This window comes from Haliotis rubra, unplaced genomic scaffold, assembly GCF_003918875.1.
Source record: "Haliotis rubra isolate DU_JTF1 unplaced genomic scaffold, ASM391887v1 Scf2127, whole genome shotgun sequence".
Lineage (NCBI taxonomy): Eukaryota > Metazoa > Mollusca > Gastropoda > Lepetellida > Haliotidae > Haliotis > Haliotis rubra.
This window is the reverse complement of record NW_025766145.1, coordinates 1-63,811: the sequence shown is the minus strand read 5'-3', so window position 1 is coordinate 63,811 and position 63,811 is coordinate 1. Positions and strand designations below refer to the sequence as shown.

At 38.7% G+C, this 63,811-nt stretch overlaps 3 protein-coding genes and 1 long non-coding RNA gene across 6 annotated transcripts; all 4 read left to right on the top strand.

The window, feature by feature from the left end:
* The first annotated feature begins 19,823 nt into the window (after positions 1-19,823).
* LOC124276757 lies at positions 19,824-21,380 on the top strand. The gene is made up of 4 exons (XM_046712410.1): positions 19,824-20,377; positions 20,642-20,669; positions 21,051-21,075; positions 21,375-21,380. The coding sequence occupies exons 1-4, from the start codon at positions 20,107-20,109 to the stop codon at positions 21,378-21,380; spliced, it is 330 nt and encodes a 109-aa protein (XP_046568366.1). The 5' UTR covers positions 19,824-20,106.
* A 260-nt stretch (positions 21,381-21,640) lies between these two features.
* On the top strand, positions 21,641-23,832 carry LOC124276754. Of its 2 annotated transcripts, XM_046712405.1 has the most exons (4): positions 21,678-21,811; positions 22,376-22,492; positions 22,967-23,092; positions 23,354-23,832. In XM_046712405.1, exons 1-4 carry the CDS (start codon positions 21,721-21,723, stop codon positions 23,395-23,397), a joined length of 378 nt encoding a protein of 125 aa, XP_046568361.1. In that variant the 5' UTR covers positions 21,678-21,720; the 3' UTR covers positions 23,398-23,832. The 2 variants fall into 2 exon arrangements, with proteins under 2 accessions (XP_046568362.1, XP_046568361.1); XM_046712406.1 differs by lacking the exon at positions 22,376-22,492 and having other exon boundaries at positions 21,641-21,811.
* Positions 23,833-28,991: 5,159 nt separating this feature from the next.
* Positions 28,992-40,021, top strand: LOC124276756. The gene is made up of 5 exons (XR_006898654.1): positions 28,992-29,161; positions 29,866-30,246; positions 31,327-31,448; positions 32,118-32,208; positions 39,436-40,021. It is a non-coding gene; the product is annotated as an uncharacterized LOC124276756 (long non-coding RNA).
* Positions 40,022-45,875: 5,854 nt separating this feature from the next.
* On the top strand, positions 45,876-48,224 carry LOC124276755. 2 transcript variants are annotated; one of them, XM_046712408.1, is made up of 3 exons: positions 45,876-46,149; positions 47,000-47,302; positions 48,024-48,224. In XM_046712408.1, exons 1-3 carry the CDS (start codon positions 46,020-46,022, stop codon positions 48,188-48,190), a joined length of 600 nt encoding a protein of 199 aa, XP_046568364.1. In that variant the 5' UTR covers positions 45,876-46,019; the 3' UTR covers positions 48,191-48,224. The 2 variants fall into 2 exon arrangements, with proteins under 2 accessions (XP_046568364.1, XP_046568363.1); XM_046712407.1 differs by having other exon boundaries at positions 45,880-46,149; positions 47,994-48,224.
* Positions 48,225-63,811: the final 15,587 nt, after the last annotated feature.

Genomic DNA, 63,811 nt, shown 5'->3' with positions numbered 1-63,811 from the left:
GGTGTTATTGGTTACGGGGCTGCCAGTTGTCGGGAAGATGAATATATAGCTGGTTGGATATCAGCAGGTGTTATTGGTTTACAGAGCTGTGTGAGCTATTGGGAAGATGGGACATAACTGGTTGATATCATCAGATGGCCCTTGCTTCCAGTGCAACACTCTGACTTCATCTAAATTTCTACTATTAAGTTCGCATTATATTCTGGTAATAACAATTCGTGGAGCATACAAGCAAAGATTGTGGAATAACCATGACATGTTTGTCTGACCACATACAATTACAGGTTTATTATTACAAGCACAGCCTTATAACTCAAAAGTTATTTTCATCTGACTGGTTAGATCAAAGGCAAATGTTCACATAAACCATGCTTTCAGCGACATAAGATTGTCCTGCAACCCTCTCTTTGAAATTGCTGAAGTTCTTACCAATGCGAAAAACGCCGATATAAATGTAATGTCTCGACACTGAACACGTATCAAGGTCTATTTTCGCAACCAGCCTAGTATATCTGATAATAATGAAAGGACAATAACTCTTCTGACGTCGTCAGCTCGCCGTCAAAATGTCAGTGAAACGAAAATCCGGAAGATAAATACGTTATCAATCATTCCCCTGTTGGCATATGGTTTTGATATACCCTTAAAAGTCAGTGCACATGTACCTGAACACCGGGGTATACCACCCCTGACTATCAACAATATAATGAAAGTCTATCCGTGACGAAATGCTCAATGACAACAGGTTTATTTGGACACCGGATACTCATCGTTAAAACAGGTATGAAGGTCAGTTCGTTGCAAAGCATATATTTGTTTGCCATAAAAGCGTTCACTACCCACATTTCCCTTCCTACAGGGGCGGTGGGGTAGTTCAGTAGTTAAAGCGTTGGCCTGTCACGCCGAAGACCCGGGTCTGAATCCCCACATGGGTACAATGAGTGAAGCCCATTTCTGGTGTCCCCGCCGTGATATTGCTGGAATATTAAGCTAAAAGCGTATGCGGTAAAACCAAACTCAGTCAGTCAGTCCTTCCTACAGATTCGACAGTGCTTATTTGTTTTGAATAAAAAGATATGCATGTAGTAAAATTATACTGTTTCCTCTTAAATCTATTGAAACACACTTTCCTGCAATGTTTCAATATTAGAATCTATTTATTTTACGTGTGAATTAAGAGCTCGGCCTAGATTTTTTTCCGAAGTCTTTTCTTAGCGCCAAGATAGTCGTAAAGTACCCTCATACATTAACATCAAGCTACGACTATCTTGGCGCTAAGAGAGCTTCGAAAATCTAGGCCCAGTGGTTTTAAGCTGCTGATCCAACACAGCGCCAGCACTTCGTTCTGCAGGTTCTCTGATGAAGAAGTGTTGGCGACAGGATCCGGAGTCCAGACCGACTTTGATGCTCTTGAGCCGAAACCTCGACACCATGTTGGAGGAGTCTAGAAACTACATCAAGCTGTTGGACTACCAGGATCACTCTGTACACGATCCTCCAGGGGTCGTCTAAAAGTGATGCAGAAGAAAACTCTGATAATTTTAATTGATGCATCCATCAAATTGAAACTACCCATAGTATAATATATACTGAGTCACAAAGAAACTTCACATTCTTCTTCAGGGCACTATAAAAGAACAAGAGATGGTAAGATGGTTAAATTGTTAATATTTCATTGCTGAGATCTGTGTGATGTACTCTCGATACACTGACAGTGTCATAATCAGTTCCATTAGGCTACACCGCCGTTCCAAAACATGGGTATACAGAATGTCAAGTCACAAGAATAAAATGCGAAATTTCAATTCAATATCGTGTATGGCCGCCCCGCGAATTCACCACTGCCAAACACCGTCTCCTCGTCGACTGCCTGATGCTTGTGAACACGTGGTTGGGAATTCTGCGCCATTGCTCTTGCAAGGCAGCGCCAAGTTCCTGCAAATTCTGAGGTTGGTTCCTAAGACCACGAAGCCTTCTCCCAAGTGCATCCCAAACGTGCTCTATTGATTAAGGTCAGGGCCAGTCCATGACGTTGATTCCAGCGTTTTGAAGGAAATTCCGTGTCAACATCGCGGCATGCGGGCCGAGAATTATCAGGCTGGAACTGTAGACCTGGGCCATGAGCCGCCATGAAAGGAACGAGTTCAGGGTGAGCACCTGGTCGCGGTAAGCAGCAGCTGTGAGGTTTCCACGGATGACCAGAAGTCGGGAACGGTTGTTCCCACAGAAAGCACCCCACACCATGCAACTTCCGCCCCCGAATCTGTCGACTTCCTGTACACAACATTGGGCATACCGTTCACGACGTCGTCTCCAGACTCTATGCCTGCCGTCCGCGAATCTGAGGGTTAACCTGGATTCATCGCTAAAGACGACTCGATTCCAGTCTCTCTGGGTCCATCGGAGGTGACGTTGGGCCCACAGCAGACGTTGACGTTGATGAAACGGCGTCAATATTGGCCCACGATATGGACGTCGAGAATGGAGATTGGCCGCATCCCATTGCTCTTGCGACGTCAATAACTGATCTTCCCGCTTGCAACATGCCAACGGCACGTTCACGTTGCATATTTGACAATCGTGGCATTTCAAGTACCGTTAGAACTGTGGTTTAAAAAGTGTTTTTCAATTCTTGAGGCCAATGCAAACACGTGCATATGAAGAAAACTTCGATGCAAAGATCATGTGATCGACTGCACGTGCAAAACCTGATTTGGCACTAACGTCATTTGCACGACGAATGGATGGGTTTGAGTGGGTTTTGCTAACGTTTTTCTAGAGTCGAAAGATAGGGATCCCATTTCGGATACATAGATGTATCATCAGAAAAATTATTCATTATTTTTCAAAATTACATTTTGTGAAGTTTCTTTTTTGACTTGTGACATCATTTCCAGGGGCGTAGCTACGATTATAAAAAAGAGCCTGGCTTGTTACTACGATTTTGCTGTGAAAAGTTGGGCAAGCCCCTCAATACTATTCAGATATAAAGCTTTGTAACCTATCGGACGAAAAAAAAATGGCTTGTTACGCGCCAGATTTCGTCATATTTTAAGATCACAGCCAGTGATGAGACTATTTGAATGTTCCGTTTGTCATTAGATTTAGTCGGTAGTGACATAAGCACGTCGAGTGTAGTGCTTATCACGTCAGATGAATGTTCCAAATGTTGGTGTACATAACTTGTGTAATGTATATAAAGAGACAAAGAAAAGGTTTAATCTTATTCAAGAGTTGAAAGCAACCGTCAGAGTATCCCCGTGTATGATTCTAACAAAGGCAAATGGCTCGTGTAAATTGTGTTATTACCTCCAAGAGTTATCAATTTCCAGTAATATCAAGACTGGGTCACCAAAAGGGCTTCACAAAGTGTACCCATGCTGGGAATCGAACCTGATCTTCGGGCCGAACACTGCAAACCACTTGCTACCCCCATCGCCCCATCATTTCGTGAATGCCCTGAGATGCATCACTGTGGCGGGGTGGTCCTCATTGGGTGAATGGATAAAATAGGGAATCATGTTGAAAGTGGCTTCACCCGATGATGAACCAACATTTGTCATTAAGGAATACGTATCGTTAAGCGTTGTTGTAACTTTTTATCTGCCTTTCTTCCCTATCAATAAACAAATCATCAATATCTTCGTGTTCAGTTATCCTCCTCCGGGTCTAGGTACTTAACACAAAAATACATTAGCCTCAACAAGCATGGGAGGTAGTTCAGATACTACAAGTCTGGTTAGTCTGTCTACCGAGGTTTACCTCCATACATTTTATGTTAAACAGCTTCCAATTTTGACTTAAAGTTCGGAATTTAGATTCCATGCCCCACCAGATATGTAAAATATCATCCCTATTTTTAACATAAAATGCACCAAATATCTTCGCAAAAGTGGTTTTGGCAAGAACATTGATATTCTGTTGAATTATTAGATTTTTGTTAAGACAAATATCACAAGAATGTATTACAATATTGACTAAAGCATACATCTTCCAATATGCAAAAAGCTGAAAATTGTGGTGTTTGCTGGGATTTTGATGTAAAACATTGTTGTTTTCATATATTAGATTTACAGAGGCCTGATTAAACAAAGGTGTTACTGGAAATAAAGCCAGCTTTGAGTTCAAATTCCAATTCCGCCAAAGGCCGGAATTCAGCAAATATCTCTGGCATGCATTCAGGTGCATCTGAATGCAATCGCGGTTTCGATTTAACGCCTGAACTCCAGATCTCGCGCAAATTCGACAAAGATTAACGCCTGAACTACCCAAAATTTACAATGAAAACTCGTTGGACAAACTGGAGATTCTTTATTTTTTCCAAGAAACAAAATGTTCGATGAAAATGAATTGCCGGAGAGTCGACATACACTTCTGCCTAAATGTTCATTCCCACTTACACGCGTGACGCAAGCCGTGTCAGTCATGTGCTGCCAAACCCGGTGACCACGCGTGTGAGACCCGTGTGACGCGCATTGCACACGGGTTTGAGTCGCGTTGGTTACTCGTGTGCAACCCGAGACACATGCATTTCGGACGGAACAAACTTTTGAGCCAAGAAGGACCTTTATTAAAATTGGAGGTAGCAACAGAGAAAGTCAATTTTGAATTATCTCTAGCATGAAGTCTCTTAATATGCAGGGGCGTAGGAACAGTGTGTGTGTGTGTGTGTGTCTTACCATAACTACAAGTTCATTTTGATTTTCAATACTTTCATAATGTCCCTTTCCCACCGCCCCCCACCTCCCCACCGCCCCCCTCTGAAAACCGTTCCTACGCCCCTGATATGTCATCTTGCAGGAAAATAAGAGCGATGTGTTCAATCAGACCCATCTTGTACATATGACGGTACTGTCATTTTTGACAGCGTCTTGGTTGCTGATCCGTTAAGGTGTGAAGTTTCGCTGTCAAAACGGGAAGGGTAACTAGCTGTTCGGGTTAAGGGTAATTATAAAGATAATATTAAAGTCAACTATAGCGCACAGTCTCCAAACACCAAGTGATTGCTAGCGGCGCTTAATCAGAATCTGATTTTTATTACCCCGGATAACCCAAGCTGCCTGTTATGCGCTAGAAGGTTATAGTCACATGACTTTATCCAACCGGGTACCCATTTTCTGCTGGGTGAACAGAGGCAGTTTGTTCAAACTCACTTACCTAAGGTGAGACCACATGCATCACATGTGCTTCGTTGTAAGCAGGACTGAAGTCCTAGAAACTCTCAGGAGTCAAGCTGCCAAACACGGTCACCCATCCAAGGATTGTCCGACCTCGACGTTGCTTAACTTCAACTGATTCGTGACCTTAGCTCCGTGCACAGGACCACGCGCCACTTTAATTATGTGGATGCAATCAACTGAGAGAAGTACAGAAGTACAGCTCTATTGGTTTTCTATATATATAAAATATATAATTTATTACTAAGTGATTGTTTGTATTCATTACTGATTAATGAATTAAACCATCACAGACTGAGATACTCAGTATGCTAAAGCTTCTTATGCAGTCAACCAGAAATGTTGTCGTTATAAGCTGTGGAAGTTTTGGGAGGATACCCATTGATCCTATTTACACATTATGCAACAACTCATTATATAACATCTTTATGCGTTTTTCCTACAACACCTGCGTGGCTGTCCTCATTAATGGTACCGGTACCACCCCTCACCCCCGCTAAAGTGCATTTTCGGCTAATGGCGTCTGGTGTATATTGCAATCAGAATTCATTTGGCGTTTTCCTCTCTGGAGTAATTATTCAATCAACGATAGGGTTTTTAGTGTACACTGGATCACTGGTGATTTTATTGCCACAGTGCAGAGTGGCAACATTCAACACAGATTCATAGATGTTAGGGACAGTACGTCGACGGTTCTGGTTGATGCAGGAAACACTGTAGTAGTAGTAGTAGTAGTAGTAGTAGTAGTAGTAGTAGTAGTAGTAGTAGTAGTAGTAGTAGTAGTAGTAGTAGTAGTAGTAGTAGTAGTAGTAGTAGTAGTAGTAGTAGTAGTAGTAGTAGTAGTAGTAGTAGTAGTGGTAGTAGTAGTAGTAAAATGTTTATAAAGTGTCACGCACACAACATTTACATTAAAATACAGAATCACATAAAACATTTCAAAGGAAGTGCGTCCAGCCATACATGGACTTACGAGACACTATATATACATTTATAACTAGATTAATGGTGCACATATGATGATATAATATAAGATGGGAAATAGAAATTTTAAGCAGATTGTAGATAAGGCACATTGATAAACAAATCAACAAATTAGGCTATTAGATATACGCCATTTGACGTTTTTTAAACATTTTACAGAATGCATTTGCTAATTCCTTTTGTACAACATCGGAATTCATTATATAGATCAATTTATTTCCATTACAAAGGTGATTAAACTTACGGTTGCTTTCTGCAGCTGCCTTAAAAAGGTTAAAACTAATGAGCACGACTCAATTGTCCCTGTGTATAATATAGTGGCCTCGTGCATGTTGTTTAAAAAGACAAATTGAACAAAGAACATTTGTTCCCTTCTCACATGCGAGCTACAAAATGCTGATTGCTAGTTTGACGAAGCCTGGAGATGAAGCCTAGATCTATATACACATCATGAGTGTTGTTACGCAGTGTTCTATAAATAAATATCTCAAAACTGCTACTGATCAATTTCAACTTTAATTCTGTTTTGTTTTGTACATTTGTATACAGATAATACACTATTTTGTTTTGCACATATGTATACAGGTAGTACTCTATTCATTTACTATAACGAAAACTATTATTGGTCAGTTCGTCAAAGCACGACCGCTAATGTCCGAAGTTCTATCAAATATGTTGAAAACTGCTATCGGGGAAACCGCGTGCAGGTTCAGCTCCACGTGTTTCACGCAATCAAATCTTCCGAGAAGTACATTGCGTTTGTGCGAATGTTCGTTTGTTTGAAAACATAAACGCACGCGAATATTCTATGTTTACAAACGCAGTTCTCCACAACATTCCCCCCTACAAATGATAGATCCAAGTCTATCATTTCAAATGAACATATCAATCACAAAATAGCACATTATATACAGACATATTTGAAACTTATGCAACTAAAGTTCAGTAAAGTCCACACATTTCCTGAAATACAAAGAAAGTTCATCATCCAGTCCTGGAAATATGAAAATAAGCATGTCTGTTCCAAATCATAACACATCGGTAAGTGTACTGTTCATTGTGACAAAACACATTTATTTCCTGAAAAGAAAACATGTCAATATACAATCAACTGAAATACTTCCCTTGAATGTTTTAGTCTGGATACCACTTTCTGTTCTGTCTTCGATTCCTTTGCGACATCCATTTATTAACTGTTCTCTGAATCTTCCATCCATGAAATCTTGAATGCTTCCACCAATCCTTTGAATTCTTCATCCTCGAATTCTCCACACATGAATTCTTCCAACCTGTATCCATGAATTTTTCTGTTTCTTGAAGCCGTCTGCTGCTCCTCTATCCATTGGTTGAATCCTGCTGTTGATCTTCTGTACTGTTCTTGAAGCCTCCTTCGGTGGTAGTTTCTGACACCTTCCATTCCAGTGGACACACCTTTGTCACTGGTCTTGTCATAACACCTTGATTCGTCTGTATGTCAACAACTCGAACGTGTCCATCTCCCCCTGGATGTGTCTTTATGATTCTTCCTGTGATCCAACTTCCTCTTTGAGATTGCGTGGAGATAACCACAACAACATCGTCGACCTCAAGATCACGACTTGGTATAAACCATTTCTTCCTTTGCTTGTAGTGATGGAAGCCATTCCGACATCCATCGTTTCCAAAAGTGGTGTACCAGTTCTTGGACTCTTCGCCACCGTTTTCTCGGACAGAATTCTGCATTATCAACCGACTGTGGAGCAAAGATTCCACCACACCGACCATGAAGAAAGTGATTTGGTGTAAGTGGAACGTCATCATTTGATGTGTACTTTGGTACGTTAAAGGCCTTGAATTGATCAACGATTCAGCGCCAGTAAAGGCAGTGACTAGTTCTTCATCAGTAATGTCACCATTGCCTAGGATTGCATATATAGCTCTTTTGAGGACTTGATCATTGCTTCCAAAAGCACCACCAAAATGTGGAGCATATGGTGGGTTGAATTTCCAAACAACTCCACGATTTGCCAAAATGAACTTTGGATATATTTTTTTCCATCAAGTCTGTCGACAAGTACTTTCAGCTCTTTAACAGCTCCTGTAAAATTTGTACCATTATCTGACACTGACTACACTTGGCAAACCCTCTACGGTTTACCATCCTGTAAAAGTGCATTGAGGAAATGAGTCGCTATCAAGACGATATGCCATTTCCAAGTGCACAGCCTGCTGCCAAGCATGTAAATAGACAAAGATAACGCTTAGCTCGTTGTTTTCCTCTACCTTGTATCGTCATGAAAGGTCCTGCGAAATCAACACCAGTTTGATCAAATGCCCTTAACGAGTAATTACTTCAGTCTAACCTGTGGAAGTGGAGCCATAATTTGAACAACAGGCTTTGCCTTTAAGTCTGTGACACCATGAACATTCCTTTTCATATTCACGGATCTCTTCGCGAGCAGAAATGATCCAATAACGTGCAGATAGTAAAGCAAGGATCTGGTTTGTACCCAATGATGTGCTTTCCATCTTCATGGCATTTCTTCACTATCAACTTAGTTACCCAGTTTCTTCTTGGCAATACTATGGGGAACTTTGCATCAAATGGTAGAAATGTGGTATGCTGCAGTCTACCTCTACATCTGATCAACCCATCTTCATCAAGCATGGGATCCAGTCCAAGGAGTTTACTGCTTGCCGACAATTGTTTCCTATTTTCCAGAGCCGAGACCTCCTTGTTAAATTCTTCCTTTTGTGCACGGCTTATGTGTGATAGATCTCTGCATCAAGAAGCTCTTCATAAGTAAGTTCTCCTGAGATTCTCAAACTTAGTTCAGACCGACTGTTGTTCACGAATCTACAAACCCATGCTGTAATCCTCAGTAGTTTTTGCCAATCTGAATATCTCCCTTGCATCAAGCCGCCAACACCAGTCAGATGTCACTGTTGTAAATGACTGCCTTTTCATTTCTACGCGCACTTTTGCTTCCTGGATCATCTGATGCTTGTGTGATCACCGTTTGTGTCGGTTCTGCCGAACTCATCCTCTACCAGAAAGTCAGGCCCTGACATCCATGCTTTGCTTTTAAGACTAGCAATTGTTGCACCTCTCTAGATAGAGTATCTGCTGGATTTTGAAGAGAAGGAATGTACTTCACTGACTGGGAATAGTATGTTCTTTGGATAAAAGCTACACGATTGGCTACAAATGTTTTGAACTTTGCGGCTATGGTTTTTTCATCCAACACAGCACATTTTGACTATCTGACCAAAGTGTCACAGCAGCAATATTCATTTCAAGAGCTTTTAATAACAATCAAGATCAACCTGACTCCTAATACTGCTGCCATCAACTCCATTCTGAGGGAATGCTGACTGATTTGAGAGGTGCCACTGACTCTTTGATGCTGTCAACCGACTAGACCATGTCCCATTTTGATAGGTAGTCACACTGTATACGACTGCCCCATATGCACTTTCTGATGCATCAACGAAAACATGCAATTTCTTGTTTTCAATGTCCAAACTGTACTGCAAGCACCTTGGAAATCTAACACTTTCTAACTCGTTCACTTGACTGAGCCAAAGCAATGCCTTTGTTTCAAATCAGTTTGCAGCTCTTCATCCCAATCTAAAACCCTTAAGCCAGATTCCTGCATTATGATTTTGGCTGTGATGATGAATGGTGCCAGGAATCCTAATGGGTCGAACACTTTAGCCAAATTCCTCTTAGGAAACCTCTCTTGTAAGTATCCAGTTGCTATGTATTGGTATTAAAGCTGAACTCGTCATCTTTAGCAACCCACGTCAAACCAAGTGTTTTGGCAGTAGGCAAGTCATCTCTACCAAGATCGACCTCAGTAGCCCTGTTCTCTATGGGGATTCTCTGTAATACTCAGCAGAGTTGCTTAAACCACTTTCTAGCACACATACCTGCATTTCCTCACAACTCAGTAAGCTGCTCATACAGCTCAATGGCTTCGAGCTCATTCCTCAAGCGAGTCTATGTTGTCATCCATGTACGTAGATTGTAATACAGTTTCAGCAGCTTTTGGTAGAGTATCTTGAAATCGTCGGGCATGTTCTTGTGTAATGTACTGAGCCAAAAACGGAGAAGCATTGACCCCAAAGACTACTCTTTGAGAACTGGTAAACATCTGGTATTTCATTCTGATTTCAGTTTGACTCCAAAGAAATCGAAAGAATGACTTGTCTTTTGGCAACATTTCGATTTGAAGATACATTTCTGCGATGTCGCAAACTATTGCTACTGGGTGCCTTCTAAAGCGAAGCAATATCTGAAAGAGGTCACCTTGTAATTTTGGACCTTGGTTAATAGTGTCATTCAGTGATATGCCTTCACATTTTGCGGATGCATCAAAGACAATTCGGACCTTCGTAGTTTCCCTATCTGGACGCACAACAGGAAAATGAGGTAAGTACCATCCACGTGATGAACCGTTTTCATCAGGAGACACCTTTTCAATGTAACCTTTCTCAATATACTGAGATATGATACCATCATATGTTACAGCAACCCACACTTTCCTTCCAAGGAATGCCAATTTGATATCTGCCATTTTCAAACTTAACTGTTTCTTTCACCGATGCTATGACACATTCATCATCCTTGGTAAGGGTTGATGTCAAAGATGGAACTTCATCAATGTCCCAGAGTTTCTGTAACATTGTACTCAATTCAATTTCCCTACTGTTAGAGAAGTATGTACCTGAATTGTGACAGCCATCACTTAATCCTTGTATCCTCCCAACACAGGTCCATCCTAATGGAGTCAGTCGTGCTATTGGATCACCTTCTTGGCCAGTGATATCCTGATAGGACCTATGTAGTTCAAGATAATCCATGCCAATGAGGAGATCTATGATATGAGGAGACTTAACCTTTGGGAAACTCAATGTTTTCAAGATGTTTCCACCTACCTGCAAACTTCCGCCAATCAACAACTTGCATCTGTCCAGTAACCCTAGTTGTTGTTAAGGCAGATAGTGTAGTATTGACTGACCCATCCAAACTCTCAAAGCCAACCTGAACTGTCATGGTGTCTAGCATTTCATGCTGCCCATTGAGGACATTAACAGAAACTTTCTGTGCTGGACCAGATAAACCTAATTCTAAGGCTGCATCCCTATTGATATAAGTCTGCGTACTGGCATCATCCAATAGTGCATTAACAACAATTCTTTTGTTCCCATTCTTAAGAACTACTGGCACTGTCCTCAATGACACCCAACGTTGACTTGTTGGATTCAGATGAGGACATAGTAACTACAGATGGACACTGACTGTGGTGCTGCTTATTAGTTTTTGTTTCAGTAACATCACATCTTTTGTTGAGTGAAGAAACCTATTGTGTGATGCAGTACAGTTATCTATTCCACATGTGATTCTACGGTTACAACTGTTAGCACGGTGGTTAGTGCCAAGACATCTGAAGCAAAGGTTTAAATGTTTAGCAGTTTCCCATCTATCGGGAACACTCATCAATTTGAACTGTTTACACTTCCAAATGTGATGGCAGCTTTTACAGAGAGCACACTGAGCACTCATGTCAGTCTGGCGATCACCAAAGAACGAACCTGATTTGTTCTGACCTCTAGCTGTAGTCTTTCCCTTCTGCGATAGACCATACAATGTTTCTGATGCCATAACACTAAATTCAGCCTCTTGCAACACCCACTCACGCAATGTTTCAACTGACTCTTGGCGTTCTCGATCAAAGACCCATCTGTGATAGTCAGTTAACATGGATTCTGTCATTTTCTTCAGTAGCTGATTATATAATGCTCCACTGCCTAACTCTTCTAGTCTGTCAGTATCCCTGAGATTTATGACAATTATGTCCAGCATGTCTGCATACCTCTCAATATCCTTAACATTGCCAGGACGAATTGGCCTAAAGTTTGACACTTCCTCCAACTGCAACGTAATTTGGCGTCTTTGCCACCATACTTCCTTTCTAATCTATCCAGTGCTACCCTCATGTCATGCAGCCGCACTATGACCCAAGTCTTGTATGACTTTCATTGCGTCCCCTGTGATGTACTGACGTAACTGTAAAAGCTTGTACTCAGGTGTAGCTGGAGCATTGTGTACACAGGCCATGTAAGCCGCTTTAAAACCTTCATATGATTTTGCATCACCCGAAAAGTAGGAATGGAAACGCGTCTCAATTGTTTCCACATATCATGTCCCAAATTGTAACTGCTCGTATCTGCTACAACTTCAGGGATGGTGCATACATAACATGCATTTGTGTTGGGGTTTAGACCTAGTCATGTGACCTAAATCACTTGCACTGATCTGTGGCCTCTGACCTGAGTTAGCATCAACGAATGGCTTAACATGTGGTTCCAATTGTTCTATGTGAGAAGTGACAACAGGAATATACTTTTCTTTTCAACCTGCTTTTCAGTTCTAAACAATCTAGGATACTCCAGTTCTACCACTGCTAAATGAGCTCGCATCGGACCCTCCTAGCTCTCAAAACACTCTTTGAGCTCTTTCGTTCTTGCACTCCATTCCCAATTACGTCGATTTGGGTGACCTCGTCTGTAGCTTTTTGTCATGTTATCTTTATCTCCTATCGTTTGGAATGTTTCAGCCAATGCCACACATACTTCGATAGCCTGAAGCTGACGATCATTAACTTTGTCAATTGCATTTCTCATTTCCGTCCGGGTTTGAACATTCTGTTCATCAATAAGTTTTTCAAGTCTATTCGTTGCTTTAGTAAATGCAGATTTGGCTATAGCCTCACAGCACCAAAAACCGGATAGTAAACCATTGAAATATACGTAAATACAGTAGGAAATACATGCCATGACCGGGTTTACGTATGTTTTCAGATATTTCCTAACTTCGGGCATATATTTCATATGAATCTATACCTTTGAAACATATGCTCATCGTACATTTTCGTATGCACAAGCACCTCGTTCATGTATGCCCTGACCGGATTGTCGGGGATTTCCAAATATGAATTGCAAAACAGATACCCCGGTAAATACATGATCATACAGTATTTCCAATGCATTCCTTTGAATTTCAGTGGGTGCTGAAATTTCCGATTTCGTTCTAAGTTTACTCGGGTTGGAAACATGTGAATTTACTTAGGTGGGGAAACACAAGTAAATTTTCAAATTTGCAAATGTTTACACACCTTAGATATTTATGTATCATACCGGATTTCAGGGGTATGTATATGAACGGTTCATACACCATCATGTTACCTGTATTCAAGCAAGATGATCATATGTTTCCATCATGTGAATTACTTGGCTCATGTAATTTCACTTTCACACATTTTAGTACGTTTGAAATCAACGTTCACATGACCTCAATATTCTTATCACCAAAGAGCCTGACAAAGAAAGCGGTATTACGCAAGCTAACACGCCTTATTAAGCTGCACTCGCTCTTGCTACCAGTATCAGTTACGCCTTGTCTGTGGTGTTGGCAAATCTTGTGAGGTGCATGTTTCGAGGGATTGAAAGGTTCAGTGGTGAACAAAGGGCGATGCGTTGCCCCTTTGTCCTAGCAAGTGTCCCTAGCTGCCCCAAAAGAATAGCACTTTGTCTCTCTTGGAGCACAGTCAAATATGCTACACGAACCAACTCGTAATTTCTTAAGTCTGTTCAGCTCGCGCATCACTACTGTACAATAATTGTGGCAGTACATAATTGGAATATTATTGCACTTGCTGTAATAAACGCCATACATAAACTTTAAAGTTTGTTTCACTAACGCAAAAGTATACAATAAGAAACAATGCCATATCAAATTATATATTCTGTGAGACATGAAATGAAAAATTGTTTTTATCGAGTAGCGATTATGACCGGATAGCACAGGCGGGTGCGTTCTCTGAGTATATCATAGACATGTTGGATCTCCGTGCCTTTTGTGAAATTCGTCTATATTGTCCTGTTTAAATTGACGATCCATAACTCAGATTGCGAGTAAATATCACGTAATTAATTGTGATGTCGCATTGCTGTAAATTTCCCTGTCGAAGAAGTCATTCTCACAAGATGTATATTCCCTTGTTTGGAGAAGATCTATGGCTATTACGCCCCAGTGTTGCTAAACATCTTATAGGCCTTTAGTCTGACACAGACGCGGAGTGAGTGAGTGAGTTGAGTTTTACGCCGCACTCAGCAATATTCCAGCTATATGGCGGCGGTCTGTAAATAATCGAGTCTGACCAGACAATCCAGTGATCAACATCATGAGCATCGATCTGCGCAATTGGGAACCGATGACATATGTCAACCAAGTCAGCGAGCCTGACCACCCGATCCCGTTAGTCGCCTTTTACGACAAGCATCGTCGCCTTTATAGCAAGCATGGGTTGCTGAAGGGCTATTCTACCCCGGACCTTCACGGGTCCACAGACGCGGACATCGCATGTTCAGGTTCTGATCTGACAGGGGCTGAAAATATCATTCCGACATGAATACAATATCTCAGTGTTTTCCTAAGTAAGTGGAGATCTTTCTACAACATTGGAAATAACTCTATCGTTGTCCTTCTGATATTCCCCCGAACGAAAGCTCTACCCATTTAGGGTACAATGTGTAAGTTACAGAATTGTAGGGAATAGTCTTAAGACTTTTCTACTTTGACCAAGATTCTTCGAACTTGTAACAGTCGTTTGAGAAGATCAAAAGAGAAAAGGGTAGTGCGCGATGTATATGACGGACGTATATGGAGAACGTTCGAAGAACTTTATAAATACAATAATAGAAATACCGGTTATGTTTAAAACGCACCTTCAATCTGATAGCCAGAGGGATTATTGTGAAAGATCGCAGTATGTATCATCATAAACGGGCCAAGATAAAAGTACATGTCATTCATCTCCACATTATATCCCTTTTATAGACACGGGACATTGTTGTTACAGGTAGGGCAAACACTTTATTCTAAAGTATCTGCCGGTTTCACGCTACATACATGTGTTCAGATTATCGAGAAAACTAGCGACGCAAGTTCTCCTCCATCACACCAGAGACCACATAATCTATCATATGGCCTTTGATCACACATATAATTGTATAGATACCCAGTGTTTATTGATAGCGATGAAGCAACTTATCAAAATTTACAGCCGACAGTATCATCTGCATTACTCTCTTACATAAGGTGAAATATCACAGGGTTGTCATGGTAACGATAATTTGGCATACTATTTATTGTGTTGTTCTTTAATCTGTGATTAGAATTTAAATACGTTTTGACGTGAGCATGTTAAGAAAAGAGAAGCTGTAAAACGAAATGTATTGTGGTCGAACCTATAGGCCTTTGTAAAAGCGAGTTTCAAGTCACCTACATAAAAACCTGTTTTCATGATAAGTATCTGCTAATCCGTGGCACGATTCCGACCATATCGTGGGCATGTGTTTGTGAATCATAATCGAATAGTGATGTTACAAGCAGTCCATGCCGCGTCAACAACACATGCAAACAGGGCGTAGCTACCATTATGAAAACAGCTCGAGCATTCACATGATCTTTGCTAAAAATAATTTACAGTAAATTACAGTAAACAGGTTATTCTTCATATCATAGCTTTCAGTGATGATTGTTTTTCCATCGACATGTATGAGGATGTTTTGTTACAGTCATGATTATATGTGAATCATCACTGAAATGCAGTTGTTTATTTATCATTTGTTTATCAATTATTTTAGAAAAAACACCAAATACTCGATGTATGGTATTGTATCAATGCAGCTGACATGTATAAAATATGTCCAAACATATTTGTATATGAGGAAATCACACTTGAATTTCCATGGTGGTAAGACTTCCGTCCGTAACCCCCAAACCTCCCCACCCCTCCCCCTTAAATTTTAACGATGAGGAAAACTTTCTTTGAGTGGCATTTATATGTCTTTCAGTATGTTCAGATTAAATAAACAAAACACGTTAAAAATCATCCTTATCGGATGAGGAATATATATTCAGGTGATATGATTTGACTAGAATGAAATTTAAGGGGGGATACAGGCGGAAGTCTTTCCACCATATTTTGAAGCTATTGAAATCATCAAACGTCAAACGATAACTCTTCAGGTCTCATAAAAATGAAAGTTGGACAAGCCCTCAATACCACCTAAATATAAGGCTTTGCAGCTCATATTGCTTACACGAAAAACATGGCTTGCTAAGTGCCTGGCAAACGCACGAGAATTGCAATACGGGCCTCTAACCACTGATTCTCCGTGACCTGGAGACACATGTGATTGAGCGTGTGTTGGGACGTCGTCTGTCATACAGACCCTGAAGCAAATATATCCAAGCCCACGCAAGTCTACAAAATGTGGCAAGTCTAGATTTTCACAGCTTCAGGAGAAAGTCTCAGGGCTCCTTTTCCTTATATAATATTCTTTTTTTTACTATCAACTTTTTTCTGTAAAATATGTTCATATCAGAGACTAGTTGTTAATCTAGTTCTGACGGGTAGAAGACAAAAGACAAAATGGATACTAGTGCTGTTACATTTTTTAATTATATATAAACATTCGTCCTTGTCTCGGGATAAATGTATATTTTCCACCAAATGTACATTCGGAGGATATCGAAATCTAGGTTAAGCTATTTGAATCATATTTACAATTAAAAGACCCAAACAATGGTGTGTTGTCCACATTTTTGGTTTTCCATAGTCACAGAACGATATTTTCTCCCCTTCCGTCTCTAGGAAAACTCACTGCAGGGTTCGGGTTATGGAGAGCCATACCGAACACCCACAGCTGGCGGGACCAACATCTCCAGTAACATTTACATCTGCCAACGCTTAATTCGCAAGTGGTGAGGCAATAAGCTAATGAGGCTAAGGGTCCTGTACCATGTTTGTGAAATATCTGTGATGCCTTATATGAAGTCTATCATCTAAGCAAGTCTAGCTATGTATGGCGTTAAGTCACTGCTTTAAGAAAGGCTCCTTTAGAATTTTATCTGGTCAATATTAGTATTTCCATCATATCGGAAAATACATAGACTAACGCTTAGTGTCTGAATATATATAATTTTGATAGTAACAAACAAGCCCATTTAAATTGAGCCCCAGGGAGACACGAGATTCAGTCCGGCTAGCCATGGCTGCAGTTAGCTATAGATATGTTTACTTTGTAACCCGACCCCCAAAGTGAGTTAGGGTTCTTGCAGATGTTAATAGACCCTGGACCTGAGGAGATCTAGACTTGCTTCATTTAAGGCTTTAGCATTGCACAGAGGGCTTGGCAGTAGGGGAAATAATGTGGTTCAGGGACTGTGAGACAGACTAAACAGTAAGGAAAATAATGTGGTTCAGGGACTGTGAGACAGACTATAAAATGCATGGCAACCTACACTTCATTGTGCCTATCACTTTAAAACACAAGGGTTATTTCCTTTGGGTTAACTGACAGGCTTTCGGTGTCAAATTATTTGGAACTCCAGCCAAAGGTGATGTTATGCTGTCTGGAAATATGGCCTTTTTGTAATGCCATAATGATAAGTGATTGTTGTACATATGATGTTTTTGAAGGATAATATCAGCGTACTAATACTTTGCACGTCCTCCACCACACACACACACACACTCTTTCCATACCCGTAAAGTTAACTTTCCAATATATGCCTGTAAGAAAATACTGTAAAGTAATGGGATTGCTGAATTTGGCCACCGGAGGTAGTGACCACAGCACTCTGGTTATACTGCATTGGGAGAGGACAGAGCTTGGCAAGATACCAATAAATATGCTTGTCATTTAAACCTTTATCTGATATTTGTGGAATGTGATTTTATAATTGAAGATGCTTCCTGCACCTGTAGCCCCAATATAGATGTTGTTAGTCCAAATTACTTCGCCTCTTTTTTCAGTTGAAATTAAGATCTTTGCCTTTTATCAAAATAATATATTTTCAGTCTTAATGTGCCTTTGTCGGGAATCAAACACCGGTTTTTAACCTGACAAGCGAACGCGCTTTAGCCACGAGCGTATCCCATCATTCCTTGATACTACTGTTGGTACATTTATTATACATTCAAGATTGAACCCAGTTTTGTCACCATGTATCCTTCAGTTTTTATGTTAGTGACATGATCTGCACACTGATAATTTAAAAAAAGTGGAATATAAATAATGATTGTTTGCGATCTTTATCCAATTTAGTTTTCCATTGATCTAGTAATTTTCAGTTTCTGTTTCCACGAAATTCTGTACGAAGGTACTTTTAACAGTTTCACCCAATAACAATAAAGCAATCATTAATACATTGTAATCATCTTTTATGAAAGTATAGATAATGAAATTTGTTCAGTTATGATCAGTCGGATAACTCATACAAGTGAGCACTAAAATTAGGGACCTACCGGTTCATGTCTGTGTGAACACATTCGTCTAGATCTGTGTTTTATTGTAATGAGCAGTGTCTCCTAGTATAGCATATATAAGAAGTGTACCTAAGGTCAGTTATTTAAACTGTTATGTAATTTCCATTACAAAAGTATAAATGATATTACCTATTGGTCAGAAAGACTTATCAGTACCCCAACACCGACCACCGCCACCACCCCACCCTAGGCCTACCCCATGCCACACCCTCTCTCCTCACACACACACACACACTCCCTAACATACATATCGCTTTGGCCCATAGGCCCGATATTTGAACCTTTTAAACAGACACCATGTGTATGTCAAGAAAGACACGTACGTTATTAATGGTGCTCGGTCATGGGTATCACTTCACCATGTGTTACTAATTATCTCAGTACATTATGGCGTGGTCGGACGCGCTAACGAACCCCTATGTGACAGTTACATTACAGCACCATTGAAATACATGTTAAAGTAGTGCTAATCTTGTAACACTATACTTACTCATTTCCAACCATTTACGCATGTACAAAATATATGACAAACCTAACCCTGGTCATACAAGATTTCAAGGGTATTGAAATGCATGTCCCACAATCACAGCATTTACATATGTTACACATGTTAGGAAACACATGGAAACAATGGCCAGATTTACACACCTGTGAAATACATGTAAATGCAGAGTCGAATGTTCGTTTATTTTAACACCCTTTTAAACGTGTGTAAATCTGACGGCCAGATGATACGTAGATTTCAAACGTTGTTCATATGGCCGCCGGATGAAACGAGTATTTCCTGACGTTAGTAAATTTGGGTAATACAGTCATTTTGTGTGTTCGTGTTAGCACTTACACTAACACTGACTCTCACACTAACACTAACACTCACACTCACATACTCACACTAACACTCACACCCCTGCTACCACTAACACTCACACTCACACTCACACTAACACTTACACTCACACTAACACTAACATTAACACTACCACGAACACTAACACTTACACTCACACTCACACTTACACTAACACTAAGACTAACATTTTACACTATTACTAACACTAACACGTACACTTACACTAACACTGACATTAACACTCACACTTACACTCACACTAACACTAACACTAACACTAACACTAACACTCACACTAACATTAACATTAACACTAACACTAAACACTCATACTAACACTGACACTAGCACTCACACTAACACTCACACTCTCACACTAACACTTACACTCACACTAACAATAACAATAACACTTCCACTTACACTATCATTAACCCTAACACTTACACTAACACTTACACTAACACTCACACTCATACATGCGCGTGCAGAGAGAGAATGGGCATTCATGATTAAGAACACATACTTGTTACAATATCACGACATTTTACATAACATTGTATTTCCCGTTTTAAAATCATTAGATTTGTGTCAAAATGTTTCCACAACCTGTTAAATATATTTTGAGATATGCCCTGGCTTGTAACAATGCGTTATGTACGGTGTTATAGCCTTGAATATCTTGTGTCCTGATGTCTGAACATGAGAAATATATATGTTTGAAGAGATAAGTACTTCACGCAGAACTCGAGCACCTACCACCAGTATTCTGCAGACGACAGTTAGCAGTCATGTCGCATCGTCATCCAACCCAACAGAAGCCGCAACAGAATACACAACAGAGAGAACAGATAAGGAGTCGCCATCCAGAAACACCCTGGTTCCTCTGATTGGTGGAGCTGCTGGCGGCGGGATCGTCTTATTGGTTCTCGTCATCACTGGATGTGCTCTTTACAGATGGAAGAGTGGGATGAACCATCCTGATGGTAAAATGTAGTGATGACTTTGTTTCTACCTATGCCTATCATGTCTCTAGGCCAACAAGTAAATTTAATAAATAATTGTTTCAAAATGTCAAAATTTCATTTTCATCGGATCATGATTGATCTTTAGTAAATCGCCCTGTCACGTTCAAGCATTATATAACGAAGACATATATTGCATATGATGCAGTTTAATCATGTAGGATCAATGAACTGACGATTTGCATTTACACATAGTAATTCAGTCCTCTCGTCTATTTCTTGCAGACGGACAAGCGGCGACATATCCCAACAGGTCAGTAAAGCAAATATATATATGAATGTTCCAGTTTCTAAAAATGTAGATATATTCTGTGTATTGTTTTCATTCTCTACTTTAACGAAGGTGAAGCTTTTGTGCCCCTTTACCGGTAGATTACAAATTGCGTATTTGTGTGCGTGTGCCTGTATTTCGATATCACCGCTACAAACTTGTCCTGTCCCTTATACCATCTATAGACTGTAGCGATCCACATATTATGTCTGTGATACCTTCTTTTCAGCGCCGTTGAGCAAATACGTTTTGAAACTGGCGCTATATAAATTCATTATCTTTATAGTCATGTTAACTCTTGTCTGCTTATATTCATAGTTTTTTTAGCATGATACGGTGTCCATCATGTTTCTATATTTCCAGACAACCAGAAATGCTGTGGCAGCTGGTAAGTACGACCTGTATGCAATGAATCTAATGTCACGTTCCTTTAGCAGCCCCCAAATATCAAATAAAAAAATAGAACTACGATTAAGCCATAGAGGATGATTACCAGCGTCACTTGACAACATACTGTTCAGTTCAGTGTCTGTCAATTGGGTGTCTGTCAAATGGGAGATAACCGTCAGACGTTCCAAAGTTTGCTCCACGGCAGTCTATGTTCGTGTATTATACCCGGCGACATTAAGACAAGTGAGGAAGGAAATTATTAACTGTTGAAGTTTTCTATATCATAACATATTTCAGAAATGAAGCCATTCAGAAACTTTAGTAGACAATGTAAGCCATGTCATTGCAGTAACTCAGGAAAAGAAACATAAGTTCTCCGTTTCATCAGTTCCATGATCGAATGGCCAGGATATTTGGAAAGTAAGGACGTTTTCTTTAATATTCATAATCTCGTCTATGAATCATTCTTTACTATATTTCTTTCTTTACGTGATGGAACAATTGGTAAATATTGCTTTACGCCGCTTCAGCAATTTTCCAAGTATGTCCAGCCTCTAATGGAGAGTTTAATATAAACACAAAGTTTATGTTTCTCCCCATTCCTCCACAACACCAAGTCTTACCATCAGCTCTTGTTACAGTGATGGAAGAAAATCCCATGTACAGCAGCAGTGGCCCGGGAAATGATGACTACGCACAGATAGACTGTCGGGAATCTGCATCTCCATCTCAGGGTTGGTCTGGTTTTTTACATCTGACAACGTGAGCGTGTCAATAAAAATGTATGCCAACATGTTTCATGAATGAAACCTGTGAAGGTCCGGGTTCGAATATTGATCTTCATTAACACATGCTTGCCGTAAGAGGTGACTAACGGGATCAGGTGGTCAGTTCGCTGACTTGGTTGACACATGTCATCGGTTCCCAATTGCGCAGATCGATACTCATGCTGTTGGATCACTGGATTGTTTGGTCCAGGCTCGATTATTTACAGACCGCCGCCATATAGCTGATATATTGCTGAGTGCGGCGTAAAACTAAACTCACTCACTCATGAATGAGAGGACATGTGGACACCATAACAATATGTACAAAGAACTCGGGGCAATTTGAAGATGCCCAAATCCACACTCGGGTAATCAAACAACTGATCAGTAAATGTTCACCTTATGTGAGCCGGTTTTAGGGAGCTTCTGTGCAACTACATGTATTACTGGGTTCACCTTGTTTGATTCATTATGTAAGTTCATAGTCCCTGTATCAGTTGCTGATGATGTTGTTATTGCATCTGAATACAGAGAAGGGAGAAACCAGTATGGTGAAGACTCAGCCTAACCCCGATGACTGTCAAGCTGGTCCGGACATTGGATATATCTATGCCGTACCTGACAAATCCAAGAAGTCTGCAGCAGAGGGTACGTTTCTTGTTTTGCGAGCACTAAGTCTGTGCTCATGGGTTTATTTTATCTGCCTTATCCTGGCATTCCTCCAAAATGGTCTGACTAAAGTAAGTCTTGACACAAGCCTCCATCTATTTGTAGTTTATGTCCACATGAATAGGAACATCTAAGTCAACACTAGACATCTGTGTCAGCCTCAGTATGGGAGACGTTTTCACATTTATTACGAAAGTGCTGATGTACATCCACTATGGGTTGCTACACAGTGTTAAACCTAGTTCACATTGCCAATCAAAGAACCTTTACATCTAGGTCACATTGTGTCATTTCTATGTTGAGATCCCGGGTGAGAAGAAGCATCACCCTGGGTACATATATAGAGATAAGTTTAAAGTCTTTGTATCATTTTGCTGATGATGTTGTTAAGCATATTGTGTCATACCAGATTCTCTATGCCACTGAAGGAAGTCTTAATATATCTGACTACAGAGAAGGGAGAAGCCAGCGAGGTGAAGAATCAACCTAACTTCGATGACAGAAACCTGAATCAGCCTGGACTGGAAGGTGGAGATACCTATGCCGTACCTGACAAATCCAAGAAGTCAGCAGCCGAGGGTATGTGTGGTGTATGTACAACATGTGGTGTATAAAGAGTACATGGTGTATGTAGAGCACGCGGTGTATGTAGAGCACACGGTGTATGTAGAGCACGCGGTGTATGTAGAGCACGCGGTGTATGTAGAGGACACGGTGTATGTAGAGCACGCGGTGTATGTAGAGCACCCGGTGTATGTAGAGTATGTGGTGTATGTAGCGCATGAGCTGTATTTGGAGTTGTGGTATTTCAGGTCTGATGAGACTCATGTTTTGTTCCAGATGTGGAGGATGTGTCTAGTCAAGTGCAGAAGCCGAAAAAGTGATTCAAGTAAACTTAGAAGCTCACGTTGAAGTAGTTTTGTCCCTGTGTTGATACTTTAAAAACCTCCGTAACATAAACCAGGTCCTGGATGTTAAGGATGTTCATTATCACATGGGCTATGTCAGTAGATAGAGTTGTCTGGGATTGCTGCATTTATATGCTTACTACGTTAACTTTTAATTACGAGTTTGTATAATGTATATCAGCGCCTCAATTGCAAACGCAGTCGTGTGTAAGAAATGACAGCAGTTGACCCAAAACAAACTGTTGATGCATTTGATATCATGTGACTATTTCACAAGAAGAAAGCTTCTATTCTGCAAATCGGTTAGCAAGTGTCCAAAAGACTAACTTCACAATAAGTAGTACATCTGCTGTTTCTTTTAATAAGTGTTAGCGATGGTACGAACGGAAGATTAAAGTCGTATGCGGAACATTTTGGAATGGCTTTAATTAATACAACATCCACTCAATGATGCAGATCTTTGTAATGATCGGTCCATGCAAGATAGTCGGTGCAGGCGATATTCGACACAAGATTGCTGTCTACAGTATTTTCTAGGAGTAGATGTCCTCCCCTACAGATTTTTCGACCCGCAGGCCCATTTGTTGGAAAGTCGTTTCGGTTGCCATCTTCTGCTATATGTAGTGCTATACATTGGAACTACCAAATCTCTAATTGGAAAGTTTCGACTATTGTTGCGGGGAAAAATGCAAAGAGGTAGTACCAATCTAGTAGTCCTGACCATTTTGTGCTCTCGATAAGTGAGCGTATTTCCATGGCACTCACTGACAGTAAGATCTCAGAGGAAGAATTTCGTTCAATCCTCTCTGAACTCGACAAGTACCGTAAGATGAAAACAAGAAATCCGGTCAAAGTCTCGTAAGTCTGCTATCAGCGAAGACGAGAAAAAACCGGACATTGAACAGGGGGTGCGAAAAGCCCAGCAAGCCTTTATTTCGAACACCAAAGAGATCATATGCGATTCACCTTAAACTGTTTCCTCGAGGTCAACACGACATAGAGCCGCGTGATCAGGATCGCGGCCATAGCGGCGCTTATTGTGTCACGTGTGGCCGGGAAGTTAACTGGGGATTCAAAAGTAGTATATACGATGGTGGCGAGATCTAAGGGCCTGACAAAGCTTAATTAATGAAATAAAGCTTTACAGAGGCTTATGTTGGACTTGATCTCGGACTATCATTGTATATAGTACTCCTTTAACATACATAGTTCCTTTTTATTTCACAAATTACCTTCGTTTTGGGGGTTTGTTCTTATATTATTTTATTGCTGATTTGATCCTGGGGACCTGTTTTCGTTATGTTTAAATGAATCGTAAATATCATGTCCTTTTTAAGCCTCGTGCATGTTAATCTGTTGATTTGAACCTTTTGTTACTATACTGTTACACAAGTCGATTATGCTCCCGAAATATACGTCCAAAACATTTAGTGTCTAGCTATAGCCGTGTAAGAAAGTAATACAGTGCGGAACACGGTTCGACCAAGTAGTAAAGCAGGGCCATAGGGGTAAGAGAGAAATTCAAAGTTTACCCTATTTTCACAGCAGTTATTCCAGCATTCCTTCACTGGACTAGGCGTACTGAGTATAAGCATCCCTTGTGTGTAAGTTGGATCATGAGTCTCATTATCATGTCACAAAAAGTGTTTAATGGATGACAGATCAGGGTGCTGTTGTATAAAACAACCTTAGCGCTAACACTACCTTAAGTCTATGTTGAGGTATGGTCACCTTAACGCTAACACTACCTTAAAGTCTATGTTGAGGTATGGTCACCTTAGCGCTAACACTACCTTAAGTCTATGTTGAGGTATATGGTCACCTTAACGCTAAAACTACCTTAAGTCTATGTTGAGGTATGGTCACCTTAACGCTAACACTACCTTAAGTCTATGTTGTGGTATGGTCACCTTAACGCTAACACTACCTTAAGTCTCTGTTGTGGTATGGTCACCTTAGCGCTAACACTACCTTAAGTCTATGTTGTGGTATGGTCACCTTAGCGCTAACACTACCTTAAGTCTATGTTGAGGTATGGTCACCTTAACGCTAACACTACCTTAAGTCTATGTTGTGGTATGGTCACCTTAACGCTAACACTACCTTAAGTCTCTGTTGAGGTATGGTCACCTTAACGCTAACACTACCTTAAGTCTATGTTGTGGTATGGTCACCTTAGCGTTAACACTACCTTAAGTCTATGTTGAGGTATGGTCACCTTGGCGCTAACACTACCTTAAGTCTATGTTAAGGTATGGTCACCTTAACGCTAACACTACCTTAAGTCTCTGTTGAGGTATGGTCACCTTAACGCTAACACTACCTTAAGTCTATGTTGTGGTATGGTCACCTTAGCGCTTACACTACCTTAAGTCTATGTTGAGGTATGGTCACCTTAACGCTAACACTACCTTAAGTCTATGTTGAGGTATGGTCACCTTAACGCTAACACTACCTTAAGTCTATGTTAAGGTAAGGTCACCTTAACGCTAACACTACCTTAAGTCTCTGTTGAGGTATGGTCACCTTTAACGCTAACACTACCTTAAGTCTATGTTGTGGTATGGTCACCTTAACGCTAACACTACCTTAAGTCTATGTTGAGGTATGGTCACCTTAACGCTAACACTACCTTAAGTCTCTGTTGAGGTATGGTCACCTTAGCGCTAACACTACCTTAAGTCTCTGTTGAGGTATGGTCACCTTAACGCTAACACTACCTTAAGTCTCTGTTAAGGTATGGTCACCTAACGCTAACACTACCTTAAGTCTATGTTGAGGTATGGTCACCTTAACGCTAACACTACCTTAAGTCTATGTTGAGGTATGGTCACTTTAACGCTAACACTACCTTAAGTCTCTATTGAGGTATGGTCACCTTGCGCTAACACTACCTTAAGTCTATGTTAAGGTAAGGTCACCTTAACGCTAACACTACCTTAAGTCTATGTTGAGGTATGGTCACCTTAGCGCTAACACTACCTTAAGTCTATGTTAAGGTATGGTCACCTTAACGCTAACACTACCTTAAGTCTCTGTTGAGGTATGGTCACCTTAACGCTAACACTACCTTAAGTCTATGTTGAGGTATGGTCACCTTAACGCTAACACTACCTTAAGTCTCTGTTGAGGTATGGTCACCTTAGCGCTAACACTACCTTAAGTCTCTGTTGAGGTATGGTCACCTTAGCGCTAAGATCGCTTTGTACAACGGCACCCAGAACTCATGCTATGGCATTCTGTGTGCCTTGTGCTGCTAGCTGGAGGTGAACATTGCCCATTAGTGGATTATGAGTACGGGAGTATTTGTCTTGAACTACAAACTTCGATTCACACGCCTTAAGAAACTGACAACAACTGATGGCGCAATGTTTTCCCTTTGGTACACTCTGGTAACACCTCCTTTCATTGTATGGTTTGGTTTGGTTTGGATCTTGTCGAACGTCGCACTCAGCAATGTTCCAGTTGTATGGTGGCGGTCTGTATATGATCGACCAGACAATCCAGTGATCAATAGCATGAGCATCGATCTACGCAATTGAAATTCGATGACATTTGTCAACCAAGTCCGCGTGCTTAACTAACCTGATCCCATTAGTCGCCTCTGACAGGCGTGGGTTGCTGACCAGTTCTAACACGGATCTTCACGGGTTTTACAAAATGGAGTTGGGTAGACGACAATAGTTTAGAAGTAAAACCTAAAGATAACCCGAGGTGGCGAGCAATAAGAAGACGCTTTTGTATGTTATTCTCTGATTTTATCATGGCGCCTTGAGCATGCGTGGATGCTGGTGCATTATAAGTGTTTAATATTATTTTGTATGTGTATATCTTTGTCACGTGTGTGTGTGTTGATACAAGTTAGTCCTGGTTACGTTAAAACATTGTAATTAGATATGGAGCTGTAACTTTCGTTTTGTCGTTATCTTAGTATGCCACCATATAGTTTTCAGAGCCTTTCGCCATTTTGTATAAATCCGAGAGGATTACCCTTTGCTTATTTACACGTTCCTAGTTGTCAACAATGCGTTTTGTGGTATTTTTTAAATTAATTTTTTGTCGTTATCATGGTATTCCATCATAAAGTTTTCACTATTTTGTTTACATCCGATAGGATTACTTTTGCTTATTTTAACGTTCCTAAATGTCAACAATGCGTTTTGTGGTATTTTAAAAACGTTTTTTATTTTTGTCGTTATCGTGGTATTCCATCATGAAGTTTTCACTATTTTGTATAAATCCGATTACCTTTGCTTATTTTCACGTTCCTAATTGTCAGCCATGCCTTTTGTTATGCATTGTTTTGCATTTGAGATCAATAAAACATTTTAATATAATGTCGTTATTGCTGACTATTATTGCTCTTCTTGTAACCACACTAGACCCGTCGGGTGGTCAGATGCGGCAGTCGATTATCCAGAATAATAGTCTAAAATGCAAAAATGGGTTTCGGAATTCAGAGCGGATATGATTCAGTTCTATTGCTCAACGACGAACATGCAAAACAATTTAACACATACATTCTTATATATACCATACATAAACCTTTTGATACATCAAGGTACAGTCTGTGTACAAGAAAAACGATATTGCAAAGGTGAATGAACTTCAGGTGTACACAATCTTAGACTAGCTGATCAGACCTTGACGGCCTGGCTCGCAGTCAGTGCTTACAACCATACGCCCAGATTACATTTTCCGAAGAAGGTCCTCGTACAGCTGTAGTGATCAGTAGGGACCGTTCATTATTGATGGATGATTTTAATGGGGTCACCCATTTTGTTCTTGGAAGGGAAGGTGTTCGTGTGGGGGTGGAGGGGTGGGGGTGGGTTGTGGGGTTAGTACTCATATATTAGGGGAGGCCGCGATTTTTACATTACAACAAAGGGGTCATTGTTTTGTACAGGACATGCAGGGGGGGGGGTGGAGGGTCGCTTACTTTGTACATACATTTTAGGTGAGGTGAGGTGAAATTGAGTTTTACGTCGTGCTTGAGAATATTTCGCTCATATGACGAGGTGCATGCGTGTGTATGTGTAAGTGCGGCTGCTTGTACTAGCCCAGACTGAAGCTGGTTTTATAGTGCTAGCCCACTGAGATACCATGCCGCAGTGAAGCATGAATACCCCACTCAGACACAGTATACTGACTCCGAGCCGACCAGTCCTTGTTGTACCCATTAATGCCGAGCGCGAGGCAGGGACCAACAAGTACCATATTTTATCGTCTTTGGTATGACGCGGTCGGAGATCAAACCCGCGACCTTCCGCTCTCTGGGCGGACGCTCTAACCACTACATCACGGAGGCGGTCCACATACATTTTAGGGGGTCATTCACATAGTACATGCTTCTCCATAAAAATCATCATCACCCGCTCTAGTCATAAAAATTATGAACGGTCCCTTAACCCCCTCAACCCAAAGGTCTCACTTGCTGTTCTGATTTATTCAGGTCATTTACAACATATTTCCGTAATATCCCCATAGTGAATGTGTCACAACAGACTGACACTTACACCGGAAGGGTGATGTAATGTTCACAAGAGGTCACGTGGTCTCCCAGAATGGTCCTTAAGGGAAGGATGCTGGTGACGTGAACTCATTCGATGATGAAGATGCACTGTACGACAGTCACATATACACACGTATTCCCACACCATGGGACTTGACAAACACCGAGCTCTGTGGTATGGGCTGGCTATGTCGCTGTACACATATGGCTTGACAGGAGCACAGCAGGGTCGGTATCAAACTTCATTCGTTTCACTTATAAGAGATATGTAGTTTCTAAATGTTTAGACCATATGCGTAATCCGTTCAACGTTATAGCGATATTTACTGGTTGTAACCCGCGAACTTCTGCTCTCCGGGCAGACGCTCCAACCATCACACCACGGAGGCGGTTTAGAAGGAAGGGAATGATTACAGTAACCGTTATCTTGTATTCAGCATTGGCATGGAATTTGATCATTTCAGTTCTTTTATTTGTGCTGATAGGGTTGCTGATAGAGAGAAAAGAACATAGCACAGAGTGAGAGGGGTGGGTGGTGGTGGTGGTAAAGAAATCCCAGATGACACCCTATTTTGCACTATTATACCTGAATAATCACACCTGTCCAAGTTATGTTGTTTGTTTCTCAGCCCCCAGCAATATTCCATCTATATGAAGGCGATATAATAATGTATATAATCGAGACTTGACCAGACAATCAGGTGGTCAATAGTAAGCAACTGTCTGGTAGGTGGAGCTGCGATGACAAGCAATCAACCAAGTTTAAATAATACTATATTGAGACGACGTATGCCATCCGGATCTTACCACGCTGTCTTGATGTTACAGTCAGTGAGCTAGGTGTAGGCATCGTGACTTGATTATAAGTTATAACGGCTGTTGACAACGGTACATGTGCAGTACTGGACGGGAATTTTTTTTCTACCCTTCAGAAATCATCTTCGACGCGCATCAAAGAATAACAGTGTTTTCTCCACCCAGTAACGGTACAAATAGAACGGTAACATCAGGTCGGAATATAACTTTCGTGTGTCGCAGACCTGCTACAGAAAATAATGTCCGCATGTCGAATGGTACAGAAACAACCAGCGAGATAAAACGGCAGAGGTTCAGTACTTCAATGGCAGATGTGGACTGAAGATTCAGACATTACCACGCCTGTCTGTAGAACAAACGGATTGTGAAGATGGTCAATTCAAGCTGAGGATAAGAGAGGTCGATACCAGTTTTGAGGCTGATTGGTTCTGTATCGTCATTCGAGCACAAATATCGATATCAAAGCCAGTACATTGGGCTTCATGTTCAAAGCCTAGGTGAGTTTATTGCTACAATTGTATATAAACCGGATGTATCTGTAATCATAACACACATACATACACAGAGACATACACAGGCACACATACACACATATACACACATACACAAGACACAGACACACACATTCACACATACACTCACACACACACACACACACACACGCTCGCACACACACACACACACAGACACAGACAAACACACACTCGTACGATTTTTATTTCTTGAAGAAGTGACATTAGGAATATATTTTCCTCACCAAGATGTTCCAAACACATATTGTATATCTTATGTAATCTACTTCAGTTACTAAGATCAAACATCTACATAGACTGGGCAATTTACACAATAGGATGATACTGAATTATCTAGTCTTCATTGGTTCGTATTGTATTTCAGCATGTCATAATATACTAATGATACACAAGTAAGATATTGAAACTTTGAGGAATTCCTTGACAAAACATCTAGTTATCAAGATCAGATAATCGGCTGTAACTATCCACACAACAACACCTTGTGAATGTCATTCCATACGCCAATATTACATCTATCGAGATATCTGTAAAGCCCGAAACTAAATACATGTATAGTTGGTCGTTCCAAAAAACACCACAAATATTTTGAAATGTATTGACATATTATGAATGCGTTCACAACGCTTTTTCAGTGCGGATGCGTATATCAGTTCTGAAGCGTATTTTCAGGACTTGACTGTAATGAAAACAATTCAATTTCAAATTTAATATCAGAAGTTGTTCATTTACATTACTGCATATATTATTACTTTGCCGTTATTGTAATATCCTGTCTTCTTTCGATCCATTATATGAAAGCCTATAAGACGGCTGTGTGTCCCAATTCATGATTATGCGGCGGTTGGCGGTCTGGTGGAGACTTAGTAGTAGTTATGTATACTTCGTAAACATTCACGTGTGTAGCAATCGTCGGATTGATCATATTTCATCAATGTGGCTTTTAACAGAGCCACAGCCTTCTCCAAGTGCATATTTCATCTTACTTTGGGGTGTAATTTCAAGTATATATCTGATTAAAGCTTGAAACACCCTGTGTTGCAGAAATAACACCAAGTGATGAAGTACCCACAGCCTCAACTCAATTATTATTGCTGCTGTAGTTGTCAGCCTGGTTCTAATCGTCGTAGTTTGCCATCATCATCGTCTTCCGTTTCAAAAGAAAGGTAAATCGACTATAGCAGCAATCAGTATCGTTACCGTCCCAGTATGTATGTCACAGTTCGGGGTAGACCACAACACGTGTGTGTGACTATGCTAGAGAAGGAGAGGACGTAGTCACATGTTGTAAACAGATAACATTCACTGAGGAAGGATATATCCAAAATATCCAACGTGAACGTGTCACTTTGAGATATGAGACTAAGTTATCTGTGATCATACAAATGCTCATCTGTATTTGAACGATAACAACTCTTTAGAATTGTTTTGTAATTTCACGATGAATATATCACCTGGAACAAGACACACAACCTGCACTTGTAGTTGGTTACACTGAGTCATAGGCCAAGACCATAACCTACATATGTAGACACAACTGAATATAAATAAATTCTTTGAGAGGCATTTAGAAGTTGGCGTTGGAAGGAGATACAATATATTGATGAAGAACGTCTTTATTATAGTGACACCGACACTTTCGGAGTAGGTTCAAACAAATGGTATAAAATCACTTGCTTGATAGCGGTGGTAGAACTACACCAGAATGTCGCCCTCACTGTTCACCCATATATTGCTACCACCATTTAAATATGCATACGTTATCAACCCTCAGGAAGCTAAACTACATTTTGAATGAAATATGTTTCTATGTTTGTTTCTTGTTGGATATACAGGTATCTGAATCAACACTGCGCCACCCTCCTGACGGAACTATGCACCAGGCTGCGGACAATGTTGCAGTGGACTCAGAAGGATCTGCTTCTGGTAATGGCCAATATGCCCCTGCACTGCATGTACATCCTGTAATCATGTATGAGCACAGCAGGTAGTTCACAGAGATGAAGGGGTTCAATGTTCATTCGTCCTAGTACACCATTTTGCACTAGCTGTAGTATATTGTAGATGTTCATGACAGCAATCAGAGACTTGTTATGGTTTAGAATGTGCCAAATCACAATAGGTTTGTGAGTTCTCTTTATACCAGCAAAATGAAATACAGACAAGTCTAAAACATTCAATGATATATTGAATAAACAATGAGCAAGGTTACAAAGAATGACAGTACATATTTCTAATACAATGCTTGGAGTTACAAATCTAAAATATTTGGTCACAAATCTAAAATGTTAACTAAATGTCCATAGTTTTTGTTTTTGTTTTTTCAAAGTCAAAAGTCTTTTATTGTCTATAAGCCACAGGCCGTATACAACATATATACAATTTTCACATACATTTACACATGTATACAATAACAAAGGTTGAGTTTACAACACATATATATAATGTCATAGTACATGGGGAAATCCTACAAAAATATATATCTTACTGAATTGGGAGGTATTTTGATGCTCTAAGTTCATATGCTTGAAGTGTTTCGTTATTAGTAGTTTTGGGGTTGTTTTTTTTTTTTTTCCATCATAAGTTGTATATAATGTCATATCTGATATATCATAAGTATATAGTATTACATCCCATATGTCAAGTTGTAAATAGCATCATATATGAACATATCATATTGTTTATAGCACCACATCTGACATATCAAGCTGTATATTGTGTCACATCCAACATATCATGTTGTATATTGCATACACATTCAACATATTTTGTTGTATACGGCGCCACATCTGACATACCACGTTGTATATAGCGCCACATCTGACATATCATACTGTATATAGTGCAACACCCGACATAGCATATTGTAGTGTCACGGCCAATCTATCGTGTTGTACATCTATCGTGTTGTACATAGTGTATTATCTGATATACATTGTAAATATGTCTTATCTAACATGTGTTGTATATAGTGTCATGCTGTGTCTTATGTCACATCCAATGTGTTGTGTTATATATTTCCGCAACATCCGGCTTATTGTGTTGTATATTGTGTCTTATATCAACCTATAATATGTGTTCCCCAAAGTTACACCAGTGCCATTAACTAACTAGTCAATATATAACTAAAACAATGATAATTTTTCAAAGGGAAACAGATCAAGATTTTATAAAGAAGCCCGGTTTGCTGCATACACAGGTCAGGTTTGAATACTGGGAATAATGGATGCCATTTATTAGCAAATTTCTTCATTATATTCTTCCTTTTGGCAATGAAGCTTTCAACAGAAAAATATCTTTTAAAGTCTTTATAAAGTTATCGCATTTTGGAATATTGTTTTCCAAGAAGAGACGTAGATCTGTCTTTTGCTGAAATGATTATATGATTAAGTAATGGGTTTTACTTAAGGAGCCAAAATACACCAAATATTTTGTCAAATTGACTTTTTGTATCAAATAAGTGTTAATCCAAATTTGAAGATCCTTCCAAAACTTCTTAGTTTCACTACATTCCCAGTAAACATGGCACAAGTTTTTCATCTGCATCTTTACAAAAGCTGCATGAGGCGCTCTGGATAAGGTTCATTTTTTAAAGTTCCTTTTTGGTATAGATAATACCGTGTAAAATTTATATTGGAACTCTAAGAGTTTTACATCATTAATGTCTTGTCTGTAAGACTTGAAAATCATTGGCCAATCAAAGTGAGTATCTTCAAACACATTCTCCCATTTATGACACATATGAGGGTTATTATTGTTAAATAACAATATATCATAAAATAATCTTGATCCTTGCAATGATTTCATAAAATTATTTTTGATAGGTGTTAAGATTCATGTCATAGTTATTTATACACCTGTGATTTGTTATTGTATTTTCCATGATTCAGGTATATTATTTAGAACATATCTATGATCTAATTCTGTCCCTTTTATTGCATAATTACTTTTTAAAGATTCAAAGACATCAAACCTTCGTCATCACACATGTCTCTGATGGTTAATAGTCCTTTATTTGCCCAATGACTGATATAATGATTTTGGTATTTAAAATTATGATTAAACCATAATGGCTGTGCTAAAATTTCATCAATGTTGTTTTCCTCTATGGTAATGTTAGTACAATACATGTTCCATGCTTTTAAAACATCTTTCCAATATGGATTATGAATATCAGCAATATTATAGAAGTTAGCACCAAATTTCATGATATCATGTAAGGGAAAATTGCATGGATTACATATTGATGATTTTCTTAAATAAAGTCTCAAAGTGGATAGTTTCAAGGCATTGATAAAGGTTTTATGTCGATCATTCTTAAACCCCCATGTATATAATCTTTTTCAAAGGTACTTCTCTTAATTTTGTCAGTTTTGTCAGTCCATATGAATTTGAAAAAATATTTTATCAAGGGAGGTAACAAAATCTTAGGGTGGGTTTGGTAAAGTATTGAAAATATGAACTAATTTTGACATAGCTAGTGTCTTGATAACAGTGATTTTGCCGATTAATGTTAAATGTCTTTTTTTTTCTCCACACTGCCAATAATCTGTTAATTTCCTCTAGTCTTTTCTTTGTATTGATGATCCATAGATCCTTCAGTTCAGCATTAAGTATAATTCCCAGAACAACAAATTCATTTTTCGCCATTCAATATTCAAATCCTGACATAGTTTATCACCACTACCTGCTTTAGATCCAATCAGATAGCTTTAGTCTTATCAATATTTATTTTTTAGTCCTGACATCCTGTAGAAAGTATGAATTGCATCAACAGCAGAATATAGACATTTTTCTGTACCATCTAAAAACAACTCAATTATCATCTGCATATTGTCCTAATTTATACTCTGTATCATCAATTACTATACCTTTGATATTTTCATTTTGTCTTATCATGCATCCAAGGATTTCAGCTACAAAAAGGAAAGATATGGTGATAACGGATCCCCTTGTCTACAGCCCCGTTCATTTGAAAAGAATTCTGAGAGATGTCCATTTTGAATAACACAAGAAGTTGTATTATAGGTTAGGATATTTATCCACCTAATAATTTGGGGACCAAAACCAAACATTTCTAATACAAATTTATAAAATCTTTAGAGACAGTATCAAAAGCCTTTTCAAAATCGATCAAAATTAATAAACCTGGGATGTCTCTTCTTTTGTCTCTCAAACATAATGTCATAGAGTAGTCTTGTGTTTTTCGCTTATATTTCTACCAGGTATAAAACCAGTCTGATTTTCATGTATAAGAGAGTACAGGGTTGTTTTTAACCGATTAGAAATACAAGTACCTACTATTTTATACAGTGAATTCAATAAAAGTTATTGGTCTCCAGTTTTTAAAGGGTTCTGTTTTTATCTGGCTTGGGTATACATGTAATAACACCTCTTTTTCATTGTGAAAGACATTTGATTCTTATTAAAATTTCTTTAATAAATCTATAGATCCAATATTTAAGGTCTTTCCAAAATATTTAAAGAAATCTATTGGAAATCCATCTACACCTGGGCTTTTGTTATTTTTCATATGTTTAACAGCCAATGTTATTTCTTCCATGTCAATATCTTTTTCTAATTTGTTTCTAAGATGGCCAGTTAAAGTGGGAGTTGCCACATCTTGTAAACAAGTTTCATCCTCATATTTCCTGCCAGAAGAGTAAAGTTGTTTTGTAAAATGTTTTTTACTTCATTTAAGATAGAAAAGCTGTCCAGTAATTTCGTCATTGTTATCCGTGACAATCTTATTTATTGCTTTGCTGACATAATTTCTATTTTCTAGGTTACAAAAATACTTGGTTGGCTTTTCCCCTCTTCATACAATAAAATTCTGTTTCTGAGCTGTATACCCCTTATTTCATCGTCTTTAATTTGTTGTAGTTCAAATTGATATTTTGCAAGTTCAGATAATAAATTTTCATCTATAGTTTGAAAGTCCTTTCTTATTGATTCTTCATAGTCTTTAATTTTAGTTTCTAATTCTGTGGTTTTATCAATGGTTTTCCTTTTTAGAAAGGTTGAAAATGAAATTGATTTTCCCCCTAACATTCATAAGGAAGGTTTCTAAAAATAAACTATCATCAATCTTAAGTTTTATATTAAGGTCATTAGCATTTTCATCATATACATCAATATCTGAATATTCTTCAACTGTGTCCTTTAATATGGATCTAACAAGTTCACTATATTCAGGTTGTAACAATAAAGACGTATTAAATTTCCAATATCCCCGCCCTCTTTCTTGGTTAATAGTATTTGAAAAGAGTAGGTAATAGCTGAGTGGTCCGTTTTATAGCCAAATATCCACAAGATCATAAGCTGCAATTGTGTCTAAAACTACTTTTCTGGCCTTGGGATTGTTGATATTTTTGTAATTTTCTAAATCAATGGAAGGATCAAGAACCAGATTCCAATCTCCTACCATAACCAGAGATTCATTCTCAAAATTGGATATACTTTCGAAAAGCTTTACATAAAATAGTGGGTCATCAATATTTGGTCCATAAAGGTTTGTGACGGGTAAATCTTTTATCTTCTACAGTTATGTCTGCAATAATAAAATTTCCACCTTCATCTTCCAGAGTTTTATGTATAGTATGATCAATATTATTATTGAAAAGTATTGCAACACCTCTTGAATTGGACTTGAAAGGTGCAATTATACTCTGCAATCCCCATTCATTTTTCATTTTATTCACATCTTCTTTGGCTATATGGATATCTTGTAAGCAAATTATTGAGTATGATTTCTTTCTATAGAGATTCATAACTTCTTTCCTTTTATTTTTATTTGCCAGACCCCTACAGTTAGCAGAAATAGTCCTTATTTTTTTTATATTATCCATCTGATAACCATGCTAAAATCAAAGTATTTTTAAGTATTGAGATATAATTGAAATCTCTAGGATTACGTTTGAGTTTTGTAACATGATATATGCATATATTCTGTATTTCAAGACATGTTAGATCATTTGATGTAAATTGTTGAGAAACAATGTCTTAATATTTGGAAGACTACTAAAAATATGATGTAGTAAACATAAGCACTGAGAGCTGTTGAAAAGGAAGATCTGAAAAAGAAGCTGTACTTGATTCTAGAAAAAAGATGATATAAAAAGAAACTATGTACAAACATAAAAACAAAGAAAGAGGCATTTGTGCTATATCCTCTCAACCCGTGAACGTGAATATAGTCTGAACTGCATCGAATGTGTCTGCCAAACACGACATAAACATAACCTTGACCTTAAAGGTCGAGGTCGGAATTAACATATCACTTAAATCAGTTCGGTTTACCTAAAGTCTACTGGAACTTACGTAAGTTTGATTTAATAACAAATGCAAAAGTTATAAATCCTCTAACAAAGGATCAAATGGTTATTCGTGACATAGTCATGTATAAACTGTATAACCTATCATCTTAAAACAGAAAATGTAACATAACTCACGTGTGAAACTGTAAACAAGATTCAACTTCCGGTCTAGTAGTTCCGAAGTGAATAACATTACTAAAAATAGAAAAGCACGTGGTAATGTTTATAAAACAAAGACTTACGAGAGTTCAGTTGTTCATAAATGGTAGTTTTACTACTGATCTGAGTACTTACTTACTCATAGACACATTTGAGCAGAGTCTTAGAAATGTCCAATAAAGTGTGTGATCCGTCCAAACAGTGTTGCACAAATTTGAAGAGAGAAAAGGTAAACAAAAACGTCGTAGTTAGCTCCATGCATTTTGATGTTGTGGTGTTCGTATTACGGTGTTTGATCAACGTCGATTGTTCTCCATTCGTCTCGTGAACTTTTTCTGGTTTGAAGGCTGATGTCTATTCCTCTCTCCAGAATTCGAGTTTGCACATTGTATTTTTTTCTGAGCTCAAACGCTCGGTTAGCCAGGCGACCTCTTTGTTTCTTCAGGGGCACTGGGAGGTCAGGGCGGACTGTAACTTTCTTCTGGCTGGATCGGTACTTTTTCGGGGAAGTCTATGCACATTTACAAACTGTATCTCACTCGCATCCTTGAGGCCTAATAATGTAATTACCTCCCTCACTGCAGGCGCTGGCTCTTTATCTTCTGGTACTCCATAGATAAGAAGATTGTTTTTCCTTGAATACAACTCTTGGATTAGAAAACGTTTTTCAAAATCATTCTTCATCTCGTTCATCTCTGTTTTGAGTCGGTCTATCTCACTTGAGTTGATCTGGATTTGTTCGGCGTTATACTGAACAGATTCGAGGATACTGGAGGTCTCATTATGGAGTTCCTTTATTTCTGTATTCATGGTGTCCATTTTACTCATAAGTTGAGCTGTTTGGTCCTGAAGAGCCGAGGCTATGAACTGCTTGAGGTCGGACTTGTCCACGTAGTCAGTAATGGCGGTCTGCCTCGCTGACGTGTTCGTAGTTGTGGGCGATACCTGTGGCACTGTACGAGCTTCGGTGTAATAATATTTCGTCTGATTTATCTCCGGTAGTGTTCGTGGGTTGTTCATTGATAGTCTTACCCCGATTACTTCTTCTGGAGTTGGACATATTTGTTAAATTTTGGGTTGAGAAATGTCCATTAGTTACCCCAAAATGTCTTTTTCTTTTTTTCTTGTCGATGTTTTGATCGGAGATTGTTCACGGCAGTTGAGATGAGGTGAGCGGACGATGTTAGCAGACAGTTGAGCAGTCATCAAATTCGTGTCGAACATATCCTTATATACCTATCACACAGTTCTCGAGACTTCTAGAAGTATTATTATAGTGGATTATTATTATTACGCCTCACTAGGGCCATTTAGATCACACTACGGTCATGTAGAATTCAGTCGAATGAATGCCAGTCTTACACCGGAAGCAGCATACCGGGAGCATAACAAAGAGGAAGTAACTCCCGAGCGCAGCTCTTCGGTCGACTCTCAACTGGCGGACTTACATAGCCTAAATATAAACAAGATATTAGTTCAAATCACAGTCAGCGGTTTAAACTTTTGTGACCCATAATAAGTTAATCAATGTGTTATTTGAATAACAAAAACACACTCCATAACAGACTCTACAGGGGACAGTCATGTAGCATGCACATCCTTTCTTAGTCCCGAGTCTGTGTACTTATATATTAGATTTCGATAACCAGATTCTGCTAATTCCTTGTAACTGTTTCAGGTGGTGATTACCTACACCCTGACGCTAGAGGAGAATATATGGGTCTTGATAGAAATGCTGTCCAGCCTTCGAACATATACGAACACCTGACAACATACGAACAGATTTCAAATGTGTGAAGTGTTGGAAGTTCACAAAGAAACTATATAATGCACTTTGTCTTTACATGTGTGTAAATCCTCACCTTTGTATGGAATACATTACAATAATTTTGAAAATAAACAAACCAAGCAGATATAACACCATATTGCGTAATATTCAAAATAATGTAAAACAAAGAATATGATTTATTGATCCGTAACATGCACACTCATACAATTAGCAGTACACTACGATTATAACCACTACATATAGTGTGTAGTATATTTTGTAGTTCTTGACCAGACACTCCAGTGATTAACAACATGAGCATCGATCTACTACAACTACAACAACAACAACTACTACTACTACTACTACTACTACTAACTACTGTAACGGGATGGCTCTTTCACAACGACACAACTCCGTTGAGGCTGCAAGTTCCTTGTTTATTACTGTAGTTTGTATAAATAATACAAGTCTGAAACAATGTATATGAATATATAACACTCCATCAAAATACCTATTTTATCACATTCATTTCACTGCACATTGTTCAGATAATTAACAATCACAGCACTACCACTGAACATATAAAAAGAACTCAAAACAAATTGACATCACAAAATCAATGGTTCAGTTTCATATTAAGATCCTTAGGAATTATGGAACACATTTGGCATCTTCAAAACAACAATGAAACATCAACGTGTCTTACCATCTATGGGACAACTTGTTTCAAACTGGCCACATGCTGTGAGGCACCAACAAAACACCAAGGACCTAAAATATGTATGTTTTAAATAGCATGGAAATGCTAATTCTCACCAGTAAAGTAAAGGTACAATCTGTTTGGACTCAAACATTAATCTGAATCAATTGTAAGTGAAATTATTGACACCAACAATTTCTAACCATAGGTCAAAATATACCTCCACCAAAATGCATAAATTCAGTTACAATAAATACTGAATTTACCTTTCAACAATTAAACATATTTTTGTGAGTTTATTCCTTTTATATAAAACCAAGTGTAACTAACCTGTAATTCACCAAAGTCAAAATCCTCCATCCATGACTTTCAAACCACCTTGCCAGGTTGGGAGAAAGACAGCAAGTGAACAAACTTCACGCTTTCCAAATGCAACTAGCTTCAACATCCAATCAAGATGCTGCACATCTTCAGCCAATAAAACCAAGGACAAGACAGCAGACCTGACCTCATTAAGACTTGGCTAATTTGCATAGGAACTACTTTCAACCCATGACCCAGTAGTGACTATAAATAAATCATGGACTTGTGAAAATGTAAACCTTTTCACTGACAATTGTATTAATGTTTAAAGTGTTATGAACTGATTCCAAACAGGAACATAAGACAAGACATATTAAAAAAGATTGCTTTTCCAGAACATTTTACTATTTGTATATTTTGTACTTGTTATACACTTGTATTTGTTACACACTTGTTTTGTACTTGTCACACTACTACTACTACTACTACTGCTGCTACTACTACTACTACTACTTGTCACACTACTACTACTACTACTACTGCTGCTGCTGCTGCTGCTGCCATCGCACATCGATAGTCTTGTATTAAGGATACTGCAATACTGCAATACATATCGCATGTATTATACGGGCGACGACATATTTGTTTACACTCACGACAGAACTTGTACACTTATTTGTTTACTGTTTTAGATTGTTAAATTTTCGTTTTTATGCACAGAAACTTGAATTAAAGGATTGAAAACCTATGCTTGTAACCACACTATGCTTTTGCTCGTTTGATACCAAATCATTAACTCGTTTAATAAAAATAGTATTTCACGGAAGCGAGTTTAGTATTCTTTTTCTTACTCTCCAACATAAACAGATAGAAACAGCCTACAGTGGGATGACTCTCATATCAATTTTCCGAGTCAAGCAGGGTCTAATACCATTGTGACAGAGGCATTAGCATTGTGACGTCATAACTGTAACCATTATGACGTCATACGTCTAACGGTATTACACTAGTGTAATATTGATGAACATAGAGATTTTTTGTCTGGGTTACATCTTCTTTTTATTCTCGAGTACAACGTTTCAGGGCTTTACCTGATGATGGGGCCAGAACAAGCCCTGAAACGTTGTACTCGAGAATAAAAAGAAGATGTAACCCAGGCAAAAAAAATTAAAAAATCTATGTTCATCAAATATCATCTTCTAAAATGCCAATCAAGCATCTAGTGTAATATTGCCGTAAAAATATTACACTTCAGTATCTTCCACGGGTGAGTAATAAAGACGGTTATATCTATGGTCAGACCAATGAGCACGGACTGTTACTGCCAAATCTAAAATCTAATAAGACCGAATGGGGACTCTGAGGCTCCCGATCATATGAACATCTATGGGGCGCAAGCAAAGGAGATTTTCAAAGTTCAAGCACGTTCAAGACAAAAGTTCAAGGCCAGCACGTTCACTCACAATCAGTTCCAATGCGTGTGGCAGTGGGCGAATGGTGTCTAGGCTATTGAGATCTATCATGAAGAGTCAAGACAAGAGTGGTATCGCCAGCAAGAAAATACAGGTAGGATAATACCTATTCACTTCAAATGGTGTTGACACCAGATCGTGATACAAAGCTATTCCTAAGTGCCTTGGAAAGTTTACATCACCCCGAAAATATCTGAGGTGAACAAATACGTTATAAGTGGCTGAAATTGAGCTTCAGAAGCAATTTGAGTGAGTTAAAATATAACGTCACCTCGGCAATATTTCAGCCATCTCGTGACGAGAAAGGTTTTACATACACAATAAATGTAAGTCATCGAAGGACTGTAAAATAACTACTGGCTGGCGACCAGTTATCGCCGCGTAACAGTTACCGCCACTTCCTCGTTATAGCGCATGCGCACATCTGATCGTGTCAATTTCGTTGTTTTTCCGAACGGCATTTTCCGAACGATCTTGAATATCCCAAAATATTTCCATGGTAAGTGAAGCAAAATTCAAATCAATAGAAAAAGTTTGTTTTTCTCTAAAATTTTAATAGCGTGGTGTGGGGATGTCACTTGATCCACATAGTGGGGTGTAACTTTCATAAAAAGCCAAAAGTTAGACCGACAAATAAACTTGTGTTTTTAATTACAAAGCAATATTTCTTATAGATTTTATTGAATTTCACATATTGGTAAATAACATGAACAATTCGGAAGTGGCGATAACTGATCCTGTTAGTTGTTGGGAAAGCACAATATGTACTACCGCGCTTCCTGTTGACCGCGTTATAGAAAAACACGATCGGCAACTGTAAACAAGCAGGATCCATCGGTGAATAGCTAATCTTTCATCTAGAGAACTTTTAATTCATTAGGTTGAGAATCTACTGAGGAAATCGCGAAAAAACGCTGAAAAATGGCGATAACTGTTCGCCAGCCAGTAGAGTATCACAGATGGTGTCTAAAACTTGCATGGAAATCTAAAACTAGTTTATTTGCGAAGACAATACAATATAAAAACAGGCTATAGGTCGCCAGCAAATGAAGGTAGATCACCACACTAGGGACCACGGGGACTTACAGTGCTTTTGCTACCTGCATGGACTGTGTGGGAAAGTTTAGCCGACAGTTAAAATTAACAAAAATACTACGTTTATAAATCTGGTAAGTTTCAATTTTACTTTGAAAGTTTTGGGACTTACGTAGCCTCTCAGGTTCTTCAGAAACAAACCATGAATTGTATCACCTCTGCTAAATCAAGCTGATTGCCAGCTGCCCTGTCTAGTGTGCACATGGTTGCCCATGTCTTACTAAATGAAGTCTCTTCTCACGGTTGGGTTGCTGCATGTATCAAGTTGAAGGAAGAAACAATAGACAATTATTCTCCTGGATCGCTTGTTCGGTGAAATATATATTATGTTATGGGGAAAACAGTCAAATATTTGTTTGCTAAACAACGTTTTTCATGATGGTTTATGTTTTATTTTTATTTTTAAACAAGATATTTTTATCTTTCACTATTTCGTCGAAATTAATAATGTAGATGGAGCCTGGTACTCGGGACATTTTAGAGTCAGCCTTGTACTTGTCACGGTTGAACCCGTGAACATCCGGGTTAGAATCGGTTTTCAGTAACCCATGCTTGTCGTAAGTAGGCGACGTACGGGATCGTGTGATCTGGCTGGTTGACTAAGTTGCCGCATGTCATCGTAATTGCGTACATTCGATGCTTATGATGTTGATTACTTGATTGTTTGGTTAAGATTCTATTCTGTACAAACTCGGTTACAGCTGGACTATTGCTGAGTGTGGCGTTAAACAACAACCAAACCAACAAACCATTGCAGAATGAGCTGTATGCCAGGAGTTACACTGATAATGTTATAAAGTAGCAGAAAGGTGACTGCACGTAATGACAATAAAGGAACAGAAACAAGGAAAAGGAAACGTCATGAACACGTTTATCTGGCCGTGATATGGGCTACTGAACACTGATACCGCACAGTACAAAGTTGTGAAAACAGTCAACACCACGCTTAATACGACTGCTATCGATGAAGCTAGATCACAAAGTAAGTGCCAAATATTCAAATATGCATGTATGTACACGCACGCAAGCACGCACGTAGTCACCCTCAACGCACACACAAAGGTATTTTCACACAAACCTTACCTATGTAACACTCATACAAACGTTGATATAGTTTTCTATGTTTACAGGTGATGCATCCAATCATCCTGAAGGGCTTTGTCTTCATGATACACACCATCTATACAATTAACCTGGCACAGAGTGGTAAGTGTCTGAAAGTGTCTGTGAGATTCGCTATATTTAATACCACTGCCCCTTCATTGTCTTCAGACTGTAATATTGCTGAGAGCGGCGTTAAACATACCAACAAACACATGCTCACAGTATAGAAGGAACTGTACAATCGACTCTTAACAGAGATGTCTTACGAATGTGAAAGGGTTTTGTCGCCCATACTTGTATGATGTAAAATGTTCATCAATATCAATATAACTGTATTCAGTAGAAAGGCCACAGGCCCATGTACAATATATAATACTATACAAAAGGAATGATATGCATAATAACTAGAACATATCTGTATACGTTTACAATAATATTGCGCTACGTCGCATAGACGCTTCCTTGATATAATTAGCATATACATAAGTAATTACTATTTTCATTTTGAAGAAGGCGTATGAGAGATTTTATATCTTTACAGTCAACATATTACATATATTTTGTTCTTAAATCATTATATAGTGGCCAGATAAACCTAAATGAACCTCATCTTTTAAAATGTTATTACAACATGGACACAATCTCAATTCTATCTTACCTTCTTTTTAACATAATACGGAATTGTTTTGATATCAAATTTTTTCCATAATTATTCATATACACCTATACTTAACGCATCTTATTATAGAATCACAACAAATATAATGACGACCGCATTCAGAAAAAACAGCTCCATTTGTTGTATTAATACCGAAACCAGTAAAATATTTACAGTATTTTACATGCAAACTTTCTAGCATTATCCACTCATGAAACCCTCATATTTCTGAGCAATATATTGAGATAGGCTTAATTTGTCTATCAAACATCTGAAATAAGACAGTGGGAGAATGATATTTTTAAAATTATGATGAAGCTGTTTAATTGGAATAAGGGCTTTATTCGCTTTATGAACGAGAGTCTGGACTACTTTTGACCAAGATAATCTGCTGAAAATAAAATACCCAAATAGCTCTAATAGCTTGTAATTTTCAACTTCACATAAATAAACATCCATATTTCGTCAATTAAAATGTATCCAACCTTTTAATCGTAGAATGTGTGCCTCTTTAATGCATGGCTAGGTGTGTCTAAATTGCTAACAGTTGAAGGGATGGTGTAAATCCAGCTAGGGTCCATGCAGGAAGCAAATGTACTGTAAGTCCCTATGGTCCCGGGTATGGTGATCTACCTTCAGTTGTTGGCAATCTATACCCTGTTTTACATTGTCTTGTTATTTCTAGTTAAAGTGTTTTAGATTTAATTGCCAGTTTTGAATGGATATCTGTAATATACTAGTAGTTTTACTGTTCTTCGTCAACACGCTTTTAATTTTCTATTTTACTGATTATATGACATAACAATTACTTGTTCTCGTCACGATACGGCTGAAATATTGCCAGTTTGACGATAGATAATAACCCACTCACTCACTCATTTATTTTTCGGCGTACTGTGTTTGCGGCTGTATCGTGGACAGAGATGGTCTGAACGAGAGCATGGACCAATGTTATACAGTCATGTAAACCGTACAAATGTTTTCCTTTTGTTTTGTCTCAGGGAAAGCTGAAGTAAATTGTCCTGACATAGCATTTTGGATGACTCTGTCCGAATTACCTGTTCCACGTCTGTCAACGTCACTAATATCATTTACACCTGCCCGTGTGGACCAGCACCACAGTGTTCCCCGTCACCCTGCACCAATCTAACTGGCTATAATGCTAGCATCGTCAGCAGAACTCAGACAGAGCTTACAATACTCAGTGCACAGCCACGTCATGCAGGGGAACTGGTCATGTTCTGAGGGAGGAGATGAAGGGAAATCCGTTTGTACTCTCATCCTCACAAGTAAGTAGAATTTTGTGGTGTGTGAACTAGGCAAAGCAGTAGCAACTATTATGAGCAACAGCATCCAGTGAGTCAGATTAAATATCTACATAGACTGAGGGCAATTTACAAAATAGGATGATGTTGATTGTCTTACCTTCATGTAAAATATTTTAATTTCATTGGTCAATGACGCTTTAACGAGTTTCCGTGTTACCCTCCCAGGAGGGTGACAACTGGAAAAAATATTTCCCGCTGCCACGGTAACCGCCAAACTCTCCGCCGAGTAGCTTTTAAAAGCGCTAACAATCGTATGATGTCATAATATGACGCATCCCGTGCCCAGAGTTCGAAAACCGTTCGATCAGCTGTTTTGCGTTAACTTTATACATATTTATTTTACCGGCTTTCACTGCTTTATTTAAGGTATATTATACATTGAGTGGTTTGCACACTCAACTTAAACACAATTAACCATTTTATAGCAGTTTTAAGCTTCTACGAATATGTTTCACTAAATTTAAAACCCCGTCGAGAGGCTGACGCGATCGGTCGCGATCTTTAACATAAAATATGATGATATTTTGTACATTTAACATGGCGGTAAGATAAATACGTTGTATGCTTTTCCCTCGGGTAATACGGTTCGATGTACGCCTTTTTGTAGCAGTGTCATCCCTCGCCTACCGGCTCGGGTGACACTGCTACAAAGAGGCATACATCAGACCGTATTACCCTCGAGAGAAGCATACTTATCTTATCTTGACTTCATTTATTCTACTCGTATTCGGCATGTCACAATACGACCAATGACATTTGTGTTGCACAAAGTAGGATATTTGATACAGTTATGCAATCTTTAATGTTTTAGAGATTCCCACGGTCAATATATCCAGTGACGTGGATGTTGATTGTGTGAATCTGGGTAACCGAATAACCCTCACAGTGGACATTGGAGGCTACTACTGCTCTGGGGCCTTACGCCTAACACTACAGGTTGGGAGTGTCAACTATACACTTGGGTCTGGTAGGAACAATACCAACATGACCCTGACCGACACCATACCCATTAATGTGACACAAACACACTTCGGGGACTTGAAGCTTGGCTTTGCCTGTGACAATCATCAGTGGAATATTACACCTGAAGGTTTACAAGAGCTACAGCCAAACAGTAGGTATTATTCGTGGCATGTTTTACATATCACTCAAATATCATATATGTTTTAGAGGCGGTGGGGTAGCCTTGTTGTTAAAACGTTCGCCTGTCCCCAGCCGGGTTCGATTCCCCAGGTAGGTACAATGTGTGAAGCCCATTTTAGTGTCTCCTGCTGGAATATTGCTAAAACGGCGTAAAGACATACTCACTCACTCATTCACTCTTGACGGTCCAAAGGGCAGGTATATAGTGCATGCTCGTCCATGAAATATATGATGAAATTCTGACGAACACATGCAATCATTAAAAGAAGAGTGGATTCCCTGATTCCTACTGTGCTAATGCCACCAAATGTGCCCTGCTCAAAGGAGTGCGCCATAACATACTTGATCGTGTTCGATGGGCGCATTAGAGAGAAAAATACTCTTAATGTCGTGTTCAAGCACAGGCAAAACGTTGATGAACCTCCATCAGTCCAATAGAGAATGCCAACGTCGACGAAATGGGAGATGGCACCTTACATATACACATGTAATTGTCAGAGCGAATATCTTGTAAAAGTGAAGATTTGATATATAGTCCATCTTCATAACTCACATCACCAGACTCACATCATCCAACATATTTGCCAACACAATTTGCTGCTATTGAACATACAAAATAATAACTGACTGTTTTGAAAAGAGCTCAATGTATTCTCTTACAGGAAGTAATGCACCAACCACTCTTTCCCCAGGAACTACTGCTGCAGGAAGTACGCCGTCGTCATCGGACGCTTCAACTCTGTTGATAATTGCAGTAGGAGCTTCTTCAGGTGTTATTATCGTCATAATCATCACTGTCATCTGCTGCTGCTGTCGCGGTAGGAAACAAGCAAATACAGATGTGAAACACCTCTTCTAACCAACCTTCTGAATCTCCCAATGTATCTTTGAAGGATTATCCTGTGCGGGTTATTCCGAAGTTATTATTGGATATCACCACGAAAGGAAGTGTAGCAAGCAGCAAGGCAACTCACAGAGCTTTGCCTCAAGTGTATGGGCATAGCACTGAAAGATCCTGTCCATGATAGCAACGGGAAGGAGGAATCAACATACGACAGACTGTGCCTGAGCTAAACTCATAAACCATAACAGAATGTACACGTTACCCTGCTCTGAGATACACACATTAGCATAGTTAGGGATCGTTCAAGTCAAGTAACAAGAGCAACTAAATACAATCTGAATTGGTATAATACAATGTGTGTAATATCCTGAAAGCAATTAAAAATGCAATTTGACATTAATACTTTCTTTACTCACACTAGTTTCAACATATATAAACCTTAACTGGCAGATATGTTTTAACTCAACATCTGTGAATAATTTCATCTGAAAATGTCCAGTCAACAACAACATCAGTGACGCAACAACGACATCAAACAAAGGAGGGGTCACTTGCAGTCAATATCGTGTGTGTCCACCGTGCGCTGCAAGACATGCTCGCAGTCTTTGGGGCATTGAAAGACACACATTTCTCAGGAACAGCTGTTGGATGGTCTGCAGCCTCTGATGGTCTGTGGTCTGATCATGACACCACCCCCTCCAAAACGATCATGTTCAAGGACACAGTTTGGCGCAAGTCTGTGGCGATGCAAATAAGGTTGGACCACGGTACGGGTGACGACACCGGATGTTGAAGGTAGCAAGGCGTCCCAACTGTCCTTGCCTAATCATCAGCTGTTTGGAACCGATTTCGCAAGTGTGAAACTCGGATATTGCGGTTTTGTCGAACTGTTATCACAGGTGGTGCACCAGGTCGCGGACGATCAGCAACACTTCCGGTAGCCCGAAAACGTTGTCTGAGTCGACTTACAGTGGATGGATGCACATTAAAGTGCCTGGCAATCATCACATCTGAAGCACCTTGGCTGACCATACCGATAACCTGATTCCTTTCGCCTTGTGTCAAGTGTGGCATTTTCTCAAAGTGATTGAGTTCCACAATTCCTAGTGCTTTTACAGCGCCTGGGTGCAGGTAATGCATGTGCACAACGAGTTTCATGAAAGTGGTTGTGTTTATGAGAAACGTCAAAGGTTCAGTTTTAAGTATCAAAGTTCATGTGAGAGGAATGCTCCGGGACTCGAACTTAAAATAGGCCAGAATAACATCCTCTGTATCGCAAGAAAAAATCTTCAACTGAACTTTTGTTAGTTTCAGGACAACAAATACCAATTGCGTTTTTAATGGCTTTCAGTATATGTTCATGACCTTCATGCTTTGTTTATACGTTTAACAGTTAGGCTCATGTGAAAAAGACAAGAGCATATCCCCATGTTGTTCAGGATAGGGTCACACTTTAACTGCAGCAAATTCATTTTGTATGTTAACGATTGCTACTAGTGTTTATTTTTACAGGGAACTGTCACAATACGGAACTTTTGATTTCGGTTTCATTTGTTGTTGTTTTGCTTACTTTCGTTTGTTCAGGCAGATTCACTTAGCTACATTTGCATTCGCTTGTTGCCCGATCACCGGATGTATTTACGTATGCACGACTGGCTTTTTAAGCTCACGCTACCAATAATATCCAGCCCATTCAATCACTCACCACATTTGCTTTGAAGTCAGTTGCAATCTTAATGCTTTTGTTTCATGTTCATTTCTTGCATTATTATTGACATAACTTAGTTCTTATGTACGCCATCGTACTGTGTGTGTATATATATATATACACACACACAATGTTACTGACTCCGCAGTTTTCATTTTTCATGCAATTGATGTAGGTTTCAAATGAGTATGCTTTTGGACAACACTTATAAACATGGAGAATGTATTTTCAGTTGAAAGACACTGAGATGGTGATGTTATAGTCACCGTAACCATTTGGCAAATCTCATAGTAAACGTCTGTCCTATGAACTGAATCTTAAAGCAGTAGTTTGGTAAAGTGTTCGTCAGAAGAGTTGTGAAACAGCGCTAGCATCAAGCTTTGTGACGGTTATTCACTGGTTCCAGTTACCCTACATATGTTCCTATAATACATTTGCCAGCTCGAATTGTGAACTGCCGTGATTCACATAAACTTTCAAATATTTCTACATCTTTAAAGATTTCTCACTTTTTCGAAATTAAAAGCGTTGAGAATATCAGAAATGTCATAAGTAATAGAAGTCCTCAGGTATGTAATGAAGCCCTTAGTCACGAATGACAAAGACTTAACTGGGTGAAAAAGCGCGGTATGCCCTCACCCTTGATGAAATATACACAAAAAGAAAGACGTTTAAACTTGTGTAGGGCTCACGAAATGTGTGAAACTACCGTGAAACCTATCTAACGACGCCCAAGACATAGTCCGAAATTTCATGTGGGGTGAGATATCATCACGTGGAGTGACGCTGTTGTGTATTTTCGACGAAGGAACAACATGTTAACATCTTAAAGGGTAACCTCCTTCCAACGGCCCAAACACTGTATGAAGATAATTGGATTTTCCAGCAGTATAACGGCCCAAAACACTGCGTGGTACACAAAACAATTGTTGTCTGGCGGATCCAGAGAGGGTGTATCCGGCCCAGTTTTAGAGTGGCCAAGCTACAGCCCATGTCATTTGTTAGTGTGGGAACTAAGGAAGGCCAGAATTAACCAAATCTGACTTAGAAATATTAAGTTTATGAAGGAAAAAGTGGTCGAATATTGGGATACGCTGCCATATGATGTCCTACAAACTTTGATCTGTAATGTACCTAGTCGCAATTCAGTCGGATGAAGACAAGTCTTTATGGATGATCAGCTTCTTTATGGCATAATAGCGACGTTTCGGTATAGGTACTTATACAGGTTTCAAGCATCATGCTTGCAACTTATAGAATGCCTCTCAAACAATGCATTCAGTCGTGTATTGCATGGCAAGGAGGTCTCACAAAGTACTGAAAGGACACTTAGACTGTAAAAGAATCATATCTCAGCATGTTCATTTAAGTAAAACTTCTATAGTTTATATACATGTATTAGATATTGCCGAAACAATTTCCTCAAATAAATTCTGGGAATACTACATGATATCCACAGAAAACTGAAATAACAATATAATGCTCAGATACCACATAAGAACAGATTGATATCAATTATGCAAAAGGTGAAATTACGGAGAGGGAAATGAATTCCTAGTTCATGTTGTTGAAGGTATTCATTACATTCTTTTGTACTTCTTTTGAAGTTAGAAAGTTGTAATTTGATACATTCTTTTGAAACATTGTATGATGTAACACTGACCTGAATGCCTTAATAAACAGTTGACATATAGACTGAATTACAGAAGCATTAGTATTCATATATGAAATAAACCCAGTTTAAACTGCTGTCACGTAACCCCCAGCATAGGTTGTACTATTTAACCCATGTACTGTTGGAGACCCTGTGCAAACTGAATAACATATTTTACAACTGAATTCAACAATCCCACGGAAAACGGAACGAGGTAAATATAACCCGTGTTCAATGCAAGAGATTATATAGCTAGTTGGTATTGAATTATTCCTTTGACTCTGAAATGATCATGAAATGTGTTTATAAATAACATTACTCGTTACAATAAATCGCAAACATTTTCCTGTTAGTTTAAATGTTGCTGGAACGAGAGGAACATGTTTCAATGAACTTGATTAATAATGAATGGAAGTAAATGACATTTCAAATTGTTGAAGCGAAAGGTTATCATAAAATGTGTATAAACATTTTAATGACCATTCCCAACCAATTCTCAATAAATACTTGATCGTATAGTTATAATGGGTACAGTATGTCGTATACCACGACTATGGTTGTCCAGTTATATATATGTTTCCCATCTCCCACCCGCAGTGAATTATCATTTCCACGTAAATAATTACTGTAAACAAAACCACATTTCTTTACTGTGAAAATAGCCTTATTTTATAGCAAGTTGTTTTCTGTGTCAAAAATATAGGGTTTTACAAAACCTAAAAATATCATTTGATAAGCCAGTATGTTGTTTAACTAGTAAACAATATTATGTTTGCAATCGTTTTCCATAAAGCTGTTATACTACGGAAATCTGCAATTAGTCTTTAATATGCTTTATGCCAGTTCAAATTTATAGTGTGCCCATAAACAAAATGCGCGTCTTAAATGTAGATTCTGGAGAACAAATTACACAACAGTGGTCACTGATGTACCTGGAACAATGTGATTGGACATAATATAGACGTCACATACAGGAGACTCTGATTATAGCTATAACAGAATGTGTTTCAAAAGTAGCACAATTATCAATCCGAACCTGCTGCTATGAAGTGACAGTGGCCCGCGTGAGTGCGTGGTGAGTGACGTTTAAACAGTAATCCAGTTATAGCTGGCAGTGTGATATGACATGGACGCCTTGATTTGATTAATAACTCGGGTTGGTATGCGTCTTTAGCAGCCCATGCTTGTCGTTAGAGGCGACTAACGGGATAGTTTTGTTTTGGTTGTTGCATGACTTCGAATACCATTTGCCCAGATGTTCATGACATCGGTCACTGGATTGTCTGGTTCAGACAAACAGTATTTACAGATCGCCATGATTTAAATGGACACTTGCTGCATGCGACGTTAAAAGCTAACAGTCTAATCGAAAATACACATTGAAGGTTTCTATAGCTGCAGTAGCCGGGAGAAACATTAGGAACAGTGTTACGACCTGAAAATGACACTGACACCAAAGTATGCTTATGAAACATAATCTATGCTAAACAAACGAAACAAGGAAGCTGCTATATGCGACATCTCCGGCAGATACACACAGGAGCAGGGAAGTTCTGACTTTTGCATATCACAGTAGTACACTGACAATCCTACTTGACTGAAACCAACATTACTACCTCTGGCAGGATGTTGCGGCGTGGAAGCAATCCAGTTTCTGATCACTAGCTATAGATAATTTGAAGCTTGAAGTGGTATGAGATGTTTTTGACAAATGTGTTATTATATTATTTACATCCCCCAGGAATTAAATCATTTTGTAAAAATATGTTATAATATTATTCACGTTCCCGAGGAATTAAATTATGTTGTAAAAAGGACAAAAATTAGAAAGGAAAAATAAAAGACAAATAATATCCTGGGCAGTTCTGTACCTTTTGCGTGACATCGATATAGCATATGCAAACATGGCACACGTGCACATTTGTAGTTGAATCTATACAATACGTGAACTTCAACATGTAATAAAAATAGCCTGTACAACTAAAGAAAAAACAAAAGGCTATCCTGAGGGGTATTATTATGTTTTCCCATTGTTGATATAATTTCGAATCATTGTATGAATTAAACACGTGACGTGAGCAGGCAGATATGCCCATGGTGAGAGCAATGGTTTATCAAGTTTTCTTCATCTGTGTTTAGATACATTACATATTCAGCGTCCGGCTCATAGCTTAGAACACCATTACTCAGTCGACAGCCCCTTAAAAATTAAATACAACACAGTGTGTTTAACTGTGGTGTCTGGACAGCAAAGCGCACACACACAAGGAAAATGAACGTGGGGCAAGGGTGTACGTGTATTTACAGAGCGGATAAAGTGGCCGTCCTGGCGAGGTATGTTTAATATAAATGTATTTCTTGATCAGTTTTTCCTCTCCTGGGGAATGAGCTGCTTGTTTCGATATCTCACTTTACGTGCAAATCTCCATAACAGTGTGTTCATCTTCACTTGTAGCCTTTCCAAGTTACCGTATTCAAGTAGCAAGGATATCTTAGCGTTAACTGTATGACAACCTGTTGCTGTCGTACATGAAAACAATTATGTTAAGACGGAGTAGCAAGGATATCTTACCGTTAACTGTATGACAACCTGTTGCTGTCGTAAATGAAAACAATGGTGTTAAGACGGAGTCAACATTTATCTTAATGTTACCACAGGTGACAAAAACAAAATGCTTCCTGTCTATTTTCTTTATAGGTTACATTCCGATCTATTCAAACTAGTTACTGATAGAAGTGTAATGCCCATATATACGCGCTCGTCAAACCTTGTTAATGTACACAAAATCGTTCGCCGCCTAACGACCGTTCACGTGTCATGAAAGTTAAGCACAATTATTGGCGTCGCATACCGTAGTGTCTATGTCGTCATCGTGCGTATGACGTTACAGTTAGGGAACACAGAGGGAGACGTAAAACGTAGTTATATATAAACACACACCAACACACGATTCCCTGTATAAAAAGAACTATTTATGTGTATCACCACGAAAATCAACCAAAACGTTTTTCAAACAGTGTATCTTTATGCTCAGTATCGATAGTCATTTAAAAATCTTGACCAAGCCCACTGACTCATATATTCGAGATGTCATAATTCAGCGAAAGCATACTTCACTTATTTAAAGCATAAATGGATATACGTCGGGAGAAAGGGGCGATTAGTGTATTGGATAAGTTCGAAAACACAATATTTCTCGCATGCCTCGGTACCTTTTGCCTTTTGAAAATGTCTTGATGTGACTCTAGAACAAGTATTGTAGTTCAGAATAGGAAACTGTATCGAACATCATTTTAGTTTGGTTTGGTTGTTGTTTAACGCAGCACTCACCATTATTCCAGCTATGTGGCGATAGTCTGTAAAAAATCGAATATGAACCAACAATCCAGTGATCAACAGCATGAACATCGATCTACACAATTGGGATACGATGACATGTGTCAATTAAGTCATCGAGTCTGATTCTCAGTACAAGCCATAAATATTTCACTGTAAAACACTGATTTTTTGTTTTTGATTTAATAATGTCAGTCCTATTGCATGTTTAAAAGGAATATACTTGTTGCATTTTATGTTTAAAGATAGATAAATATTTGATAATTGGTAGTTTGTATTAACAACTGTGATTGTAAGTGGTTGTATCCAAGCAGAGGGTTGAAATATTGTACAATTATCGTCTTCCCGAGAGCGTACGTAGGTCCCTAAAAAGTCAAGGTAAATTTAGGTCTACCACTTTCTTTAGTCGTAGAATAAATGTATTTTTAATTCATGACCTGTTTCGTCTACGATCGACAGCATCTGAAAGGATTGTGTAAATCCTGTGTCCATGAAGATAGCAAACGTACCGCAAGTCCCCATGGTTCCTAGTACGGCGGTGATCTTAATTCAGGATCCACTTGCACAAAGCGATCTTAGCGCTACAATGATTGTCAGTCTATGTTAAAGTATGGGAGTCACAATCACCTCAGCAATAACATCACGTTGTGCAAGTGGACCCAGGTGTTGGTGACCTACATTATTGTACATCACCAATCTTCACGATTGTGGTAAGCAGGGGTGACAACAGAGACGCTGATTCCACTCGGGGATTCCCCATGAAAAGTACAACCGGTCACACGTCAAAACGAGAAGTTTATAACTTCCAAGCATCACTTTTTGAAGCTTGTTGAAAACTTCATGTGAAAACATATCTGTATTTGTTACGAGGGAGGAATGCAGAGAAAGGGAGATCCAGGTGTTCGAGAAAGGATAGAGACGGCACAGCACAGGTTAATGAATCAATAACACTGTCGGCACTTGTGCACGTGCTTCTCTAACACCTAGCTGTCCCTTTCTCTGCACTCCTCCCTCGTAACAAATAGTGAAATGTGTCAAAATGTTAATGATAGTTCGTTAAACAACTTTTTTGTTAAATTCGCCTCTTGTTGAAAGGGAAACATTTGATGCGAAAGATCACCCAAGAAAGGGAAAAGCAGTAGGCCCAGATGATATAATTACAGAAATGTTGCACTGTTCTGGGTTTGTAGATATGCCTTTTCTAACGTCTTTAATTAGCTATTAGAAAAGGTGCTATCATAATTCCCCCGCGTCACAAAAAGCTGACCGCATTAATCCAGAGGTATTTAACGAATGATCATTCTAGGAAAGGTATGCACAGCAAGTTTAAATAATAGAATTTCTAAATTGGCTAATGATAAAATTCCTGAATTTCCGGCTGTCTTTAGAAAGAATTATTCTACCTCAGATCATATATTTACACTTTATGCACTTATTCAAAAGACCTTGCCACGAAAAAGCATAAATTGTATGGAGCATTTGTAGACTTTAAATATACCCAACTTTTGACAAACTGAGTTAATCGCTCTAACCTATGGCAATGTCCACGACTTCGTGGGTAAATGTTTGCAATTATAGAAGCAATGTATTGTAATGTGAGGTTATGTGTTCGTAGGTCATGTGATGGTGAACCAGATTTCATTGATTGCCAAGGCTGTATTTTGAGTTCGATATCATTTTTTAAAATAATGAATGATATATTGAAATAGCTTCAAAGTGTATGGTATAGAAATGTTCCCAAACCTAATAGAAGTTGTTGATGTTACTGTTTGCTGACGATGTCGTTTTAGTGTCAGATGCTTTTGTTGGTCTTCAAAGACAAACAAATATTATAATTGCACACAGAAAACAATGCAAACTATCAGTAAATCAGTAAACAACTACAATTATGATTTACAGGAATGGTGGTTCCATACCGCTACAGTAAAGATGGTTATTCGATGGCCAGTTAGTCAGTGTAGAAGATCATTATTCATTTATAAGAATCGGGGTCCTGTTTCACAAAGCGATCTTACCGCTACGACTGTCGAAATCTATGCTACCGTATGGGAGATACGAGAGTCGTAGCGCTTCGATTGCTTTGCGAGGTGAGGTGAGGTGAAATTGGGTTTACGTCGTGCTTGAGAATATTTCGCTCATATGACGACGTGCATGCGTGTATGTGTATGTGTGACTGCTTGTACTAGTCCAGACGTAAGCTGGTTTTATAGTGCTAGCCCACTGAGATACCATGCCGCAGTGAAGCATGAATACCCACTCAGACACATTATACTGACTCCGATCCGACCAGTCCTTGTTGTACCCATTAATTCCGAGCGTCAGGCAGGGACCAACAAGTACCATATTTTAACGTCTTTTTGGTATGACGCGGTCGGGGATCGAACCCGCGACCTTCCACTCTCAGGGCGGACGTTCCAACCACTACACCACGTAGGCGGTCTCGATTGCTTTGCAAAACGCGGTCTGTCCAGGAAAGCTTTAATACGTGTAATGTCTATTGTCGCAAAATTGGAACCATGTCACCTAGTACATCCTTGATGCTTTTCAAAACTCAGAAACGACCTATTTGAATATTTGGGATTTTAAGCATTGGGATTTCAGCGTTAAGACTGTTTGAGACGGTTTACGCATTAGCATGCTAAAAGAAAAAACCTTTCTGTTGGATCCTTTACACCAAATTGTGTGGTTTTATGGTAAATGTGGTAGATACCAATTTTGAAATTTTGAATTATGATATATTTATTCATTGATAAAATATAGTGATAAAATAGCAATCATAAAAATACCAATAACCCTAACTTAATTTGTCCACTATACATCAATTCCCAAATTAATTATTCAAAATATTGGTTCAAAATTTAAGGATCGGCTAGATTTGTTCAACCTATTTGCAAAGGAAGGAATCTGTCAATTATGCGATATGGACAAAGAAAATATAGGGCACTTTGTGTTCGTCTATTTATTTTAGAGTGACCTTCGAAATAAATGTATTAAAAATGATTTGATACGGATGTCCCCAATGAAAAACTTTACCCTATATCCATGTATGATATGATATTGAACAAGGCTAAATGTAGATAATTAAATTAATTTCATGCAAAAGCTATTACATTATCATACTGAAAGTGTAAGAGGCAAGATTTGGTGATTGTGTCTACTCTTATTCAATCGACCTTCACCTCGAAGAAATTGCCAAATATGTACAACAATGTTGACGTATGACTTCACTACCGATGACCGATTTCTTACAAAATGGCGGCTTATTTTAATTTGCTAATTCTTGCTACAACGCTCTTTCCTTGTATATTCTTAAGTATTGAACCTATGCGAACAGGCAAATGGTTGTCTGGAAATTTGAGAAAATGCTGCACAGTGTAATGTCTGAATTCTTTGTTTACATTTCAAACACGTGTTGTCTTTCGAGCACGCGTTCGTTTCCACCCCTAAATCTATCGTTTCAGTTTATCTAGACACTTGGTATTGGTGACAAAGACCATTTATAATTTAATTCTTAAATGTAAGGAAACTCAGTGATGGATTTGTCGCCGCTGAATATGAAATATACGTGATGTAATTGGCGTCTCAATACTGGCCTTCGCAAAACGTGATTTGTAAACACTATCCAATATGGCGCAAAGCGCACTTCGGCGTTCGTGTTAATGTATTTATGAATACATCCTAACACGATTTCAGGTTCATCGGCAACGTTTCAGAATTATCATTAGTGATTTCATGAAAAAAATGATATCAGTGATGATTAATATGATATTTGGGTACATTTTTTTAAAGATGTCGCTACGTAAGGTAATAGTAATAGTAACTCTGATAAATTTCTAGGATCACTGAAACTAAAATCCATACTGCTTTGAGAAAATACAAAATGTTTTAAATGCATGTATGTTTTAAAATCGTAGTATATTTTTGTCTGTTAACACCAATAAGATTGCATGAAGGAAAGCAATTTATGTCCTTATGTACATCTGCCATGTCCCCATCAGCTCATTATCATATCTCTAGGTCACTGTTTCTTTGCCACTTCACTGACAGTGTCCCCTATCAAAACGTTCAATCATATAAGGAAAGGTTCACAACTATATTATGATCAGAAAGTATTTCCACGTGTAACGGAGTTGGGGTTACTTGATATAAGACCAAACATATCTGAAGAAATCGAAATCAAATGTGACATTTTAGGATGTCATTATGAACAATGAACAATAAAGCAGCGCAGTGAAAATACAACCTCCAACACAAACCGGAAGTCGATATCTGTCAAATTAACATATGAAAACTTGTTAAAACTTGTGTCTGCAGCGTTGTACAACTTTATTGGAACATCAAAGAAGGCTCTAGTAATTTCTTATGTAACGGAGTTGAGTGAAATGGGACACGCATTTTAATGTTTTACGAGCGTGTGTTTTTTCTAATTTGTATTTTCATTGGTTAAGTGATAGTTGTTATTGGGTCACAATGTTTAGAGTTTTGAGTGGTGGTTGTGGGTCACATTTCGCATCATATATGTTCAATGGCAATACTGTTTTTAGCTGTAAGCCTTTTGATAGCGCATTGTGCTAGAAATCTGTATTGTGATTCATTGTAGCTTGCTCATTGTTTGCTCAATATATTATTGAATATCTTAGACTTGTCTGTGTTATATTTTGCTGGTTCAAAGGGGACTCTTAAACCTTTTGCCACTGCAAGTTATTTAACAGTAACAATGTGTATAATTGTGAAACCAAATTATATATAATATATATAAATGAATATATGTTTTACCACGTGTATTCTTAGATGCTATGTGATACAAATGAGACTACAGTGGTCATGAATGTTGCACATTGTGCACACGGTCAGTGTCGGACAAGCAGAATTGACCTAGAACACATGCTTTCCACCCTGATATTTTTGTTTGTTGAATTTAATTTAGACAATTGTCAGGTTTCATAAGTTCTATTTCCTTTGTAGAGTATGGCCGAAACCAAGAAAATATCATTGAAATTTTGGAATTTTTATGTAAATAGGAGAAAACAAAGCATAGTTCGACATCTTAAACAAATTCACCCATTTTAAAATTCAATACTCCCAGTAATTATCCGTTTTCATATTTCAAAACATCGATTTCGTATTGTGTCAAAAGCTGGCGACATTTGCGATGAAGCACATTTTCAAAGGTCATTTTCAGTACTTTAACTTTGTCTAAGATAATAGTGCATGGTAGCAAGAAACATGAAATTGCCCGGAGAATTTGAAGCTGTAAAGCATATTTGACTGCGTGATCTATTTTGAATTTTATTGACTTCATCAAAGTGAGGGATGAGGAGCAAGGACATATATGTCCGCCTGGCATTCCTTCGCATCAATGGATTTTAATTAATTTCTTACTAATCATTTCATAGGCCTTAATTTCTTTATCATTTTTCTATTTTATATTTAAGCAAATCATCTTTTAAAAATGCTCTGTAAATTGGCGAAATATTCATAAGCATAAACATTGCTGTCGCACCTTATGTGTAGGAAAATAAACAAAACGTTATCATGTATCTATTTCTGTTGTGAGTGATATGCAGGCCTTCTTCATAGTCACTTTGATTAAATGTTATATTTGAATATCGAAATCTAGATCTAGATTATGCCCTATATGGTGTCAAGTTCAAGGTCGACAGTAAAATAGATCTAGATTATAAACATTACCACGTGTTTTGTTGTCCCATTTGTACCTGAGATATCGTGAGTGTGAAACTGATATTAATTTCCCATTTTTATATAGGCCTAGAATTTCGTATGACATTTGTTAAATATATTGTGAACATTATCACCATATGCCTACATCGTGGTGCAATGTACCAGCTTTGTTTTACTTTAAGTAACATTACTTAACAGGATAATTCACTTTATTTTTGTCGCAGTGAAATTCATCATTTAGAAGATAAATAGTTTGGTTCGTTCAATTTCCGTGATTCATTGAATTCAACATAAGCAAATTTAGTTTAAAACGGACGGCTTTAAACGCTAAACTTTGCCTATTTGCCTATGTTGCCTATGCCTATGTTCTTGTATCTAGGGCGACAGCGAAGTAGACCACAGGAGGCTAACCGCATTGCGACCGACGATCGCCCTACATTCAAAGAGGTCCTTGAAAAACGCTTGTCACTACAAATTGGTTTACAATATCGATAAATAGTTTGGTTTGTTCAATTTCCGGGATTCATTGGTATTCAACATAGGCAAATTGTAGCGTTTTAACTATTTATCTTCTCAGGAACCTCAGGGACAAGGGACAGCTGCCATAAACTGTCCTGACATAGCATTCTTGGATGACTCTGCCCGAATTACCTGTTCCACGTCTGTCAACTTCACTAATATCATTTACACCTGCCCGTGTGGACCAGGACCACAGTGTTCCCCGTTATTCTGCACCAGTCTAACTGGCTATAATACTAGCATCGTCAGCAGAACTCAGACAGAGCTTACAATACTCAGTGCACAGCCACGTCATGCAGGGAACTGGTCATGTTCTGATGAAGGAGGAGATGAAGGGCAATCCGTTTGTAATCTCATCCTCACAAGTAAGTAGAATTCGTGAGAACCAGGCAAAGCAATAGCAACTATTGTGAGCAGCAGTATCCGGTGACTCGGATCAAACATTATCTGTGCAAACATCTCCACAGACAGTAAACAATTTACAAAATGTCAAGATTTCTATCTAGTCTTCATCGATTTCTACTCGCATGCTATAGACAATATATGTCATACTACATCCGCATGTAACTTAAACTCTTCCCAGTTAAGATATGGTAATAGCTTTAATCTTATGTATGGGAAATCTAGAAGGAACATTATTGTGTAGTTCCATTCGTATGAAGCACTTTCAGTCATAGATAAAACCAGCGTATATTCATATTCTCATAACAGTCATCCCGGAGGATCGTTTTGCAATGTTTCTAAAGAATTAAGAAAAATAATGCAAGAATAGAAACTACTACAAAACCCTTTACCAGCATGAAAAAATTCTATGCATGTGTTCATGAATTAATGTCAGCTACTGATGACAGCAAGTGCGAAATGGCGAGCGTGGCTAGTAAATGGAATGTTTAACGCTCCAACTAAAATTCAAGCACCATCATACATGCTTACTACGTATTGACGTACATGTATTAAACCAGGTGAATTCATGAACTTAGAGTCTGCTGTTCTTTTGCGTGTCTACAATGAACCTTCATTTATTTACAACATTCTGTACATAATCGGGTTTGTACTAAACGAACTGGTGCTGACTATTATGAGTAACGACCATCCGTATCACTGTACGGCACAACCTAAATGTCATCTGTATAAACACATAGTTTTCGAGATTAATCAGTCATACGTGACTGATGTTCTAATCTTTATCCATTAGTTCACGCAGTTTGATTTTCCTCAAATGTAAATGTAATCAGAAAGTACTCATATTCGAGTACATAAATTTAAAGTTATATACAACTCTTTATAAGTAAAGGAGCATTTCGCTAGTAGCTAACATACAATGACTCTATAACTATAAATTTGGTAGTTGAAATGTAACCCTTTTTACTATGTTATAACTATGTCATTCTTGGCTATAACAATACATAATTAGGTTTACCGTGATCAGAATATTCATAAAAATACTCAATATTTGATGTTTTAGAAATTCCCTCGGCCAATATAATGAGTGACGTAGATGCTGATTCAGTGAATCTGGGTGACCGAATAACCCTTACAGTGGACATTGGAGGCTACTACTGCTCTGGGGCCTTACGTCTAACACTACAGGTTGGGAGTGTCAACTATACACTTGGGTCTGGTAGGAACAATACCAACAGGAACCTGACCGACACTATACCCATTAATGTGACACAAACACACTTCGGGGACTTGAAGCTTGGCTTTACCTGTGACAACCATCAGTGGAAAATTACACCTGAAGGTGTACACGAGCTACAGCCAAACAGTAAGTATTATTCATTACTCTGGTCAGGTAACAGTAGCTTTTTCTGATTGGCTACACGTGACGATTTGTTTCGGTTGTCAGTCAACTTCAGACATCACTGATATTTTACTAGATATTGCTATGCACTGTTACATACTGACATCACGCCTGATTCCAATACTCCATGGTGTTAGGGAATGGCATCTTATTCCCGAAGCAGGGAAACTGTAAGTGACAGATGACCCCCCTCTTTCAGCAAGACCAAGAATACCGTGGGATGACTGATCCTCAGCAAACCAAACTTTTCGTAGGAGGTTACTATCGGGATCGGGCGGTCAACCTCTCAAATGCCCAGATCGATGCTCTTGATGTCAGTTGATCCATACTGGATTATATACAGACGCCGCCACATGGCTGTAACATGGCAGGATGCGGCGTTAAACAAGGAACACCCAACCCAGCAGCAGATGCCATGAGATCGTCACTGAAGTAGTAGGCACCTTTCTTGTGCCAATTAAAATGGCTTGATCTGATCAGAGAGAATGTTTTAAACCTATGACTCTACATAATACACAAAAAAGACCCACAAAAAAATAGCACTCAATATCAACAGAAAAAAAGGAATACATTCAGTTGTTTCTTTTTTTGTACAGTCACTGAAGTCCCAAGTGATACTGGCCATGGAGACGTTACAACGTGGGTCCTATACATAGTTCCAGCTGGAGCCTGTTTAATCATCCTCCTTCTCATCATCATCATCTGCTGCTGCTACCGCCGTAGTAATGCTGAACTTCACCAAACCACACACTTGGATCATCCCTATATATATGTGCCAGGGCCGGCAAATACAGCATATGTCGAAATCGATGCACATGTTAAGCAAAGTGGAAGTAACCCCGTGACAGGCAGGCCACAAGCCGGCCAGCGTCGTGATTTAACGTCGAGATATCCCGAAGGTGATGCCACAGGAACAAATGGTGGGTCTGTCT

What these genes read in the sequence shown, in the direction of transcription:
- LOC124276757 (XM_046712410.1), top strand. Translation starts at nt 20,107, where the DNA reads ATGTTTGAAGAGATAAGTACTTCACGCAGAACTCGAGCACCTACCACC. An exon ending in TGGGATGAACCATCCTGATG is followed by an intron (nt 20,378 to 20,641) that starts GTAAAATGTAGT and finishes TATTTCTTGCAG; the next exon opens with ACGGACAAGCGGCGACATAT. An exon ending in GCGGCGACATATCCCAACAG is followed by an intron (nt 20,670 to 21,050) that starts GTCAGTAAAGCA and finishes CTATATTTCCAG; the next exon opens with ACAACCAGAAATGCTGTGGC.
- LOC124276754 (XM_046712405.1), top strand. Translation starts at nt 21,721, where the DNA reads ATGGAAGAAAATCCCATGTACAGCAGCAGTGGCCCGGGAAATGATGAC. An exon ending in CAAGAAGTCTGCAGCAGAGG is followed by an intron (nt 22,493 to 22,966) that starts GTACGTTTCTTG and finishes ATCTGACTACAG; the next exon opens with AGAAGGGAGAAGCCAGCGAG. An exon ending in CAAGAAGTCAGCAGCCGAGG is followed by an intron (nt 23,093 to 23,353) that starts GTATGTGTGGTG and finishes GTTTTGTTCCAG; the next exon opens with ATGTGGAGGATGTGTCTAGT.
- LOC124276755 (XM_046712407.1), top strand. Translation starts at nt 46,020, where the DNA reads ATGCTAGCATCGTCAGCAGAACTCAGACAGAGCTTACAATACTCAGTG. An exon ending in TTGTACTCTCATCCTCACAA is followed by an intron (nt 46,150 to 46,999) that starts GTAAGTAGAATT and finishes TTAATGTTTTAG; the next exon opens with AGATTCCCACGGTCAATATA. An exon ending in ACAAGAGCTACAGCCAAACA is followed by an intron (nt 47,303 to 47,993) that starts GTAGGTATTATT and finishes ATTCTCTTACAG; the next exon opens with GAAGTAATGCACCAACCACT.